Source organism: Gallinula chloropus (assembly GCF_964237585.1).
Source record: "Gallinula chloropus genome assembly, chromosome: 5".
Classification (NCBI taxonomy): Eukaryota; Metazoa; Chordata; class Aves; order Gruiformes; family Rallidae; genus Gallinula; species Gallinula chloropus.
The window spans coordinates 54,801,079-54,873,167 of NC_140090.1; the positions used below are offsets into that span (position 1 = coordinate 54,801,079).

At 39.3% G+C, this 72,089-nt stretch overlaps 3 protein-coding genes and 1 long non-coding RNA gene across 5 annotated transcripts; 2 read left to right on the top strand and 2 right to left on the bottom strand.

Moving 5' to 3' along the window:
* Positions 1-777: 777 nt before the first annotated feature.
* MAT1A (methionine adenosyltransferase 1A) lies at positions 778-17,910 on the top strand. Its single transcript, XM_084265097.1, has 9 exons — positions 778-1,083; positions 8,037-8,114; positions 8,962-9,084; positions 10,692-10,804; positions 12,342-12,485; positions 13,127-13,345; positions 15,693-15,875; positions 16,379-16,512; positions 17,151-17,910. The coding sequence occupies exons 1-9, from the start codon at positions 990-992 to the stop codon at positions 17,251-17,253; spliced, it is 1,191 nt and encodes a 396-aa protein (XP_084121223.1). The 5' UTR covers positions 778-989; the 3' UTR covers positions 17,254-17,910.
* A 7,202-nt stretch (positions 17,911-25,112) lies between these two features.
* On the top strand, positions 25,113-30,804 carry LOC311192700 (uncharacterized protein). The gene is made up of 6 exons (XM_084265252.1): positions 25,113-25,217; positions 25,529-25,608; positions 27,068-27,182; positions 27,601-27,707; positions 27,821-27,935; positions 28,731-30,804. Exons 1-6 carry the CDS (start codon positions 25,151-25,153, stop codon positions 28,916-28,918), a joined length of 672 nt encoding a protein of 223 aa, XP_084121378.1. The 5' UTR covers positions 25,113-25,150; the 3' UTR covers positions 28,919-30,804.
* Positions 30,805-32,055: 1,251 nt separating this feature from the next.
* Positions 32,056-39,483, bottom strand: LOC311192701. Of its 2 annotated transcripts, XR_014617352.1 has the most exons (4): positions 39,439-39,483; positions 35,171-35,325; positions 33,032-33,132; positions 32,056-32,149 (listed from the first exon to the last, which is right to left on the bottom strand). It is a non-coding gene; the product is annotated as an uncharacterized lncRNA (long non-coding RNA). The 2 variants fall into 2 exon arrangements; XR_014617353.1 differs by lacking the exons at positions 35,171-35,325; positions 39,439-39,483 and adding an exon at positions 33,268-33,934.
* A 14,193-nt stretch (positions 39,484-53,676) lies between these two features.
* On the bottom strand, positions 53,677-55,869 carry LOC311192431 (pulmonary surfactant-associated protein A-like; the record flags this gene model as incomplete). The annotated part of the gene is made up of 3 exons (XM_084264901.1): positions 53,677-54,053; positions 54,632-54,709; positions 55,719-55,869. 3 exons carry the CDS (start codon positions 55,867-55,869, stop codon positions 53,677-53,679), a joined length of 606 nt encoding a protein of 201 aa, XP_084121027.1.
* Positions 55,870-72,089: the final 16,220 nt, after the last annotated feature.

Sequence of the window (72,089 nt, forward strand, 5' to 3'; positions counted from 1 at the left end):
ACTTGTTTTTGGATACTGACTTAAAGACATGTATACCCACAAAATGCTACCTGTCTTCATACTTGTCATACCATCTGTGTATTCCAGACATGAGCCGTCTGACTAGAAGAAATTTTCTGTAGTAGAATTTTACAGAGTACTCAGTTGTGACAGTTACTGGATTACTAAGGGTTATGGAATATAATATAAGAATATGATACAAAAAGAGAACAGGAATCTGAAGAGAGTTCAGAGAAAAAGCAGAATAAAGGCAGAGGTGAGAGGTCTGCGTAAGTGAGAAGCATTCATTCTAGATATTATCAGATGCTTCACGTCTCAAATGTGCATGAAGAATGAATGAAAAAATTTCAGGAGAGAATTCTAAAGTAAAATACAGTCATATGATGCAGAGGAAACTTCTTCCAGAGTCTTGCTAGCAAAGACATGCATTGACAGATTTTTTTTTCTCCATCCCGGTAAAAACGCAACACGGTTTGAGGCACAATATAAATCCCAGAACTAGGGGAGAGACAAACTGAAGCAGCAGCTGACCTGAACTGTCACCAGTACTCCTGCATTGCTTCATGCTCGGTTGAGTAGTTAAGATAACCAATCTTGCACGGGTTGAATCCAGAATGTTTCCAAGAACTGAGTTAATTAGTGAAATATCCTAAAGTTAACTAACTCCCCTGCCAAGAAATGGGCTCTTCCATTTTCCTCACATGATTATCTAGGCACTTTCACTTTTCCATATATAGGAGCAGCTCAGGGACTGACAGATCAGGCTAGGTAGGGATACAGACTTCAGGCACATGCATGCTCTTTGCATGCATACACAGATGTAAGCACATGCTGATTGCACATGCTGAAATTCAAGCTAATGTAAGAAGTACTAAGTGAAGACAGCAATAGTCCTGCTAATAGAGAACCTTCTCCTTTAAGAGAAGGTACTAAAGGTAGAACTCTTCAAGTACCGTTTATAATAATCTATCAGGAAAAGCATCACAACCATGAATGGACCAGTGGATGGTTTATGTGACTACACCCTGAATGATGAAGGGGCTTTCATGTTCACATCAGAGTCGGTGGGAGAAGGACATCCAGGTAAGATACCTGCTCTGTCAAATGTGGAAAAAGAATAGTGTGTCCATTTAAAATGTTTTTAAAGTCTGAAGAATTATTCATCCGCTATTAATCTTATTGTAGAAGTTGTGTAACAGGGCAATTTTTATTTTATTGAGCCTTGTCCATATAGACTGTAGAACTGCTGCAGCTAGAGTTTACATGCTCTTGCATGGTGTGTGTTACACTGGGGAGGGTAGCAAGGTTTATGGTTGCTGCCCCCTTCCTTTCCATCTGAATTTCTTTCAGTATTACTGTGAACACGCTATTGTATCTCTGATAGACTCAAGTTTCACATATGGATAAGAATGCATAGCTTGAATGTCTTTCTGGGCCCTGTGAAACTGCATACATGCTATGCTCTAAAACTATCACCCATGACAGGAATGTCTTTAAGCAGACTATTTTAAAGCCTTTAAAAATCAATGGTCCTAACAGCTGTGCACGGCAAAGTCGCTGATTTCTTTTTTCCCCTGTTCAATCATCTGATGCAATATATGGAATTGCTTAAGCAAATAGTGGACAGTTATTTGCTAAACTTTAGGTATGGTCAGCAGAGCTTAGTTCAATTTCATTGAAAACAAATGCTCATCTGCCATAAACATGTACCTTGTGTCAACAGCAAGTGTTCCCCCAAATGAGGCCAGGGGACAATAGACTGTTTGATGTCCTGAAAGGTGTGTGTATTTTAGAAGCTAATTTGGTGTCCTGTGCCTTTTGCTATAATAAGGGTTTTTCAGGTCTGTACTCGTGTTACGTGAGTACATCATAAAGGGTGGAATGACATAGCAGAGAGAATGGTCAGCAGTGAGAATTTTGTGTCTATAATTCTGATGCTTTTTCATAATATTGACATATTGCTGCAGGTTGAACCTATGGCTGATGCAATTGAGTACATCTCTCAATGTCAAGGTAGCTACATCAGGTTAAGCCAGTTGGGGTTCTTTCTGATGTAACATAACCAGAAAATGACAACCACATTTGGTCCTTGGGACATAGGTCCCATCTCAAATTTGTATATAATTACAACCACCATTTGTAGTGCGATGTAGTTTCACAGGAAAAATAACATTATACAATATGGTAACTTTAAACTGATATTTCCAAACATGACAGGTCACAATTTATGCTACTGTAATAATTATTTTTAATCTCCCTGGAACAGTAATAGGTAAGTCTCAAAATAGGAAAAGTTCAACTGTGTCTCCAGGCTTAACTTTGTCATAGCTTTTCTTCCTTTCTCAAGTCTCTTTTTATTTTGCTTTAGAATTTAGTCTGGTTTTTAGTTCTTATTCACTTTCTTTGTTTCCAGAAACTTTATTTGCTCTTGATTGGCCTTCTTTTAAGCCCTATGAGGGTTATTTTCCTCTCATGCTGAAATACTCAGCCGGCCTCTGAGAAACAGTGCTACCACTTGTTAGATTTACATACAGCCTCTCCATCTGGCAGAGGTTGCCACATCTTTGGGTACTGTGAGATGCACAGCAGCAACCTGAGAGGCATATTGTAGAAGGAATGGAAAACTGAAGTTTCTCAGAGTTCCAAGGCTGTGATGTTTACACTTTCTTAAACAGCTAAAGTCTTCATGTAAGGGTACTGAAAACCCAAATGCCTCTGGCAAAGGAAAGATACAGATTTTCCAGATCAAGGGAGGACAGGCTGACAGTAACTAACTCTGGGTCATCCTGGAAATTCTTGTTCCTGAACTCAGCTCAGCAATAGGTTTTAATTGTCTCAGTGATAGCTCTGGTTTCTGACAGTAAATTGATCACCCTTACATCCCAGCCAACCCTTCTTTTCCCTGCCTGTGGTTTTACACAAAAGGTGTAGACATGCCATTAGGTTTTTAACACCCAGGAAAATTTAGGCTATCTTTTAAAATAAGGCCTCACGTCTGAGGCTATAGTTGGGCTTCTGACATTATCAGTAGCACTAGAATTTTATTGTAAGGTTTGAGTTCCTTTGGTAGCAAATGGATAATTTCTGTATTTGTGATTATTTCTCTTCCATATGTGAGAGTGTAACTTTGCTAGAGGGCGTTATGTGAAGATCCCAAACCAGATCTGTGGTGGAAATTTGGATTGGTTTTACTGTATTTGCTGAGGACTGAATATTTAATGGAGACCTCCTCCTTAATAAACAAAGCAGGACAAATTAAATGCTTATTTTTTAGGGGTATAGAAAGAGCTGCATACACATGTGCAATGCCTAAGAGTTGCCTGTCACTAGGAACCCCAAATTCCATAGAACCAAGTAATAGCTGGCAATAATTAATGAACAGGTATTGCCCATGCTCCCCAAAGACTTTATTCAAAGCTCTGTTTATCCAATCTTCTCAGTCCCAATTATTTAAAATCACTTTGGTATAAAATCTGGGTCTTACTACCATGTCTTAAAAATTGGCATTTAGTGGGGTAAATTGCACAGTCTCTGAAGACTTACATGTGACTAAATGTTTTCAAGATAATAAAAGTAAATAGTTAGCAACATGGTGAAGAGATTTTTTTGAGTATTATCTTTTGTCATTGCTCTGTTTGGCTTTGTCCAGTACTGTCACTGCTGCACAATGGTTTCACTGTGCATTGAAAGGCATTGTGCGTTTCTCTGACCCACAATGTCTTAACAGGTGCCAAAACACCTAGAATTAATTCCTTCCACTATTTGGTGTGACTTCAGGTGGAATTGCCTGCGAACCATGTTATTCAGTTTTCCAGTAAATATCAAGGAGTCTCCTTAAAAAAGGTCATAATAAAAGTATTATGTGTAACTGTTGGATATTCACAGAAAAAAAAAAAATCACAAAACAAAAATACCCCAAACAAACATAAAATGTAGATCTTTCCATCTAACATCATATATACTTAGCTGTATCTAACATTGTGTATACTTACCAATATACATAGTACTTTGGTAAACTGTGTATTGAACAAAGAGAACAGAGTACAAGATATTTGAACAATGCATTGTTAATACTGAAGTATCACTGCAGCGCATTTGGCACTCCTCAAGAGTGTTTTAAATAGGAAAAATGTAATACAGCACAATCAGATATTTGAAGTCTCTCTAGGGAAACTTTTTTGTGTGGAAACTTTGGTTTATGATGAAGGATTCATAATAAGTATCTGCATTTCTTGAATGTTTTGATTTATTACCAGAAAACAGAATTGCTCAGCTCATCAATTTTTGGATATATAATTTCACATTCTAGGTTTTTTCTGGTTTATATAATAATATAATTAAAAATAACAAACTTTATTTTGATGAGCACAGATTTTTAAGAGAATCAATGTTACATTTTGAAATGTTCAATGTTTATTATATTTGCTTTTCTATTGAAGCCAGAAGTGTGGTTGTACCTGTTTCTTCAAAAGGTGGAGTTTTTAAAATTAAATTTTCAGTTATTTATAGATTATTTTTGTGAGTTTATGGTGAATCCATGATGAGAACTTGCAGGTATCACAGGTAGTGTTAGGCTCTTACATAATCTAGATTCAAGCAACAAGATTTAAGTCCATCTATCTGGTAAACTGTGAAGCTCCTAATTACTGGAGATCACTTCTGCTGCTGGATGCCTTCTTTACTTCATAATTTGACAACTGGGCATTCCTTTTATTGCTAGGAAGAGCTATTTTATGGCTAATTGGCACTTCTACCATAAGCCGTGGGTCTATGGGATGATTAGATTTCATGAAAAGAGTTAATGGTTACCTAATGCTTTCCTCCTCAGGCAAGAGCCTAGACATCGTTTTGCAATATTTATCCTATAGATAGTAATTCACTACATGAAGGTATGCATGAACCGAATTATTAAGTACTACACCATTTTTTTATGATAATGTCCCACCAGAGGTGGTCCATTATGCTTTCCCTATTTCCAAAAAAGAAGGAACAAGAAAGGAAAACTGGACAATCTTGTGTCACATTTACCAGCTAGCAAGAGAAATGCAATAGCTGGGATGAGATTTAAATAACAGAACGAAGGGTTCATAAAGCCTGCTAAGCATTGCTAAAAATATTTTCTGCCACAGACTTTACTAGTAGACTTGCCTTTAATTTAATGCCTTAATTAGCCAAACAGCTAGATTTCTTTTTCCAGTCTTGACAGAGATCCTTATGGGTCCCTTAGAATTCAGCATATTCTATGATCTGTATCTGGATTTGAATATGGTTTCACTAGAAGTGAACCAACAAATATGACACATTGTCAAACTGATTTATCTCAGTCTATTTTAATCTAAAGGTATGCTATCAGCATAGTAGATTATTTTTCTTGATTAATTTCTCATATAGATTTTAAAGAACAGAAGGGAGATCTGATATATAGCCTGGTCTGACTTTCATACACAGGTAACATTTTGTGCAAGAATTCTTCAAACATGCTAATAAATGGTGGTTGAATTTCATTCATACCTTTTAAAAAGTTACCCAGTCTTCATAGAGACCTGAAGGAACAAGGAATCCTGCATACCTCTAGAGGAATGGTTTCAATGACTTTCACCCTTTCAAAGGTTTTCTTTTTGAATCTCTTGAATTTTCAGCATCAATTGTAGTTCCACTATTGTCCATCAAACAAAAGCTTTTCTCTCAGGATACTATTTTTAGTTTCTTAGAGAAGGTGATACCAATGCCTATAAGGATTTCTTCTGGTAGGTTTCCTTTCCTTCAGGGTTTCAAAACTAGATTGAGCCTGACTGATTTAATCCTCTAAGGTAGATTTTTCTGATTTTTTTTTTTCTTTTGGGAGGGGAGAAGGGACACTCTTCTCCATCTGTCCTAAACCATCCTACAGCTTCCTAATGTCATCTTTGGAATACCACCACCAAAATCTAGTATTTCTGTAGCAGTTTCACTAATGCTATTGTATAGCGATAATTTCATTACAATGGACAACTCTTAATGTGATTTTTCTATTGTTATCTTTTTCAGACAACAGCTTAAGACCATCTCTCTCCTCTTTTGTAAATGTGGACTATGCTTTTTGTTCATAAATTCTTGCTGTCCCATTTCTCTGAGAAGGAAGCAAAAGAGCAGTTTTTCTACCTACCAGTATCAATGACATACTGTAGATACTAATTATATAGTTCAGGCAAAAAAAAACCCTAGCATGAAAATGTCCCGTTACATCTTGCTAACTGATTTCACTGTCTACTATGGCTAATGCCATAAATTAATTTCAACCACAGCATGCAAAACCAGCATAAAGCTCGTTGTACCCGATAGGTGCCATGAGGAGAAATGAGGGTAAATTAGTCATATGGATTTACCTTTACTAGTCTTAAATGTTTTGGACAGAATGTTTATAGTATCCCTGTATGGCACATTAAATTAACTTAGACAAACATGAGAGACTGGTGTCTAATGCAGGTGAGACATGGTTCATGTGGAGCAAGGGCAGGGATAAAGGTTGTTGCTGGCATAGAACCCAAGTGATGAAAAAGGACTACAAAGCAGTCCCAATCACTAGGATCTTACTGCAGGTCATTGGTCCTGCACTTATGTCATCCTATTCCAGTTGCTCTGTTCTCCCTCCCAGATAATCCAAAATTACATGTTTCTGTGACTAATTTTTGCTTTTATGCTTGAGAAGATGGCTTTATTTCCTTATAAAACCGGAAACTTTGAAGAGAGCAAGCAGAGATACATTTTAATCATTCTTGTCACCTTTTCCCCCAGTCTTGCTAAACAAGGCTCCTCTGGACTTCCAACTGTTTGGTAATAATTGTCCCAAATGTAGTAATCCACGTACAGTTCTTGCAAGGCTGAAAGTTCCAATGCAGCCTACATTTGCTAATCGTCTCTTGTGTGTTCTTTGTTGTGTTGAAGTGGTTAATATGGGAGATAAGTGTTAGAATCACATTAGTTCTCCAGCCTGGTTTGTCCCTCTTAGCTAAGTGTTCGCCTTATGAAAATAAATGAAAATTTATTTTGACTTGAGGTTAAATGTATTAAAAGTCTCTAAAGACATACTCTTACAAAACATTGCTTTCCAACAGATTGTGTTGCAAATGAGAAGGAATCAGATTAATTTATTTTGGCACACAGCATATCATGGCAACATCTAAGCATAGTATGCAATACTAGACTTTTAAAAGAACAATAAAATTAAAATATATCAGGAAAATTACCATTTTCATGTGGAAGGCATTGCTATGGGTCATGCACTTTTGTTGTTCATTAGACTAGCTACATTATTTGATTAAAATTCATTATTTGTTAAAGAGGTAAGAAAAGAAAAAAGAAAATATTATTACTATAAACGTGAGCTGAACCCTTTGTATTTGGGATGTTACTAAAAGTGTACTCCTGCGCTACCTCAGGGGAAACTTCAGTTGGTAACCCCATCTTGCTTCTGTGTGTGCTCCGCCTTAGGTGCGCTGTAGTGATTGTTAGGAGATGACACTACAGGATGGTAGGAAGTGGTGAGGAAAAGCAAATCTGAAACGGGCCCTTGACTCTGAGGTGTGCTGAGGTGTGCGTTATCTGTATTAATCTGAACACTTTCTCAGGCTTTACCAGCGGTGTTGGTCAAGTCCATTCTAACTTTCTGTTGGGGAGATGGAAGTAGATGGTGGAATATCACCTTCTTGTTAGGATACTATGATGGGGAGTGCATACTGTATCGATTTGTGGTGATAGTGAGGAAGCAGGCTGAGAGTAAAGCCTCTTAGCCTCTCAGCTAATTCTATGCATTACTTACTTTTTACACGCTTAGGTGCAAAGCCTGGAGGTAAAGTTGTAGTCAGTGTAAATTCCTCATTCTATCTGTGACTGCTCATAGGAAGTTGTCTATCTTTCTATTCAGCTAGCTTAAATACCCTAGTAATATGCAATAAAAGAATTCCTTGCTGAAATACCTACCTGTTTGAAGTGATGCAAACTGTCTGTGTTTTGCATTGAGTGCTATGCTTTTGAATCACAGCTTTGGTGTCTTGCAGATAAAATCTGTGATCAAATCAGCGACGCTGTACTAGATGCCCATCTCAAACAAGACCCAAATGCCAAAGTTGCCTGTGGTAAGTGGCTGGCTGCCATGTACTTTAAGTCAACACCCCAGTCACCGTTCTTTTTATGATGTCTGCAGAGGTTGATGCTATCATTTGCTAACTCATTTTACTCTCAAAAAAAAAAAAAAAAATTACATAAGAATTACAGCCTCCAAAGGAAGAGATGAAAAGAAAAAGTGAAATATTTTATAAATACTGAAGCCTAAGCAGGATGTAGCATGGAAGTTAATTTTGCATGTGGACAGAATTTTCCTGGGAGAAGCAGGTTTGGCTTCATTACAGGGGATTTTAAAAAAGAATATTTGAATGTTCTATTGAGAAGTTAATTTACTATATTTAATAAAGCAGTAATTTTTCAGTCCAAGTCCCCACAACTGCTTGTTTTTGGGAAGCTCTTCAGAAAGAGTTGTATTACCAACTCTTAGGTGACTATCCCAGTTTATGTACAATGTAACCAAGTCCATCATCGCATTCCTTCTCCCAGAACTGTAGGCAAGTTCTCAAAATAGTTGTTCACGAATCAATTTTATTTAGCCTCTGTGTGTGTCTTAGAGTGATCTAGTGGATTCAGAAATCTAGGCTTAATCCTGTATTTCCCTAAAATCTGTGTATATTGCTGAATCATGCCTAGTGTGTTGACTTTTTCATTTGTAAACCAGACATATTAATTTTCCCTTACTTTCAGACATATGATCAATATGTTAAGAATTTGTTTCAGAAGAAGCTAATAACGCTAAAAAAATTGGATAGAAACGGCTTACACTGTGTATACCCCATAGATCTCTCAAAGTCACCATTACATAGTTATTAGTCCTGGTGGACTAGGTTATTCTGCTGTTTTTATTTCTCTTTTCAGAGACAGTATGCAAGACAGGAATGGTGCTGCTCTGTGGAGAGATCACATCTCGTGCAATAGTGGATTATCAACGAGTTGTCCGAGATGCAATTAGACATATTGGCTATGATGATTCAGCTAAAGGTTGGTAGAAAAACTCATGAAATCCTTGAAGAGCAAGCAATAGGCAACTGCAAAACAGGCCTGTCACCACTTTGATATGTGGGCTTTAGCAAGCCTGGTAAAAAACTGAGTATCATCTGTGAAAGCTGCTTACACGATGCTACGTGGTATACTTTCTGGCTTTATCCCAGTAAGTAGAGAAACCATTATGTTTCAACCATGTCTGGAATAGTTAACTGTAGCTTGAGGCACAGAATCTACCACTCCTCCAAACCTGCAAGAACTCGAATCTTGGTTATTCACTTGGCAAGCAGACTGATGCCTCTTGGTGTGAAAGAAGGGAGAAGAAACCTAGTTAATTTTGTTGTGCCATTATACATTTGTATTGTGGTAGCATCTGGAATTCCCAGGTGTAAGGCAGGTTCTGGCTGTGCAAGGTGCTGTTAGCTCTGAACAGCTCCTGTTACAGAGGATTGTGCAGTCCAAATCCAGTTTGTGTAGTGTACACAATTACACACATTACAAATATTCCAAGAATACTGTCAGGCAAGTGTATCATTTGAAAGCTTTTGGTTAAATAAGAAAGTTTCTTGCAGTCCTTTTTAATTGCTATTGAATTTACAGAGAGATTGTGGTGGGAGAATATTATAGCAGCACATCTGCAGGTTATCTCCCCCATCACGTAACAGCAGTGCTTTCAGAAAATGCTGGAAAATCTAGAAGGTCGTAAATCTCCTTTTTATCCTAACTGCCTAAAATGATAAGGAGAGAGGCAGTGACCCAGTAAAAACTAATTTATATGCAGAAAACGGAAAGCTTAAAACAGTTGCACATAAATAAAACTTTCTTCTCTACATAGCATACTTAAGAGGATGAAGAGCATTCTTCCAGTGGATCATATGCATATGGACATATATATGTTGCAATGGCTGAACATATGTTTGGTCAGCAGCTGCCACTAGCTACAGTTCTAGGAAAGGTTGGAATTGGAGAGAAGCAAGTTACCACTAATATACCTAGGAACAGGTGGAAAAAATTGCCACAATCTTCTGTGAGGCTTTCTTTCCATTTAATTAGAAAAACTTCCTTTTGGTCTTTGAAAGTAATTTCCAGATTTACTGTGAGACTTGAATCCATTTTTTTTTCTGTCTGTGGCACTCAAAAAGAGATTTAGGTAGACATTTTTTTTAATACATGTAAAGCAGTGCGTCGGAGCAGAGACTTCAGTTGTTAAAAGTATCAGCTCCTATTAATTCATCTATAGCTTTTTAATACTAATTATTAGAGAAAGGCTCATTATTTATTTTTTAACTAGTTTTCTGTAGTTAATAATTCATAACCTGAATTGGCTATGCATGTAGTGCCAACGTAAAAGAAAAGCTGTAACAAAAAAGGCATCCCTTCATACCCTACCCCCTCCAAAAAAAACAGATTTCAAGTGTTGTATTGCAAAATAAATAAATAAATAAATAAATAAATAAATAAATAAATAACATCCCTAAACTTGGCAGTTAAGTTTTGATTCTGAATTGTGGTATCATTCAGAGTGAAAATGTCATATGGTTCTGTGTTAGTTTCCTTAACTGTGACAGAAAAAGGCAATTCACCGCTGCTTTTTTCCAAAATAGGCTTTGACTACAAGACTTGCAATGTTTTGGTGGCACTGGAACAGCAGTCACCTGATATTGCCCAAGGGGTTCATCTACACAGGAATGAAGAAGATGTTGGTGCTGGAGATCAAGTAGGCATAACATCAGATCTAAACCATCAAAGTTGTTTCAATGGAAAAAGTTTGCCCTATCTTATTTGCACTATTTTCTAAACCAAAACCCATATGAAAATTTGCACACATCCATCTTGGGCTACCCTAGAATAAAAATAATATATTTCTATTAAAACAGTTAGAAGCTCTTTGAGGACACAGTTTTGCCCAGTGTTTCTTACAGCACTTCATGCAAGTCAGGAGAGCTCTGTCAGTTCATAGGTGCTGGAGGTGTGTCCAGCTCAACAAAGGTGTTTTGTTTATGTATTTCATGTTTTTCTTGAGTAGCTCTAGATTCATTAGACCATTTATCTTGCAGCCAGACTTGACTTGTAAGATAGAATAAACAACGGATTTTCACTTTTCACAGAGGCCTTGAGAATTTACACAGCCAAAAAAATAATAGGCAACGTTTCAACTGTCTTAAGCATTAGTACAATGAAAGCAAAACCAGAAGAGTACTCTTAATTCTTGTTTATTTCCCAGAGGCAGCTATTGTAATAGGTGTTCCACATAATTAAGGCTGTCCAAGCTGCATTTATATGATCTAAATAACACATGTAGATAATTATGGTATGTTCCCAAGAGAAAGATGCTAACATAAAAACTCCACAATGTGACTCAAGCCCGTATGAGTGAGTTTAACATTTACAGTAGTTACCATTAGTAGTAATATCTAGCTTATAACAATGCTGTTGAGAACCCTAAGCGGAGGTATCAGAGTCCCAAGCTAATACTGTTCAAAAAACCCTTCAGAGCTATATTAAAATACTTTTATGCTGTCACGGGGATATAATACTGTATCAGATTAAAAGAGACCTGACTTTCTTTGGCATTTTGGCCTCCCTTCCCATTATATCAAAATACTTTCCTGTCTTTGTTATTTTTAATCACAACATTCACTGGATGAGGGGAAAGAAAATGCTGCTAAATCTATTTAACAAGTGATAATCTGATGCAGGGAACCTGACTAAATAGCAGCAGAAGCTGTGACTGGAAGTGTGTGGCATTGAATTGGAGGCAGGTTGAATTGTATGTCCTTAAGCTGTTGAATGGTACGTCCTTCATGGAGTATTTGCACCTCATTCCACTGACATTTCAGATGTGAACTGCAGTATAAGTCTGCATTCATACATAAAAGCCTCCACAATGTTTCCAGGCTAATAACACTTTTTCTGTGACAGAATAGTCCTGAAATTGTTGTGCTCCAGCAGATTTCTTTATTTTTTTGGTAAAAGAACCTGATCTTTTTACAGAAGTGTCTCAATTTTTGTTCAGGTTTCCAACTCAACATGTATCCTTCAGGCTTTCAGTGAGAAATTCTAGGGATCTGGCTTGTTTCTCATTACACTGCAATATGTTGGAGTCTCATTTGGATTGAGGCTTCTTGCGTTGTAATGTAAACCAGAAGAAAGTAAATGCGAGGGTACTGTTTACTCTCTGCTTTAGATGATGATCTTGTTGCCTTTGGTTGCAATGCTTTTTAACGGTGACTGAAGTGTATCTTCTCCCGTAGGGTTTGATGTTTGGTTATGCAACAGATGAGACAGAAGAATGTATGCCTCTAACAATTATTCTTGCTCATAAACTGAATGCCAGGTTAGCAGAGCTGAGGCGTAATGGAGAACTCCCTTGGCTGAGGCCTGACTCTAAGACACAGGTAAATACTGCTATGTGTAGTCCAGAGGGTTGAAAGCTAACACTTTTTCTTTCTAGAAATCTTAAGCACTTTTAAAGATAGCTTTTGACAGTGTCCAGCATATCAGGATAACCAGAGTAGTAGATAAAGCATTTCCACTGCTTATGATACCGTCTCCTTGACTGTTGAAAATTGGCTAACCTGTATCAGAGTGTGGGGAGCACTTAACATGCGAAGAATTGTTTAACCCTTCAGACCTAAGTGGCCTGTGCTTGCTGAAAAGCTAACAGGATATCTAAAGGTTATATTTTAAGGGGTCGAGCTGACTTTTTTGAAGATGCACTGAGGGCGTAAAGTTCTGAGACTTTGGAATTTTGCTGTCCAGCCAAAAGATGCAATTTGGACAATTTAACAGAGAATCAGATGGTCCATATTGAATCTTTATTTTTTCTTAGCACAGCAAAAATGATGAATGAAAAAATAGGCTTCATTTCTCATACCTTGGCAACAATGTGAAGAGTAATCATTATAATGTCAGCACTGACATTTTGCTACAATTTTGCTCTTTGAATATAGCATAGCATGACATTTGATGTAGACCTGTAATGTGTTTCATGGCAACTTTGAGTTTTTTCCTTCCTCTTTCTCCCTGCTCTATTCAGGTCACAGTTCAGTATATGCAGGAGAATGGAGCAGTCATCCCAGTGCGTGTTCACACTATTGTGATATCCGTGCAGCATGATGAAACCATTTCACTGGAGAATATGCGCAGAACCCTGAAGGAGAGGGTGATCCAAGCTGTCGTCCCTGCAAAATATTTGGATGAGAAAACTGTTTATCACCTTCAGCCGAGTGGACGTTTTGTTATTGGGGGGCCTCAGGTTTGTGTTTGGTTATTTTGGTGCTTTTGTCTTAAAAGAAATGCTCAGCTTTTCAGCACATCTTCAGTTCCCTTCAGAACCATTGCAGCAGAACTGTCAAAACTCCTTCCTGAAATTTGGTCCAATTTTACAACAAACCCAAGTAGATATTTTTCTTTTCTTTTGTGTTCAAATTCATTCATTTACTGGAATGTTGCCAGAATTATTTCTAAGGTACTGTGTCTTTTTTACAAGACAAGATGATGTTGAAGATAAATCGTTTTGAGAATACAAAAAATGTATTTTTGCGTAGTTGAATTGGTTGTATCACCGTAAAGTCGTGTATCAGACATCCTAGACTACAGACAAATGGAGAGGCAAACCTGAGCTGTAACTTGGAGCAAACAAACCAATGCAGCAATCACAGCAACATACAAAAAGATGGCTACACATATGAAAACCCTCAGGTGCGCACTGAACTGCGGCCATTGAAAATTCGGTAAGCCAGCCAGGAAAACCCGCTCTTGTGGTGGAACTGCATTGCTTATGTTTACACATACAGACACAAGCAGTTGCAGTGTATGTGTGCACCTTTTTAAACCTGGGATAAGTTTACTTAGTATGGGTCAATCTGCCTGTGTGTCCCTGGCCTTACAACTGCTATCATCACTTGTGCAACTTGCATTGCAGCAACCAGAAAGTAACTATTTCTTTCCTTGTCTCTTGTGCCTCGAATTTTCTCTTTACTTTTCATAAGAGTATTACTTGGTTTTACTTTTAACGATGGTAGCTGTAGAAGTCTGTCTTCATCTCCAGCTCAATTAATTTAAGGAAGAGGCATGTATTTCACTCGAGGTTTTCACTGGTGGTATCTTGAATTCTGGCCTTGGCAAAATTAATAATTTTGCTGCTATTGCTGTTTTCCCAACAGCTACACCTGCTGGTATTATGAGGACATGACAGGTCACCACAGAAGTGACTTCCACACACCATACATTGAATTAGTGCTCTTTCAGCACCTTTAAAACAAGTGCTGGCTTGTTGTTTTGTTGCATGGTGGTTTGGCTTTTTCCTTTCACTTGGCTATTTCTGTCCCTCTCACACAATTCTGCAGTCAGGTCATGACGGTGCACAAGGCTTTCTCATCATAACTGACCATGCCATTAGAAATCAAGGTTTGAGCCAAGCAGAAGAACCCCAGGAGGACAGGCTCCTTTAGCCAAACTCAGTGAGCTGCAAATCAGATTTACATCTCACTGCTTTCTTAGCAGAATGGAACAAACAGTGCCAAAGGTTTTGTTCTGTGTATATGCACAGTCTTTGTAAAAAAACTTTGACTCTCCCCTTGTGTTTGCCATGCAAACATTCCAGAAGTTGAGTTTTACTGACACGATATTCTGTAGATAAAGAATTTGAAACCTCCCTGCACAGTTAGAGACTGAATTTCAAATCTGACCATGTTTTCCATTTGTACCAAAAAGCCTAAGCATTTAGTAAATTGGCTGGAGGTGGGGTGATATCAGACAGTCAGGTACTGATCTGCTAAGCAAAATCAAATGGAAAAGTCCAGTACTTGTGAGGAGCAATCATGATAACTGCATAGGTAGCAAGAAGGATACCTGCATCTCCTTATTTGATATTGTAGAATATTCATCTATAAGTATATGTTATTAGAAAGAAGTAATCCTTCTTTCTCAGTTAGTTTGGTTGCCTATACCTGCCTACTACTCCATACCTGTTGTGTATCATTTAAGTATTTTGGAGTTGGAAATGTGTGTTTGTATGACAGTCGCTGTAGTGATTCTGGAAGTGTTGGGTGCCAGCCTCCATGTAATGATGTGTAAGTTAGCACTGACATCCTTTTGATGGCAAACACAAAAAAAGACACATACTATTTAACACTTGCACATCTTCAGGCTTTGACTAAAGATACAAAAGGTATGAAAGTCAGACTTATTACTTTATTTAATAGTGTAAAATCTGAATGGCCCCTACACGGCACATGGTTTGTTAGCAATATTCTGCATTCAGTTTGGCTGTGGCAGATATGCTTCTAAACCTGAGTTCCCATAATGCCTGGAATATTTACTTTTGAAACAGGCGGTGCATGCTCTAGCTATCTGGGAGTAAACCTGTTTGCTTGACTACCAAGAACAATTTGTGATTGGCTTGGCTTATGTATCTGGCTTTAAAGAACACTTATAACCACTGGTGTAGCTTGGTGAGACGTGTTCATTCCTTCACCTATCCTACAGCAATCCACATGTGGTGACCTTACACTTTGTGGTAGTCCTCTGAGGATGCATAGCCTTGTTTGAGACTTCTAAGGAAATGGATTGTAAATGGAGAAATTATTTTACTGATTCAGGGTGATGCTGGTGTCACTGGTCGAAAGATCATCGTGGATACTTATGGTGGCTGGGGAGCCCATGGAGGTGGCGCCTTTTCAGGAAAAGACTATACAAAGGTGGACCGATCAGCTGCATATGCAGCCCGTTGGGTGGCCAAGTCTCTCGTGAAAGCCGGGCTCTGTCGCCGTGTTCTGGTTCAGGTATGGTTTGCTCTGAATGTTGCTTTTCTCAAGAAGACTTTTCTTTTCAGCTTTATCTTGAACATGCATTGTACAGGACGCTGTAGTAGAAGCAGTTTTGGTGATGGCTTAGGGTTGAAGAAAGGAAGACCTTCGATGTACTTGCTTCAAGACTGCTTTAATGTCACTAGTAGCCTATCAGGCTCTTGAAGCTGGAACTTTTCATTTCAATTTCATTTCATTGGCTGTTTTTCTGGACCTTTATCGAGCCCTCAGCTCTCAGACACTTACTGTCATGGAAATGAGCAGGGGGTGACGATATAACATGGAAGAAAGCTATCCAGAGACCTCAGCATTTTCCAAGTTTTATCTTCTTTTTTTTCCCTACCACTACAGATTGCCCAAATATGGGAGATGGAGGAGAGACTTTAGTTTTCCTACCATGTTCATAAACAAATGCTTTCTTCTGTGTCCTGCTGAGCTGCTATGTTTATTTGCTAACTATGGTTTCTGTTTTGCCATAGGTTTCTTATGCCATTGGTGTAGCTCATCCACTGTCCATTTCACTGTTCACTTACGGAACTTCCAAAAAAACAGAGAAAGAGCTGCTAGACATTGTGCACAAAAACTTTGATCTCCGGCCTGGAGTCATTGTCAGGTATAGAAACACACAAAAAGGGAAATATCTCAGTGATTGCATCCTAGAAACTAATCCTAGAAACTATTTTTTCCCAAACTATTAGATGTTACAACATAAACTCAGCCTCTTGAACTGGCATGGGATTGTTCCATGCAGTATAAAAGAGAGTTTCTCTCATTCTGTCAGTCTTCAGAGTTGATACTTTTTATGGATCTACTAGAGTGCCATATCTTTTAAGGTAACAGATGTATTGTGCAAGTTTCATCTGAAGCGTGTACTTTCAGCATTTGGCCTTATAGTATGTGTAATTCAAATAAAATTAAGTAACTTTTGTATTCCAAGAATTCTAAGTTACTTTACTATGAAAAAATGTTTTGTTTCACAAAAAGGAACTGAAGGTTATTTCCTCTCTTGCTCTCAAGTTAGCAATTATCAATAATAAGGACTTCCCATAACCCTACAGTACTTAACATTTAAGTTTTGTTGTTGCTTTTATGGATCTCCATTGGACATGTTCACTGATGTACTTTTACCTCCAGAATATGCTTCCTTGACTAAGGGCATGAAATGGATATCAGTATCAGGATTTTGATGGTAGTTATCATGAAGTATCTTAATGTGATTAATTTTTTGTCTTGTTTTTATTATGCACACAGGGATTTGGACTTAAAAAAGCCCATTTACCAGAAGACTGCATGTTATGGTCACTTTGGAAGAAATGAATTCTCATGGGAGATGCCTAAAAAGCTTGTGTTTTGACACTAGCTATCATCCTTTAAAAACAGAAGTCTACTAAAGATCAAGATACTTCTGAAAAATCAAATTGACAGCTTTGTATTCAACAAAAGGAATTTTAGATTTTAAATGGAAAGAAAGAAAAGGATATTTTCTTGGAAGTTGATTTTTTTTCTTTTTTTTTTACCCCTCAGTATCTTTCATTATCTAAGATATAGAGGACAGAGTCTGTTTTCTCAATCAGCATAAGGCAACAAAATACAGTTTACTTTTTATTGCTGCTCTGTTGGTTCTTTTGATAAAGGCAAAGTATGACTCAGGTACACAAACCAATGGCTGAACCTCAAACCTTTCATGGGCAAAGGCAGAGATGACTTTCCCAACTCTGACTAAGGATCAGCAGATCTCTTGCTTCTAATTAGACAATGGGAACTTCTGGGGTCCAATTTCATTACTGGAGTTAGTGTTGCATATGGCTGAGGGTTGCTTTGATGGGGGAAAGCTGTCTATCATGTAACTGTGTCTCGGCCCCTTTTGTAGTTGATGTTAATAGAGATGCAATATTTAAATGGCCTTCACTGCATAGGTACTGTTACTGTTTCAATTACCTATGTTTTTGAAACATAAGTTTTCTCCTGTAAAACAACAATCACAGAATAAAAAGCTTTTTCCTACCATGTATGCAAAGGTATGTCTCTTTCTGCTGGATTTTTTTGGGTTGTGAGTTGCTGTGGTTTTTAACGTTGCAGTACAGTGGTTCATCTCAACTCAGCCTCTTATACGCTGGTAGGATTTATGCTGGTAAACCAACTTGAGTTTTATTAGGTTTTGGAATAGTGATATGAATTTATCTTTCTATATATGTTACTATTTAGTCCTTGTGATTAATAGAAGCTTGGTGAAAAATTATTACGATCTATTTTTAACTCTGAGGATTGTGCTTGCTCCCAAGTGTTTATTGCATAGTTTACTAGGTTTGGTGCAACTTTGGAATACAATGCATAGAAATAACTGAAAACCATCAACAAATATTTATAGCATGAGGCTGTAACTAGTCTAACTAGCTGCTTGATGGCTATGTGTACCACAGCTGTGGTGTTATTCCTGCCAGTACTCTGCTACTAGGTCTGGGTAGTGGTACCCTGTTCCTTTTGCTGGAGAGAGGGATGGCCTCTCCTGCTAATGGACTGGGGCAGGTGGGTATGAGGGCAAAGAGGGGATGAGGCACAGACTTTGAGCTATGTTGCCCTATAAAGTCACAAACAGCATTTTGCAAAGGAGTGTGGATTAATCCCAGGATTGAGTTGAGAGAGTGTGAGTTCACATTTGTCCTCTGATCAGTTTTGTTTGTCAATAAACAACAAGGATGAACTTGATCCTACAAGGGTTACTTACCTGTGTATGGCTCCCGAGAGCCATTTACTCCTAGCATTGTGATTCAAGTAGCATCCTGTTAGATCTTCTACACTGGAGAGATGCTGCCACCCCATGTTTCTCTCCTACCTAAATTCTTCTCTACTGTATCTCCCAAAGAGATGTTAAGGTGGAAAGAAAGAAGATTGTCGTGTGTGTCCGTCTCACATGTAAATGGTTTGGAGCCAGCCCCTACTGATCTGCCTAGAAACATAAACCTTGGACCTCATTGCTTTGCTTTTGTAGGTGTTACAGTCCTACATATCAAGACATCCCTCAGATGGCTTATGAAAGCACGTCTTTGTTAATGTGGTGGGGACCTTGCTGTTTCCTTTGCTGCTCCAGCATCTCCTGGTGATAATGTCTTACACTGCAACTAATGGAAGCCAGCAAATGAAAAAAAAAGAAACTTGAGGAAGTGCTGTGTAGATAAACACATGGCATAATGTAACAGGAAAGCAGAATGTGCCTGGCACAATGGAAAAAAAAATTCTTCAGAAAAAATGAACAATTCTGCTGCTCTGCCAGGGACAGTAACAACTGTTACCAACTTCGTGGGAGAGGAGGGAGCATGTGTGTGTCTAGCTGGTTTGGTGGGCAGGAGAGGTCAGTGCAGAGGCTTGGCAGTGGACTGTGGGGCAGGCTTTTGGGTGAAACGCCATGACACTGAAACTTGGCTTTTATAGATGGGGTCAGTCAGTCACACCTCTAGCACATGAGTATTGTCTGGATAACTGGATTCATCTGCTAGTAAATGTATAGGGTAGACATGATTAACTTTTATGACAATTTTGCTAGCTTTTCAGCTTTTTCCATAAATGGATACATATGAAGTGTGTGGGTCCATTTAAAAACCCAACAAAACAAACAAAAAAATCCCCCTAAAACTGCATGTAGAAATAACATGCAGTTGCTGATACAAAGTGCACACAGAGCAGGAATGCAGCTGGCAATATAATATACACACGGGAGGTAGGCTTGTGTTCCTGAGACTCTCTTCCTTTCTACTAATTTTGCTGCTTTGCTTAATTTGTGTGTAACAAGCTGGAAACCGGAAACAATGATCTTGCCTTGTGCTGGGAACCCTCTCAAGGTGGCTCTTCAAGGCAGAAATGTTAGCAGTTGCAATCACGATGAACTGATCTACGCAGAGCGGATAAGGAGGCACTTCTTTTATTCCAGCGCTGGGGAACACGGGGAATAGCTCCACCAAAGATGTGTTCACCCAAAGGTACAAAGCAGGACAGGACATTCCTAGGATTTTGCACACGTTCTGCACCACTGTGGCCACAAAAATGTGGTCCTCTATAAGATGATGTCCCAAAGGTACTCCAAACTTAGGAATAATCTCCTGTAGGAGCCAATTGACTGTTTTCTTAGCTTGATTTGTGCGACAGGGAAAGGCTTCTGGCCATCCAGAAAAAGTATCAACCCCAACTAAAATATACTTATAGCCATTACGTTTAGGTAACTCTGTAAAATCAATAATCTCCCAGATTCACCCCTGTTTTTAACTTACCCATTTGAATTTTCTTTTGTATTACTGGATTTATTTTTTTTTTAAACATACACTTTGCTGTTACTGACATAGCCATTTCTAGCATTTGCACCGACACGAAGTGCCGTTTTAGGAACATCACAAGGGCGTCTGCACCCCAATGGCATTCTTGATGTCTTATTTGCAGTATTTCTCTCTTGATTTAAGGGAGGCAATATTACCTGACTCTTGATAATTATCCACCATCCTTCTGAATTTTTATTTTTGCTATTTTTATATTTTCCGTTTGATATGTTTTACAGTGCATGATTGCTACTTGGACCCGTTCTTAAATCACCACAATAACTGTAAGATTTCTTTTTGATGCTTAATATTTGCCCCCTGAAAGGACAATAGTCCTTGTTCTTTCCATAGGGCTCCATGGACATGGACTACTCCAAAGGCATATTTTTTGAGTCTGTCCATGTATTGTCTTTCCTTTACTCAATTCCAGTACTCTTGTCAATGCAATCAGTTTTGCTTTCCATGCAGCAGCTGTATTGGGTGATGCGTTTGCTTCTGTTACCGGATTCTCAGTTGTTACCCCATATCCAACATGTCAATTTCCATTCTGAACAAAGTTGTTGCCATCTGTAAACAACTCCCACTCAGGATCCTCATCAGGAATGTCCTTCAAATCTTCTTGCCTTGAATATGTGTGGTCAATGGTCACAAGACAGTCATGTTTAGGTTGTTCTTCTTCCTGTGTAGCACTCAAGAAAACTTCAGGATAAGAAAACTTCAGGATTCACAAGGTTAGTTGTTTTTCAAGATTACATCATTTTGTTCTGTAAGAATTACCTGGTATTTCATCATCCTTCTAGGGAAGAGCCAGTATGTCCCTTTTGTTCCAACACTGTGACCACCACACGTGGAACATAGACCATGATGGTTCCTCCCATTGCTTGTAGGCAAAAGGGTCATACTTAGTTTACCAAGTCCAATTGCTTAGAAAAGTATCCCACTGGTCTTTTCCAACTTCCCATTCTCTGGGTCAGAACTCCCAAAGCAAGATGTTGCCATTCATGAGCAAACAATTTGAAGTCTTTAGTTAAGTCCAGTAATCCCAAGGCTGGTGCTGTCATCAAGGTTAGTTTAAGTTTCCAAAAAGCCTTCTGTTGATGTTTATTACATATAAAAAGGACAGACTTCTGGGTGTCACACGATGGTTTGGCTATTAGATCATAATGTATGATCCAAGGCCAACACCATCCTGCCATTCCCAGAAATGCTCTCAGTTCACATACAGTCCAAAGCTCTGGAATAGCACAAATTGCTTCTTTTCCGTCTGTCCCCAGCCTTCATTGTCTTTGTGAAATCTCAAAGCCCAAATATATTACAGTTTAGCTTGTTATGTGAGCTTTCTTCTTGGATACCTTGTACTCATTAAGTCACCAAAAAAGTTAAAAAATTCAATGGTTACCTGTATCCAGACCTGTATTCTGTAGCTATTAGAATACCATCCACATATTGCAAGAGCAGCTGTTCTGGTCGTGCAGTCACTGTCTTCTCGCTTGTCCAGATCTCCAGTTCCTTTGCTGGTTGGCTGCCAAAGTGGGTCAGACTGTTTTAAATCCTTGGGGTAGCTGTGTCCATGTCAGCTGTACCTTGTACCCTGTTTGTGGACTCTCACTCAAAAGCAAATAATTTACAACTGTTTTTCTGGGATATGCAAAAGAAAGCAGCTTTTAAATCAGGCACTGTAAACCATCGATAATTTTCCTTCAGGGCAGTCAACACTGTATAAGGATTTGTCACTACTGGGTGCATGTCTTTCACAATTTGATTTATAGCTCTTAGATCCTGTACCAATCTATACTCACCATTTGGCTTTCGTACTGGTGTTCTATATTCTGATTCACACTCTTTTAAAATCTTATATTTCAAAAAAATTTATTGATCAACTTTTTAATTTCCTGCTTTGCCTCAGGTTTAATTTGGAATTGTTTAATCCTAACTGGTTTTTCGTTTTCCTTCAATTCAATTTTTTTACTGGCTGGGCTAATTTAGACTTTCCTGGGATGTAGGTTTCCCATACCACAAGGGAACTTAAGCATAACTTATTTCTGGGGGAATTTCTTGTAGCCTTGGTTTTTAACAACATTTCCCCATTTTTGAAAACAATTTATGTATCCAATTTAGATAACAGATCCATTCCTATTAAGGGCATTGGACTTTCTGGAATGTACAGAAAGTCAAGACTTAAACTTTTGTTTCCAAATTGCAAATTCAGGGGTTGTAAGAATGGCCAGTTTTCCCTTTCCCTGTGGTTCCCACTATATTTGCCGTTTTAATTCTGATTTTCCCTTTTGTTTATTCAACACCAAGAACCCCCACTGAGAATATTGCTCCTGTATCCACCAGAAATGTAACCTGTTTCTCTTATTTTTTTTAAGCTTATTTTAAATCTTCCATGCTCAGAGGAAGGTACAGCAGAAATTATCAGGGCAGTGGTAGCAATATCTAATTCTGTCAATTCCTTTTAATGCCAAATGTTTATAGCACATTTTAGTAGAGTTACATGTCTTTAATCATAAGAGACATTTCTTGGTTAATTGGTTAATTGCCACTGATTTTTTTCTTAAGTAAAAGAATAAATCTTCATCCCATTTTCCTTTCCCGTTTACAAAACAATATTAACTGCAGAATAGTGTTACAGTTCAGGGTTTCATTCAAAGGTCACTTTTTGCTATTTAATTTATACACTAGCCACTCATGATTGCAATATTCTATAAGCTGACTTTTAAGAAAATTATCATGCAGTTCCTTCCAACGTGCCAAAAGGCAGATTAAGGGGGAGACCCTCAGTATCAGACCTTGTGAGTGATTGCAATTACTTGCCTTTTGCCCTCATGAATTACAAAATTTGGCAGGAGTTAAACTCCCTTGCGTTCCAGATAAACCTCAGCTAGTGCTGGGCGGTTAGGGGCGGCTGAACTTAACTCCTGAGTGATGCCCAATTATATTCCACATCAAATACATAAACAACATTTTAACAATTGTTTTGGGGGTGTTTTTTGGTAGTGTTTTGGGGTTTTTTTACTTTTTTAAAAAAAATAATAATAAAACCTTTTTACCTTTTTACTTTATGCCAGCGCCCACAGGGGTTTTGGCTGCACCTCTCACAGGATAACAACAACAGATCAAAGTCTCCCACTTCCACACTAGCTTTGTGCATGTTTCATTCACTCACATTTATACACAACTGCAACATACAACTTTCAAAGCTAAAAAACAAAAAGTTCAAGTCGCCATTTAACCATTACCTTAGTTCTATATTCCTAGAACTTGAACCTTTACCAGTAAGGTACCTTATTTCCTTTATGCGGGCCCGCTTTTTATGGCTTTTTACCTTTTGCCTTTTCCTCTGTTGCCAACCCTGGGCTAGCTTTGGCATTTGCCTTACGGGCACCACCTAGGCTTCCTCCGTACTCAGGAGTTCCCTGCCCAACCACGCGGAACTTTTGCTCTGTCTGACTGGCAGGATCCTTGGTCTCACCCGGGCCCAACCAAGCGGAGCTTGATGACCTGCGACTTAAAGGTCAGTTCACCAGGCAGGCTCCCCAATTTTTAAAGAAGTGCTTTACCTCTCTAGGGAACGTTGCAAGGAGCTGTAAGGGTCGAAGGTGATGTCTCTCCCCGAGAATCCCTCGGTGCTGGCTAGAGCTTGATTAGCATCCGATCCCTTCCAGTCTCACTTGCAAGGTCCCATCTGGGTCACCAAAACTGTTAGTGGTCACAATCGTGAAGAGCTTATCTACACAGAGCAGATAAGCAGGCACTTCTTTTATTCCAGCCCCTGGGAACATGGGGGATAGTTCCACCAAAGATGTGTTCACCCAAAGGTACAAAGCAGAGCATATTTATACAATCTTTAGCAAAGATCATTGCTCAAAAATGCTCGCTTCTTAGCTTGACTTTTACAATGATTGGCTTTTGCTTTCTTCACTTTATCTATATTCTTATTCTATAAAATTCATTGGTTAACTATGTTGATCGTTTTAAATACAAAGAGGGGAGTGTAAGGATTAGCATATTCATGTTATTTCCTGGAAATCATTATCATATGTAAATGTCCTCCACACATGCTTAGTTAAGTTGAGTGGGAGTCCACTGGTGGTCGTTTATAGTCTTCCTCAGTTGTGTCTGCAAGTGAACCCCATCCTTGCGCAAGCCCACTTCGTCTTTGGCTGCTGTTTGGTAACCATAGCCAGTCTCTTCATATACTTATTGTTTTAACTCAAGATCCATAACCAGTACCCATTGTTTTAATTCAGAGTCCATAGAGATTTTCTATAGTGTTAACGGCACGTGCTGTCTTGTCCCTAAGTGCCTTAACACGCTGTATATTTTCATAGCTGCTATAACTCCTTTAAAAATCAAAATCATATTCTAAACTAAAACCAAAATCAGGTAGAAGTTAAGCTATTTTATTAGGGTGACTGTAACAAAAACACCTTTCACCACCAGCAGATCTTTGTTGAGTGCCTGGTATTGTGTATAGCCTTGTATGATAAATTGTATGGTATCGTAGCCTAGTATCGTAACTTGGATTTTTGTCTTGGTAACTTTGATTTGTGTCGATAGTTTTGAATCACTGTTCAAATGGTGGTGGCATACAGTAACAGAGCCAGCAAACAGCAAGAGAGCAGGAACCTGCAAGTGTGTGCATATACTAAATGTGTTTGAAGCAAACCAACTAATCTGAAATGTCCCAGTGGGGTTGGAAGCAGCAGGGAAGGCAGACTGACACAGTGTGGTAATAAGAAACCTGCCCAGACCATGCTGGCAAACCATTCACTGGCTTCCCAGCAAGTTGGCCAATATGTGCAGTACAGGGAGAGCACTGCCTCTGACCGATGCACGTGGTAAACAACCGGTAACCCAGACACACACAGATTTCTGCCCAACTCCAGCACTTCGGCTCTTAGGCTCTGCAAGCAACAAGTAACTAGGTCCCCTGCAGAAAAAATGCTGTTCAGCTCCTGCCTGCTCTGGAAAACACTGGTTTTCATAAGTTTAGCTGTACTTTCTGCAGGTAAGATACTGTCATTCTTGAATATGACTAACGCTAATTTAAATAGTAGCTGTCAGAGAATTGAAGCACCCCACTTGGGAACCCAGCCCCAGATGGCCACGAACAGGTGACCACACGCAGCTTAGAGTAAATTAATACTTGCACAGTTTATTCACATTTGAGCCCTGATTGTCTCAGGAATACAAGGTACTTGGACTGCAGAATAATAGTAGGAGGATTTCCATAAACAAGTACAGTTTTGTGGTATTTAGGGTTTGTTCATGTGTCAAGAGGGATTATTAGCCAGCTCTATGTGCCTGTTTGTCTTTTAGATTTTACCAACAGTGGAGCTTTTGCTGGTGCAAGTGAATGTAAAGGTGCAACAATAGATGATATGAATGAGAGCCTTGAGGTAAGAGGTGGGCTGTGTTGGTCAACCCAGGACCTGCTTTGCACACACTTTCTCTGGTGGTGGTGGGGGTGCTGGGCCCTGCCACGTGTGCCCATGCAGCTGGATGCACTGGCTCTGCAAGCACAACCTGTGTATTGCTTTCGTAATGCCTGGCTCAAACAAAAGTATGGGGAGGGGAGCAAGCAAAGATCAGCGTCACTTGACCTGACACATCTTTGGCCCTGCTATTAGTAGTCAAACAAAAGTCCTTGCAGGTGTATTTTTCCAAATTTGTTTTGCTCTAGATGCATAGAAATTAGCTTGAACACAATAGTTAGGTCTTTTGTCTTATGTGCATAATGCTGTTTTCAATCCTGCTTTCAAACATAAAGTGCTAACTATCTTAAATACAAACAAGTAAAACCAGTCAACTGAAAGCCTGTATTTTATGAGTTAGTGCCCCTGTCTTCCCTGGGCTGGGCGTGTCATAACGGAGTGATCAGACAGTGGCCCCTGAATGACACAAATAGTAAAGAAATGCCAGGGTAGAGCCTATAAAAGTGTTTCAAGCACAGTTGCAAAATCTGCCTGTAAAACAGCAACGTAAACTAATAGCTGGAGTTGGGTCCACATCCAGATGTGCTGTGAGCTTCTGTCTGGAGTACTGTTCTCATCACATGGAATGGGGGAAAGGCAAAGGGCAACACTTGCCAAGGATGTGTTCCCGCAGGTGTTTGAGACCCCCCCCTCCTCCCAAGACTTGAATCATATTATTTTCTTTGACTGCCCATTGCTTTGAACAGTGTTTCTGTAAGCTTCAGCCTGAGAAGCAGAGGTACCCATTGCTGGCTGGTGCATCAGCAGCCACGCTGAAAGTTGGGACTCTTTCTTTTTCTTGCATCTGTGTAAGTTCAAAGTAACCATTCTCTGTTATAATGCTGGCACTCACCTGTACTTTGGTTGTGGGGTTTACCACAGCTCTGCACTACCCACATGTGTGCCTAGGCATGTATGGACCAAAAGCTATGGATATGGGTATTGAGCAAGGGCTAGATAGAAATAAAGGACCTTCTTCGTTCATACACATCCATAATTTGTGTTTCTACACATGCAAAGTCTGCCAGATGCCAGCATTTAGAAGGTAAGAATAGCAAGCTAATCTTTTATATAGAAAGATACAGTTGTTTTTAGACATCTTTTCACATATAGGGAAAAAACCTCAACCCATACTACTACTCCTCCATCCTGAAGTCAATGTAATGGAAAATCCCTCTCTACTCACTCTTTTCAAAAAAAGTTACTGGATTTCTTCCAAAAGCACTGTTGGGAAATTAGTGCTACTTAAAGCTATAGAATTTTCAAGTGTGTCTCTCCTTGTTTTGCATTAAAAAAAAGAAAAGAAAAAGAAAAATATTTGACCATTTTGCTATATTAATTCCAAAGCCTCTTCAGCTTAGACTTTTTCTCCCCGACTCCATAGAAATATTCAAAATGCGTTCATGAAATGATCACCAAGGGTGGAAAAGCTTCAATCAATTCCCTTGTCTGGAGGCTGCAAGAAATACTTGATCTCCTGCGCCCTGCTCAAGAGAAATGTGAGAGCCCTCCTAAAACAATGCTCCCTCTGGCTGAGTGTTGAACAAAATGCGCTGGAAACTCACAAAGATACCTTTTTTTTTTACCTAAAATTAGTGAGCTAAACGTCTTTATTTCTTGTGGGGAGTGGGTGGGGAAATAAGATCAAAGACCTATCAACAACAAGCCAGCACCCTTGTGCTGGCAGGCAGCTGGGAGATCTGGGAGTCACAGTGGCAGCAGTATGTGGGGGTCCCACTGTCCCTGCAGCCTGTCCATCAGTGCGGGATGTCTTCATGTGTGCCCAGGTCAACGAATATGCCTATGGTTTGCTTGGGAAGGGAAGAGACACCCTTATACTTAATTTCACACTGATGTGTTGTTTCCTCTCTCTTTTTCTCTTTGTATTTTTCTTCCTCTTTTTAACCCACTCAAAAGTTTGCAAGCAGCTGCCTCCCTGCCCACTCCCTCTAGCCCCGAGGAACGGTGGGCTGGTGTGTGTCACCATTGACAACGCTCAGTACTGCAAACCCATGTGCAACAAGGTAATAGGCATGGTTTACTGCTGCTATATTGCTGACACTACTAATGGTTCTTCATCTTCTGGTTACCGTGATGTCTAAGTTACTGTATATTTATTTCTTCTCTGTTTCCCAAGGGTTATGATTTTCAATTCCTCAGGGCTAGTAGGCTGTTTGAAGTATGTGGCAATGACACTGGATTTTCCTGGACAACACAGTTTGTTGGGGGAAAGGCACTGGCTGTTTGTAACCGTGAGTATTTCTCTGACACATCTGGTCATGGAGTGAGAGTCTTGGTCTCTTTTGCTCAGAAAAGGGAGGAAAGTGAAGCTTCTCTTTTCTTGGCATGTGAGACAAACTGCTGAACCAGAAATGGTATTAGTTTTAAAACTACCAGAAAGGCCTGGGCAGGTGAACATCAGTATTTCAGCTTGGGATAACAAATATGACATGACATGTATTTAGTGTTTGTGGGAAGATGTACTTTTAAACCCACTCCGCCCACAAACAGTCTTTAGGCATCACTGCAAAAGAAGCACTATGTTGCACAGTGTCTGTGTGACCCACTGGACAGCAGTAGAACATGAAACTGCTGTTTATGTTGCAACAGCACTTGAAGAACCTCAGCAAGATTGGCCACTACCTGCACTGGTCACTGTATGTTCGTACAATAATACCTAGCAGCTGGCCCCAGCCAGCAATGCTGCTTTGCTCATGTGGTAGCCCAATGGTTTTCAGACCACTACCGTTGTGTCCAGCGAGCACCCGGGATCCTGAGGCAGGCTGACTCCATTATTATTGCCTTGACTTAGAAATAAACATATACATACATAAAAGGGCCAACTTATCTTTCCTATGGTTAATGAAAAATATTTTATTGTTGACAGTGCCTTGTTACTACAGCAGTTGTTTCCCAAGGCTTACCAAAAGCAATCATCTAGCCATTTTTATTCCAAGTTGAAGTCTTTTATCTGGAAAGTTGGAAAGATCAGGACAAATCTAAACTGAGTAATCCAGCTGCTTTTTTGTCATCTTTGATCTTTCCAGCTTCTGAGATGGCCATCAGTGGAGTTAAATCTGCCTATTTCCCCGCCAACAGCACCTGCCTGCACACCTTAGCCTTCCCTGAAACTCAGGAAGAGCAGCTGAACATCTTCCTCAGAGAACTTGGCGAGCGAGGCATCGATGGCTCCAACCGTGACAAGGAGTATGATTGTATCATCTGTGGCTACTAGTACTAAAAAGCTTGCACCACAGACCAACAGTTGTCTGCAATATGACATGGGTATTTTGACAAGAGCAGTAGAGCAGTGAAATCATTGCTAAGACATGTCAACATATGGCATTTATTTAGGTAAAGGACTGGAGATTGTAGTCGTGATTTGACCTCACCTCTTGTGAACAGAAATATAGGCTAAGCCTACTCACACAGCTCATGGCCGAGGTCTTTCAAAGAAAGAAGATCACTTTTAAGGCTTAAATTTGTCTGGCTGAAATTAAATAAGATTTAGAGTTAATGGATGCAGTCATCAGCTAAACACAGGAATTGTTATCAAAAATCATCTTCTATCAGGTGTCATCTTCACTGAGAAAGGGCCATACATTCAACTGCTTGTATGGTTGCAAATTAATCATGATTATTGCTCTGACCATTAAAGCAATGCAAGTCTCAACAGTTACTGACTGTAGGGGTATAATTAATTATTTGTGTGCCTGTGTGATTGGGGGGTTAAATCAGGCTGTATGTAGCTGGTCAAAATGCTTATGCATGCATCTTTTGCATGAGCTACAACTTCGAACCACTGCAGTTTACTGATGAGACAACTCAAAGTTTTCTCCTGGTATTTATTACCTTAAAAATACCATGTAGGGAGATGTACTGTTTAGGTATACTTCAATGCATTTCTAGGAGTCAAAAAGTGTGCTGTATGCTAGCTGCAACCACATAAAATAGCAGGAAAAATGTAAAATCTCTGTCACAGAATAACAAGGTTGGAAGAGACCTTTGAAGATCATTGAGTCCAAGGACAAAATGTGGGAACTGGGATTGTCCTAAGCTAGCAGTTATTTGTATTGTAACTTTTCTGCCAAAAAGACCAAGGTGACTATTGAGGGACCTGCATGAGAAGCTCTCTGGTTACTTAGTGTGCCAGGGATCAGCTTCAGTCTCCTCTCTAAACTGGGGGAGGTATGGCTGTTGCCATATTGATGAAAAAATTAGCTGGTCGTCTGAATTTGTAACATTTCAACATGAAAAACTATCAATGTGATTTTTTGTCCTTGATTCTTGTGTAAATTAAACACTTGATCCTGCTCCAATGGCCCTCTGTGAGCTCTCTCTTGTGCACACATGTACTCTTACAAACCAAAGCTGCAGAGCAGGAAGTGAAAGAGCAGAAACCCCAGGAGGTTGGCCACCGGCACTTCGTGCAAGTGAAGACGAGAGCCCTAGTTTATTTGTGGAGTGGTACCTACAGAACAGACAAGCATGTAAATTATGATGAAATCTAAACACAAAGGTTAGTTACTGCTTGCTTTGTTTCCCACGGAATCCACACTTGGGGTTTTGTTTTGATTTTCTTCTGTTGAGCAAACACTGATGCTGTAGATCTGAAGACAGCCAGCTCATCTGTTTGTGTTGCCTTTTTCTTCTTTACCTTTTCCCTATTCCCTTGAATCTCTGACACAGACAGCATAGTTCTGCGGTACATGATGTTTAATTGACCTTTTCCTCATTAATCAGTGAAATGATGCAGATATATAAAATTGCACACTATGTTTCCGACGCAGAACCCTGTCATTAGAAACAAAAAAAACCCATCAGTTGCTTTCAGGCCCAGAACCAGTCAGTCATATGTCTGGAAACTTAGCAGACAATTACACCAAGGGGATGAGTTAGCTCCTTTGGCTGCTTATAATCTATGAGACAGTAACATAGGTCACAGTCTTGGAGACAAAAGTGCTGTAGTCTTAACAAAAAGCAACTCTTTTTCAATCACTGGTGGCTTTGTTAATTTCTGGCAAACAAATAATCTGTATCAAATGAAATTATAATGTCTTTGAGTCTTTCTTTTCCAGTCAATTACCAGCTGATACTCAAATAAAGTACCTGAAGCACCGAGTACTTTCTATTATTTTTCTACGGCGCTAAACCCCAATTTTCTATGAGTGCTATTAAGCCATTCTTGTGACTTTCCAACCCAACTAACAAAAGAAAAAAAAAATAAAATATTGGATTTTGATGCAATTGAACCCATGGCTCTTGTAAACCAGCAGAAACTATTCAATCTGCATTTCAAAAGTCCTGCTAATGTATGTCCTGTAACATGGGGGAATTAGGCTGTAAAGCTTTAATTTGATGTTGTATGAATTTGATGATAAAATGGAGCCTGGTTGTCTTGGTGGTGTGTTTTTATGTGTTGGTGTTATTGATAAACTTGCAGAGAAGCAGTTTTGTCCCATTTCTACCACTCTACTATTTGTATAAGACAAAGTGAGATTGAACCAATAAGGCTGTGCGACAAGGTTAAAAAGTAAACTCAATCACATTAATTTCCTAGAATGACTTTACATAATGTAATTCAGGCAAATAGCTGCTGTATGTTTGCATTAACTTTGATGAGGTGTCTGGCTGGGCATGTCTGAGGACCGGGTATCCCTCATGTTCCTGCTCTAACCCTGAGATGGACAGGGCTTTGTATTCCAGCTCTTGGGATTGTCAGAGAGAGAAATTTGTATGGAGGGAAAGAAGTAAAAGAAAATCATTTTCAGATGAGACAAAAGGGTTTTATCCATGCACCATTGCCTGTTGGGTTCTTTCTTTAAGTTTTCGCTAAACCAGTACCTCCTTGGAGTATGCAGCTAGCTTTTGGTATGTCCACCTGGACAGCTGTCAGTCATCTCAGCCAAAGGCTCTGGTAATATTTACAGAGTAACTATAGAAATGCAGGCTTTCTTGTTTTTGGTAAAGGGAATACAGTGCTGTACTATGCTTGCTTCTCCTTCAGGCTTGTTTTCAGTCCATTATAATGCAAGAGAAGAAGTCTGTCTAGGAACTAAACCAACAAAAGGAATCACAAGATAGTTAAAAATTGGAAGTCACAGTGCAGAGCCCTGTAACACCTACAGACAAAATTACACACGTTTTCTTTTCACAGGAACTTAGCAGTAATAAAACCACTGCTTTTAGCTGGATCCTAGGCAGAAACACCCATCCACAGAGATGTTGTCATTCTGAACCATCCTTCAAAGGGATGGGTGGTGTTACAGCTTGTACCAGGGCTGGCTCACACAGAGCCATCCAGGGAGATCTGCGGCACACGCTTCATTCTCCAGATCACCACGGCAATGGGAGGTAGAAACATGAGAAAACTCATTATCAGCACGGCAGCAAAAATGACCAGCAGTATTTCCCACGGGGCCAGGATCGCCTCCACCATGACTTCCTCACTGTCAAGAGTTTGAAGCTGTGAAGCAAAAAGTACACTGCATTACTGTTTTGCAAATAAATAAGCATTATGACTGTATAGATGTGTGTGTATGTTTTCCCCAGTATAGGGCTGTCTACCTCTACCACTTTTGCTTATTAGTTTTTCTTTAACCTGAAGAACAAACATTTTCCCCATCTGCAAAACCCAGAAAAGATCTTGCTGCCTCTCTCTGTTCCCTGGTCAGCTTTCCACTTCTGGTTTGCTTTCATTTGCTGAGTCTGACGTAGGTCACTTTCTCAACTCCAAAGTGCTGGTCCTGAACCTTGGACAAGCTGCTGTCAACTTCTTTTTTAAACTTTGATTTTAAAGGCCCTCCCCTCTAGCATCATCACACAAAAGGACCATTACAGAGGCAAGTATCAAAGCAAACTCTGAAAATAAAAGGATACTATGGGAAGTAGGGAGAACTGAACCTAATCTGCTATCAGAATGTCATTTTAACACTTTTTTTTTTCTCTATAAAGTACACTTTAGAAATATCTTACTTAAAAGAAAGAACTTCAATAGATGCTTGGTAAAGAATTAAATATTTTCAGATTAACAGATATCTGTAGGTTTATAAAAGTGCTAGGAAGAGGAGAGGACAGTCAGGAGCAGTCAGGAATAGATGAGAACAGTTTAGGAGAGATAGGAACGGTCAGGAACAGCTAGGAACAGTTAGGGACAGTCGGGGACAGTAAGGAACAGTCAGGGACCGATAGGAACACTAAGGTGCAGGCAGAACTTGATAGGAACAGTAAGGGACAGTCAGAGACAGGCCTGAACCATCAGGGACAGAGAGAGAGGGACAGACAGACTCCAACAGGAACAGAGAGACTTTTCTTATTAATGAGACAAGGAGAAAGGAAAAGCCATTACCTTATTTTTTGTTTCTTTGTCAGGTAACTCCTCTCTGGCAACAGGCGATTCCTATTCAGTCAAGGGTTCAGCTGATTTCCTCCAGCACACGAGCCACCCACCTGATCACCATAACAAAGCACAAGCAGAGGGGAATAAAAGGGGGCAGTTAGAAGCTTGCAAAGTGTTTTTCCACTTCTTATTTCTGATCCCTAGCCACAAGGAGGTTTTGTGAGGGGCTGCATGGCTACCTTCACCTGAGACTTTGATGGAGATTTCACCAGCAGAGATTTCAGGTTTTTTGTGTATTTTTTTCTCCGTAGTGGTTCACAATTCTGTGTTTCTTTAAGTACGTCCTAATCCTTACAAGGCAGAGACTGAAAAAGAGTCCAGTCTCCCAACCTGGGGAAAAGCATGGAGAGCATAGGCGAAGCTGCCCCTGCTCAGAGCTGCTACTGCCCTGCTAGCTGAGACACATACCTGGGGAGGAGGGTGCTAGAATGCCACATGCCAGGTTTGTTTTCTGCAGGCCTGTGTCATTTAAACTACAAAGTCCTGAGACTTGGTATTCACCTGCTCAAACCTGCACCTCCCACTGTGCTCCAGTGCTTGTCAAACCATGGGATAATCTGACTTTTCTTGTGGCACTTGTGACTTTTCTTATTCTTTCTTTTCTGTTGTAGGATAAAGAAAAGTGTGAGGCCGTTTGCACCGGGGGAGGCAGCTGGTGGAAGAAGGGGTGTTGTGCTCTGGGAGCTGCCTTGTGCTGCTTGATTGCTGCTTATGGCTGCTGCTCTGTAGACTCTTGTCTAATTCAATTTTCTTTGTCAATAATTCTATTAAATATCTTCCCTTCTGACTTTGCTTTGTGGTCTTTTGTTCCCATCTTTTTCTCTGTCAACTTTTTGCTGCTGGTACTTTGGCTTTCTTCTCCAACCCTCATTTCAATTCTCTCTGTTTGTTACTTTATTCTCTGCCTTGGTAACCTCTTTCAGCTTCTTGTGATTCTTCTGTTTGGACAAGCAGTTATTCATCCATAGTTTGTGTGGAAAGTTCCCAGGTGTCTTGGGTGGAAGCACTCCCCAGGAAACATTGCTGGGCTTCTGTCTTCCTTGCTCCTTTATCAAGAACTGTAATGCTCTGTAGTCAGAAAATAACGGGGAGTCTGATATTGCAGAAGTAATTGGAAGCAGTGGGGATGATCTGAGGGTATAGAATCACGATTATATATATGTAGTGTAGTATAGGAATTGATCTGAGGGTATAGAATCACAATTATATATATAGTGTGTAGTATAATTATGGAGAGCAACTCTTGCTCAGCTAGATAGTTATGTGGAACAGCTTGTGAAGGAGAAGGGGAGTCTTTTTGTTTTTCCTTTCAATAGCAAAGGGATTACTTCTGAAGGCCTTGTACTATTTCGAGGAGAAGATAAAAGAGCGAGAACTCGAGGATGGAATAATGTCCATCCCGTTACCTCCTTATTAAAGAAAACAGGTGGCTGATAAAGGACACGAATTGTGTTCGTAGACCTCGTTACTGGAGGAAAGCGGATAGTTAACAAGGCCATAAATTAATTTAGACTGATAAGAACACTGCAAGCTTGCAAGATCAGCACATTCCAGGCGAGAGGTGAAAAGTACATCGTGAGGAGGACTCGGGGCCTTCCTCCCAAGGACCACCGAAGACCCTTGCCCACAATTTTTGGAAGAAACTGTGCAATCGCAAAGGACTGATAAGCTGATTAGCATAAGAAGCGAGAGTGGGCGGGGTTAGGTAATGAATATGTATAGGCGTTAATTGAATATTCATTGTTTCATTGTATAAATATGGGATGGTTTTGTTACTCCAGGTGTGCACGTCTGTGGTGGAGCGATCCCCCGTGCATCTGCGCGCAATAAACATACCTACTTTATAACTTTTGAGTTATGGAGTCTATTTCCGTACGTCAGGGAGGTCTGTGGTAGTGTGGACACGGCTTCAAGGAGTCAAGTCTGCATAGCTCAAGGCTGTGAAGAGCAGCAGTTCACTTGCCAAGGGCTTTTATTTCCCTATTGGAACAGTTGGCCACATTGGCTCTACCTAAAAAAGCTGCTGATGGCTAGTAACTAATTAAGTCTTACATAATGTCCCCAATTATTAATTTGTCTTTCACTTACCTCTTCTGTGTCTCCCCTGTGCTCATGTTCATGTGTCTCAAGGCTTTGTGCTTGTAGCCTCTAAGTAAGCAAGTTCTTCACAACCCATGGGTGTGGTATGCAGTTTGCTTTGGACTTCTGGTGACTGAATGCATCAGCAACTCTTCATAATATGCCTACATAACAATCATACAACAGTATTACTATATTACATAATTTTCAGAAAGATACATCATAAATAACGTATAGAAATAGGAGCACTGACAAGAGAGTCTGCTAAACTGCAGAGCTGTGGGACCAGCAGGTACAGAGGATGAAGGCTGACACTCCATGACTGGTGTATCAGCCAGGCTGTCTTTCATTTGGCACAGCTGTAAAAGATCTGAGACACCTCAGTTCATGTGGTTAAATAATCCTTCCAAACAGCTAGTATCCCTACCAACTTTCTAAACCTCTAGGATCTGATTATGGGAGGATAGGAATGAGTCAAAATACCAGTCAAACACACACATAGATAGTTCTAGAAATATAAAAGCAGTGGTATTTCTTTCAGCATAAATACACACTGTTGCTGGAGCTTTGCAAGTTCTTTATCTCAACTAAAATCCTCATTAGTGAATGTGTGAGTGTATAAAATCTGGCCTCTAAACCACAAAATATCTCTGTGAAGGATGCTCTAAATCCCCTAAATTTAACTGGGTAGAAGAGTAAAGGCCTCTGCAAGGATCGTGGCTGAAGGCCCTGAATGGATTAAACACTGCCTTTACAGAAGTAAACAATAACCAAGGCATTTGGGGAGGGGAAGAAAGAGTCCTGCTGTTAGAGAGACATGATTTCTGATTGTACCTTCCATTTCTAGTGTTTAAGATTTGCCTGAATCTACACAAAATATTTTTTTCTGACCTATAGTTGATGAAAAACCTTTTTGGATACTAAATGAGGGGTCATCTTAGCAGAGTGGACTTTATCCTTACTTAGAATAATCTTTAGAAAGTCCTCAGAAAATAGAATTGTAATCTTGCTATGTAAAATGAAGCTGGTATGCGTCATTAACTGCATATGTTTAATGGCATTTAAAGTAGGCCTTGTAAAATGTTATGTCTTAGTAGATTGTTTCACTGCTCCCCTTATCTTAGCACAGATCCATTTATGAATTGTAATATCATTAAGAGTATGGCACACAACTGTTGTAGAGGGCTATCTAAGTAGGAAATGAGGGATTTGCACTGTCATATGTTTAGCTGATTCTGCCAGTTTATAGCCTGCTGCAATATGGACAAGAAAATATTGTCTGACAATTTAATTTGAAATCTTACGTTTTGATTATGAGAAAAAGCAAAAACACAGACAGGATGATTTACTGTTTGGCAGGGGCTGCCCTTCCAGTGAAGGGGATGAGGGGAGTGCAGCTGAGACTGCTGCCTTGTGGCTTCTATCCCACAAGGAATATCCCCCCATGTTTCCCCACTGTCTGAAACTATGTAAAAGCACTTGTCTTGCCTGCTGCAGACATTGTTGTACTGAATGTAACCTTAGATTATAGCTGGAGATTCTCATCTGCTGGTATTCTGATCCTCTCATAAAAGCCTTGCTGCTACATATTTGTAAAGCTAGCATAGACACACATCAGGCTGACACTATCTCATACTTATGTGACTGAGTATTTATGGAAGCACATCAAGGAACTTGGACCCTTGACTAATGTCCAAACATGTGAATTCAGTGTTTAATTCTGTGCTGGGTGGCTTGCTCTAAGATTTTTGTTACTAGTGTTACTTGAAGCTCTTGGTAGCAGCATTGGATTCTACCCCAGATGTTCTTGTAGGAAGAAAATACTGTCAAATGTAGGCATATGTATCTTGGCAATAAGTATCATTTGCAAAGATTTGGCTGGAAATGTGTATTGTAAGGCTTGGTTTTGCTGCTTGTCCCTGAAGCGGGCAGCAGGGTAGTGGTGTTTATCATGTATCTTGTCAAGTAATCACAATTTGTTTGATGACCTCTTCCTTCATCCACCTGAGGAAGGGGGATGTGTAGGGGGCTGGCAGGGAGGAAGAGGAAAACTATTCCTACATCAAAGAAAATGATTATGGCTATAATCAAAACCTATCAGCCAGGACAAGTTTTCTACCAGAGCTCCAGGCTATCTGTTGTACTGTTAAATAATATGTGAGAGAATCAATCCCTTGTCTTTCTCTATCCACAAAGAGAGGGTCCAGTATTCAGCATCACCTCAGATTTTCATGATTACTGCAGACTGAAGCTAGAGTAACAGCATAAAAACTTCTATGTAAAATAGATGTACTGGCACTTTGTGAAATGGCTTGGTCTCACAGACTTACCTTCTTGTAATCTACTGACAGTGCTCAATTGCTAGCTTGCCTGGTGGAGAGCAACACAGTCAGGTCAGAGGAAAGACTACACTCAGTAGTGCTGAACAAAAAGTACGTGTGTGAAGTGTTAAAGATTGAATATTAGTTATCTCTTTACACAATCATTTTTGATATTTTAGCAGGTCAGCCATTCCAGTAAAGCGTGCTGATTTAGTGCAGCAGATAAAACCAGTAAGTGCTAGTGAATTTCCTGTGTCTTATACAAGCACGGTTTATAGCTCTTTGTGGGGAGGGGTTTTATTATCTGCCTGACAGTTGCCTGGTTAGATACACAGACAGACTCTCAGTGGCTTTAGCACAACTAGAGCTGCAGACCACTTCCCAGCATGCAGAGATGTGAGCACCTCTCCTCCCTGGCTTGCACTTATTTTAAGAGAAGAACCAGTGAAAAGGGTTAAACTTGCCACTGCAATGAACTTGTTCTGGTTCCTGTTCCACTCAGAACACATACACAGCAACGCTTGTTTTCCCTACTTGAAGGCTAACTATTTAAATTGCTAACATAACTGCTAACTTCCTACTAATATTTAAGGATAATTACACATGTCCAGGCTAGTTTTCTAAAGAGGTCCTTGCTGCAGCACCTGTAGTGTGCCTTGTAACAGTCTGCAACTTGAGAGGTGAATTCCTGTGCAGTTTCTGTGAAAAGTTCTGAGACTTGGATTTCTTGGACTGTAATTGACTCGAAATGAGGGTGATGATAACTATTGCTGCAAGTTGAAAGCGTCATTTAAAACTGCTGTTAAAAGCAGAAATCAAATCTGTGAATTCACTACCTTAGAGAATTCTATATTCAACTATGTAAAACCTCAGAAAGATCTGATACCACTGTTGTGATCTCTAGAGGGCAAAGCTTTCAAACCACAAGTATTATGAGAATGCTCACAATCATAAAATATTATAAGACTGATCATATAATTTCCCTGTATTATAAATGTCTCCCTCTATAAGTAACACCTGAATAGACTGTTAATTATAGATATTTCATTTTGTAAAGGATTTCAGCCTTTAATACATGCTCTAGGTCAGTGTGATTATTTTTAAATAAAACCTGTGTACATTTAGCTTTCCGTCGCTACAGAATGCAAATCCAGCTTCAAGAAATTTAAAAAAATATGAACCTTGGCTGCAGAAATCAATGTGTAAAATCTGAGAGAAGAGGTTAGAAAGGTACGATGAAGAGAAGAGCATGTTTAATGATGCAAAATTAATATAGCACTCTGCTGGGATTCTGAAGATCATGCCTTTACTTGCAGTATGTTTCACCTCTCTTCCCAAGTAGGCAGGTGACTGCAATGAAAGTTCAAATGCAATAGAAGTGTTTTTCTGATGCCATTAAGGTATGCATAAATCACTTTTTCAGGACATGTAAATTGATATTTGTATTTCCTCTAATTAGGTGGCTGTATGGTTAGCTTGGAGCTCCTGGCACATGCCTGCTAGTTTTCTGACTCTTGAGTGTATTGCAGAGATGGTTTATATACCACTATAAGTCACAGAGATTTTTCCTGTTCTGAAATACTTAGACTTTAAACAATTTTGGTTCAACTCATACATGCGGTCTGTTAACTTAAAAGACAAATCTCTCTTACACAGTGTCTGCTCTTGCAGAGGTAACTCTAAAACCACATAGCAAACTATTTTGATATTAGTGAACTTAAAATAAATTACACAAACAGCAACTCTATATTTTCCTCTTTACCACTTCCTTGCTGACAGTCTCTTAACCAAACTAGAAATAGTTTATCTATTTGTTCATGTTTGCATAAAGGCCAGCAAGTACTTGAATTTGAGTTGAATGTTTGCATCTTTCTTACTATGACTACCTGACATAAGTTCCAGCTTTCTCTAAAGCTTGTGTGGTCCCTCATTCAGCTATTTTCTGTCCACTCTTACCTTCTCAGCACCCTGGAGGTATCTCAAGTCTTGTAGATAAAAATCATGTTGCTTTGGGGACCCATCCTCTACTGTCAGGCAGCAACAGAATGTGTTGGAGAAGGTGGTGTTCAACCTGCTGGGCAAACCAGCGAGGGTGAGGGCAGTGTCCCCTCAGCTCTGTGAGGCTCAGGTGATCCTGGCAGCCTGCACAGGTACCTGTTTGTACAGCGTGCCTTTATCACCTCCCACTTGCGCTCTTAAAGTGCCACGATCCTCTCCAAAGAAAGACTGAAGCAGTTCTTCCTTGACCACAGTTTGCTCAGGAGACAGTCACTCACCGTGAACAATGATGGCCTTTTTTTGCCAGGAAACCACTCGAGCTTTCATTGTAAGTCATCATCTTTACTCAGAAGCGAATAATCTGATAACTCATATCCTGACTGATTATGTAATGAGTGGCACATGTAGCCTTCAGAGCATGAGAGCTGACATCCCTAAGGTTCCTGCAGATCAAAGAGTTCATATACTCAAGGCTCTTCCAACTATGTATATTCAGCAACCCACTTGTTACTTACAAGCTGAGCTTTAAGTATTTGTAAAATCACAGCTGTAGTCAGACTGCTGCAATGTCTATATTACATAGAGTAAAAAGCACATGGAAACCCTTTCAGAAGTTTTGCTACACTGGATCTGGCTCCATTCTTTGCACTTACTGAAACCAAAATTCAGATTTCAAGCATGTCCCTTTAGACCTCAGGCACCTAACTGGAAATAGTTGTGCTTTTAAAATTATATAAAACACAGAAAATATGATCTAGGGTATTTTTATAGGAAATTACAATTACTAAGAATAATGTTTGTGACTGATAAATTTTGTATAATTAAAAAATTTTCTGAACACTTGTTTGGAGAAAAAAAATAGTTGTTTTCCATCATATAAGGCAGAATCAGTAACACTTTTCCCCAAAACACTTGATGTGTGAATTCCATCTTTGATACTAATATTTCACTGATCTTTCCCAAACCAAATTCCTCTTTAAGTTTCTTTGCAAGAGATCTGTTTATCCTGTTTTTCAATAGCTCTTAAGATTAGTATGATTTTAATCTTTCTTGATCCTTGTGGCTGTTTCATTAATCTCACCTTTGTAAGCGTGCTCTCCATTGGCCAAAAATTGAACATTGTGGTCTGGCTTGTCAGCAAGCTAGGCAGTCCAGTACCTGCAGAAGTACTGGTAAATACACAGTGAATGGTGGAGGTTTTATAAGGCACAGCTTGTATTTAAGGTTAGGACAGAGTGGATTAGGCTTTCAAAGTAAGTTCATGTCTGTTTCCGAAAGCAACTCTAAAGTAAAGAGTTGCCAGCCTTGGGGAATCCTATCTTTCTACAAATTGGATGGTGTTGTCCTTCTGTTCAGATTTAGGAAATAAATGAGGTGCCAAATTGATCTCCTTTCCAGGCCAAGACAGCTGGTTCCAGACTTGCCTGCTGTCAGTAGGTTTGCTGGAGGGAGTGGCTCCTGGCAGGGTGAGAAATATTTGCCTGCTTTAGGACCTCCTCTAATACCACAAGGAGTTGGTGTCCCAAGGGGGCCAGGCCTGTAGCTGTGGAGTAACACGTTAAGTCCTTTACCCTCATCCCGGGGAGAACACATGGAAAATGCCTAAGCTTGGGTTGGTGGGGAAACATTTCTGCTGTGGTGTATATTCGTTAGACTTACACTGAAGGCAGCCACTTTCTTGCAATTACATCTAATTGAGCTGAGACTGTAACTCCATGGAGACAACCAGGATGTAAAAAAAAAAACCCCAAAACAACTTACCATATCTTTAAATGTTTGAGGGGGTCCAACTTCATTCTCTGGCTGATGTTAATCATTGCAAACTTCCTAAACTGTCACAAAACCCTAAGTGGAAAAGTACTGCATGAGGTGATGCCTGTGTGCCTGTTTCCTTGTGCTCATGGTAGGGTTAGTTTCACAACAGGAGTCACGCAAGGCTGAAGACTGTAGGTAGGTGAACTGGTGGATACAGGTAGATACTGGAGACCTGTAAAGTATTTGTGAGTAAGAATAGTTTGGAAGTGAAACAGTGCCTGTGAACTCTTAAGTCCTCATTTCTCCTCTACGTGCCTGCTTCAAATGCCTCAACATAGCAATGTATCAGTCTGTCTAACTCTGACGTGATACAGGATTCAGTAGCATATAGTTTGGCTATGTTGTTCAGAAACAGGGCATTATTTAACAGTTTGTGGATTTCCTTATGTGCCAGATGGATGAATTGGATAATCTGAGGGCTTTGCTCACAGAACTTTTCTCTCTGCATATGTTGGCATATCTTTACAATTCTCAGAACAGGGAAACAGTGCTATTTAATACACATTATACTGAATAGCATTATTTAGTATTCATTATGCTGAATAACCAAAGTGAATAATGAAGTAACCTGTGGAGGCAGACCACCTGCAGGCACTTAATTGTTCAATCAGAAAGGTGTCTTGGTTTGATGCTAGCCCTCTTGCATTAATTATCCTAAGTAAGTATGTGTAGGATAAATGGCTTAGTTTGGAGAGAACAGTAAGAATGATTCACAGGCTGTGACACCAAGCAGAGGGCTGAACAGAGGCCAGGAGGACCCATGCCTTGTCATAGAGCAGGTGCTGAGAACATGTACTCAAATTATTTGAGTAATTGAATTTAAGACACTGCAGGAATGTTGTGCTTGGCCATTTGCTGCTCTGGAATTGCAGCCATGTGTAAGCCTATGAGGGTCCCAGCAGTCCTTTTGCTGGCCCCTGCACTCACACTAGCTGCAAACATGCCTCACCTCCCCAGTTACCTTCATGCTTTGACTGTTCTGCTTCTCTGTCCCACAGAGGTGAGAGGAACTGGTCTGGCTCTGGAGCTGTCTGTTTCCTTGCTCAGCTTTCCAGGTGGGAACTAACAAAGCTTATGAGTGTGAGCTTGACTGATAGCCAAGCATTTGGCTTGGTGTATATGGAGGCATGTCTGGATGCTCAACCAGCCTTTGCTCTATTGTCATGGAACTTACACAGAGCCTTCCTTGTCTAAACAATGCTGGCTTCAACTGCCCCAGTGGAAGAAAAAATTGTAGACATCTCTGGATGTGCCAGTTGCACTATACAACTGAGCTTGTAACCTTGGGAATACTCAATGTCAGTAGATGACTGGACCCCAGCTGTTGAGAAAGCTTTGTCTTAGTCCTTTGGCTTGAGCTGGAGAGTTCAGGCTTTAAGAAGCTTCTGCAATGAATGCAGAAGAGTAGAGGCTGCTTTAGAAATGTAGGCAACCACCAAGCTTAGCCCCAAGGGATTCCAGATTGGGTTTTATGGAATAGCTCTGCAGTGCCCACAAATTAGTTGGATCTGAATCTCTCTGCTACCTAGCTTAAAAAAATTGGCCTTGTAGTGGCTCTGCTGCTCTCCCCAAACCACACGGGCAGTTTAACTCCCATCAACTCCTGTGGTTTTGCTTCTATGCATATCTTATGTGCATGGGATTTGGGGGGTCTTGCACTGCTGCCAATGAGTTGGGCAAGGGATTAGGAGCTGCTGGAGGGGCATATAGGAAAGGTCAAGACCTGCTGACTCAAGAGCTTTCCCATGGGAGAAGTGTAAGGTTGTTGAGTCCCCCTTGTGCTCATAGCTGTATCACCCCAGCTCCACTGCTTATTTCTTCCTTCAGAGGGTCTGTTAAGGGTGAAGCTGGCCAGAGAAATGCGGGCTGAGCAACAGTAGCAGTAGCAGGATTTTCTGTACAAGTAAGTTTGGTAAGGGAAACATATAGAAAGGATCAAAATACACACAAGTTAGAGGTTCATGGATAAAGGGGAGCCAGAATATCTCTGCCTTTTGCTTTTGTAATAAGTCATCAGGTTACTGGAGCAGTAGGAGGAACCCATAGGCAGTCCTATCAGGAAACTCAGTGGGCGACGAGTAACAAAACAGACAAAATGGTCACTGCTTTGGTTATAAGGAGATTCTATTTTATGGCTCACATTTGTTTAGAAGACAAATAGACTAGGGAAGAACTGCTTTTCTTGTTGATGATCTGAGTTCACTAGCTAAAAATAGAAAGATGAGGGATAGGCAAGCGTGTTCCAGGGAGCCTGCTGGTGAGGGCCAGGGGAAGCACTAAAACTGACACACAATAAGGCGATTCCAGTAGCACCTTTTGTCATTCCAAGTGCCATCAGTGTACATCTCCACACATTCCTCTCTGCCTTTGCCAGAAGGTTCATTTAAATGCCAGTTAGTATAGTTCAGTTGTGTACCATTCAGGAGCTGGAACTTGCTTGGAATTAGAGATTCCCTTATCCCCAGGTAGGCGTAGGTATTAAAACTTTTCACCAAGTGAAGAATAGCATTGTTCTCACCCTCGTTGCTTGGAGTGGCAATAGAGCCCCCAGCCTCTTTGCATTTTTTCAGTGTAGTATGAAAATCAGCTTTTTTCCCATTAGTAGCGAATATTTTTCCTCCAGATGCTGTTATCATCTTTTCCAACTGGAGGGCTGCAAGATGAAGTGAAAGCTGTTAATTTTTTTGTGCATTTTGTGGTCACTTTGCTGTCAAGTGTAATTGCTGCTATTTTCTTCCGTAACTTTATATTTAACAAGAAAAGGTAACTGAAGTCAAAGATTAAATATAAAGAAGAAAAAGGACAACCCCTCAAAGCCAGAAAAAATCTGAAAAGGTGAGGGAAGGGGAAAAAGGGAATAAACACATCAAGACTGAGACAGTGAAATAGGAGAAGTACAAAAGAGGTTGGAGAAGGAGAGAAGAAAATGGGGAATTTTACATTTGGAAAAAGTATATAATGTTCTTTGAGTCTCTATACTCTGTATAGGCTCTCTCAGATGCTTTGCTGTACCCAAGAGTCTGCATCAGTCCTTGAGTGAGTAGAATCGTAGATGTGATCTGTATGGGATTTTTTTATGTGTGTGTGATCAGTGTATTAGTCTGTTAGGAGCATGAGGTACTAAGGAGCATAGGCAGAGATTTTAGTCTGGTAAAATTCTGACTTGCTTTCACCTGTACTGCAGAGCCAGGTGTCTCGCACTAGTTATGAAAAGCTAACACAAACACGCACACACTCCAGCATCTGAGACTTATCACTCTCCTATCTATTGGTGAGCAAAATTTAAATGGTATGCAACAAAACTGTAGAAAACTCTGTTTTTTCCTTAAGCTGTTTTGGTGCTTATGTTGTTTTTGCCCACTAATCCACCTACAGCAGAAGTAAAGGCAGACAAATTACCTCTTTCAAGTCTGGAGATCCGATGTGCTAATTGACAGATAACTTCTTCCACTGCATTATGAACCGGCGGTAGCACACCTATTAATGAAACCAGCTGTTAGGCACTTCACATTACAGTTTGAATCTCTGCTTTCAAGATAAAACAGAAGTAAAGATGCGAAATGAAGAACTTTTAAAATGTTTGACCTATTTTACTGCTGTGTTTTAAATAGGGGATCTCTTCAGACATTGATCTTTGGAAGGATAGGGGATGCAATCCTGGAAATTACCTACAGCAGAGCAGTAGTGTTTACGGAAAACATGAATTAGCAAACCGAATTACTCTCCACTCTAAGTGATTGAGCCAGTCCCAGCAAAACACTTGCACTTATGCAGCAGGTTTAGTTGATTTTTAACTGTCTCTAGGGATTGTTGACAGAATCCTTCAGGCTGTTCAAGCACTTCCTGGCAGCTCCAACGTAGCACCTAGCAACAAGTCTCTTGTGCTCTGTGTTACAGAAAGTTATTTCCTCTTCTTTGTGAACTGAATGATTGCATGATTGAGTAGGAAATATTCAAGCATCTTCATAGAAGGAATTAATAACCGATTATTTTCTATCAGGTGGAACCCATAGCAGATTATACAAGATAGCACTAAGTTTACAAAACATAAAAGTAGAATCTGACAGTGTATCCAGGTAAAAATTGACATGGTAACTGTATGTACCTGGTATAAATCCATCTATCCCATCTCCAGGCAAGGGCACAGAACCGTGAAGTGAAAGAATTCCTGCAGGTTTATCATGAGCGCAGCATGGGAGCAGGAGAAAGACTGCTCCTAAGATTTTGTGGAATAACTGTGGAGGAAGCATTATTCGGAGCAAAGTGTAAAATGGGTGGTTTAATCTCCAGTGTAGAGTCCTGCATCAAAAAAAAAAAAAAAGCAGTGTTTCAGAAGTTTACAGTGTGGGTTTGATATTAAGTACCCACAGCTTTGCCCTCTGTGACAATGTCATTGATGTAGTTGCAAAGTTAGGTTATTTCAAATAATGAAAATATCTTTTCTAAAAGACTGCTAGTCTGCAAGAGTCTACAGAGCAAAAAAAAAAAAAAAAAGCCAACCCTAAAACATCCCCTTCAAAGCTCTTTTTTGTACAGCAAATACCATTATATGCCACTTTTCACATACAAAGAACCATAGTTTCCATCTCAACTTTACAAGGCAGCAATAGACATCTGCTTTAGTAAGAGAAATCCACGTTAAGATAAACTGGGATATGCTGGTTTTATCAATTGGTCTAGGAGGGAAACAATTATTAAACCCTTATTCTTCCATTATGGCATCTATCTTTTTAAGTATCTTCACCTCAGGTGAGATCCTTTGTATAAGCAGCTGAAAGTTTTAAGAAAAATCTTGAGAGGGGAAAAAAAGGAAAGATTTCTGAAAGTTTAATAGGTTTCAATGTAATTTAAACAGAAAACTAAAGATGTTCAACTTACCTAGCAGCTCCAATATGAAATAACTGAGACTCATTAAATTGTCTTATTTATAGGTCATGTAACTTGAGATTCCTGTAGGAAATACAAAGAGCATGTAATATGATAGGAATTTATATATGAATAAAAAATTAATGAACTTGAACTTGAATAATGAAGGGTTGTTTTCTTCAGGAGGTAAACACATTTAGATGTGAAGAATATATTTGAGGATATTTGCTTAATTTGTAGAAACACTTTCACGTGTCCAAAGCCACCCAACCCTGGAGCAGACAAAGCAGTTTCTCAATACATATTTGAAATTCCTAATATTTCCACAGAATAGCTGTGCAAATGTTAAGTTGTAAATGTCACTGAAGATAAACCAAAACAAGTTCACCTGAAATATTATATGTACCAGGAACACCGTCATCGTTTCTGTTAGAATGAGGACTTAGTTGTGCTAATTACCAAAGACTTATAACTAAACAGAATATCATAATTGTATCAGAAATGCAAAAAGACAGTGGTAGATCTGCAGCATATGTAGTGCTAATGGCCACAGAAGCATATACTTACATTTAATTTACAGAATATTGTGGGGCGGAGTTTACTATTCCAGCAGAATGGTGAAGGGAAAAGCCACTCTAAACTGGTCCTGTAAGTACAGAGGACTCAAGAGGTAGAGCATCACTGAGATGGAAATGCATTGCCATGCATTTTTAAGTTACTCTCAGCTGAGTTGTTCCTATCCAATGGAGGCTTTTAGGAAAGGAGTTTCAGGCTGTTCAAACACATAAGATGAAGGCACATCATCTTTGTGGTGTCAGGCCAGCATCCTGATGCTTAGTGGTTTGAGGAACAGGTGCTTTGAGATTAGACAGGCAATGTGAGCAAAATCCATATTGGTCTAAGATGCTGCTGGCTCTAAGCAAGCCTAGATCAGCTCCACAGAGACTCTGCACCTGTACCCTGCACCTGCATACTTACCTCAAGAACTGGTCTAGTCCTTTGTCATTAGTGGTGTGTCCACAGAAGCTTGATTAGTTCCTGCAGTGCTGTTTATCAGGTGCCCTGGAAAAGGCTCCAGTCCTGTGAAAAATAAATAAACGGGACCCAGTTGTATGTACCTTGACAGAAGAGGGTTGTTTTAAATTTGCATGAGTAACCTTCATTTCTCATTAAATTTAAAGTTTCTTAGCTTTTGAGTGTTTGACTTACTGCTTTCAACATACTTTTGGTTGAAGTTTTCTTATTGTTTTACAGGGGGAAAACGAAACAGAGAACATGAGATGAAGCCATTACCTGGGGTCCAGATAAGCCCTAGAAAAAGTTACTGGCAGAACCTGGGTCTTTACATTTGTGGTAAGGACAACTTCAGCACTTCAACTGCATCTGGAAGAAACCACAGGTTACAGAAGTGTGAGAAAATAATGAGGCTTGGCCTCCATTGGTAGTGCGTTTCATGTGCTGACTGATGGCCTGGAAAACCTGGAGTGAGACAGAAGTTTTCTTGGGTGAGAGAGTGTCCTGAGAAGAACTGATGTAGATCTGTTCAATTCTAAACTTTTCTTCTTTTGATTTTCATCAGCACAGTGATAAGATGGACCAAGTTAAAATAGTTATTTAAAAATACTTAAATTTCTATGCTATGCTTACGATTGTCCAGTAAAATAGTCTATATAACTATCACAACTTGAAAACTATTTTCAGACCCTCAAGATTCAAGGATATAAACATCAAATAGAGAACAAATGATTTTTGATCATTAAGGCAACTTTTATTCTGTGTTTCTATATCTGTCATTAAGAGGTTTTAGATTTTCAGTGCTAGTAAAACAAATTAAGGATAATCTGAGTCGGTTGTATTGCATAATGTAGGTAGGTAAATACAAAGCATGTGAAGGAAAAAAGTTGGTCAACACAGCTGGTTTTAGCTGTTTCAGGAAATCTAGACACTGGAGTTAAATTTCAGTTTCTGAAAGTGGGTGTGTGTACTTTCTGTGAGTCTGTTCCTTTGTATACTTCATGGTGCTAGTCTCAGCTCTGATAACCTTGAAAATTCTTTTCTTATTCTCAGTTTTGTGCTGTTGTCTGCATTCACATTTGCTAGCACTTCATCCCCTGCTTTCGGCATTTTTTCCTCCTAGTTGTTGTCAGACTGTCCCCAGGAGCTCTGTTATGCCTGGAAATACTGGCAAGAGCAAGAGAGGACATGGATCCAGGTGTCTCCCCTTCTCAGAGGAGGGCTAAGGCTATTTTGTGAAAACAGGAAGCAAAGAATTCAGCAAGTTATGGACACCTGGGATGGCAAACTTAAACATGTTTGTTTTGTTTTCTAATTATGAGATGTATTTTAGAGCACAAAGTCTTAATTTTACCTGCTGACAGTATGATTGGTGCTCGTAAACACTACTGTCATCTGGCTCCGCTGACTTAACATGTGAAGGATCCAAGTGGAGGTCGCTAGATGTCTCTGTCACTTGGTGCAGCCCAGCTAAGAAAACCAGAGACATAGCTTTGTTTATAACAAATAGAAAGCAAGACAATATTTCATCTCTTCATTAGTTGTTAATAGTAAAATAACAATCTAATGGGAGAGAGACAAAACCCTCATGTTTATAAACCAGATGAAACTATTATTATGTGTATTCTGCAGTTGTCCTCCATTATTTGCAGAAGGTGGTGAAATTGTTCACTACAGGTGTTATTACTGTAATTACATTGCTGCAGCCTCCTCAAGGCCTAAGGTGCCCTTGCTGTGTCCTTTTGGCTCCTGAGCCACAAGAGCAGAGAAGAGTGAAAGTTTCGCTCTGTGTTGCACCTGGCTTATCACCCTCAAGCCAAATTGTGCCAAACCCTGGTTTCCTAACAGGGACTTCAACTTGAATCCAAAGCCTCTTATTAATTTCAAATGTGCTATTCTAACTTCAAAGTATCTTGTATTGATTGTGCTTGAAACCCCAGTATATTCATATAACTGCAAGCTAATATGATTTTATAATAGTACATTCCAACTTCTGATAATGAAAATCACTTGCAATCTGACACATTCTGATGTCCAAACAAGGCTGCTGTTATACCATTACATAATACTTCCAAGAACATTGTTTTCCTCTGGTTCATGAGTTTGTAATAGGGCCATCAGTCTTTCTACCACTTCTCACTGTGGTTTCAAAATCACCTAATTAATTTCCTGGTGGCAAATAGCTCTACTCCTACTTGCACTTACTTCTGAAGCTGTTCTTTGTGTTCTTCTAAAGAAAAGCTGTGAATTAATGTAGAATGTATGATTAATCTTTACCCCGCTTTGTATCTGCAGCACTGCTAGGGTGTTGTGGCAGTAAGTACTGGTATTTTTCCACCACATATGTTCTTTTCTCTGGAAAATAATAGATAAATAACATAACTGTTGTAATTTAAATTTGACTTAATAATTAAAATAAGGAAATAAAGGAGGCACTGGTCGCAATTTGTACAAGGAAAGGTAGCCTCACCAGCCTGTGTAACATCCTGCCAGTTCCTAGGTTCACTTAATGTTGCATTTTGAACTCAATTTTCCTCAAGACCTGGTCCTTCTTGCTTTGTGGTTTTTTTTTACATCAAATTTCTATGAAATCAGGAAGCCACAGAAAAATACTTATTTGCTGTAATCTGAGGTCAATTTCATCACATGTGGTAGCAATTGATGGGGGCAGGAGTGATGTTTTTGAGTGCCTGAAATTGCTAATAGTATTTCTAAGGTAAATCATGTAATTAAATTATACAGTTATAAAAGAGGATCGCAGTCTAAACCAGAGAGGATTCTCTCTGAAATCAATATCAATCATTTTTATCACCAAAATGCTCACTACTACCATAACAATTGTATTAAATTGCTCTTTTGTGATATGCAATCCATTTGCTCCAACAGGACTGAACTTTTGTGCCCTTTTAACTTCAACAAGGATCTTACTTCTCAATCTGCTTTTCTAGCATTTAAGAAGAAATCTTCTGAATTAAAGATCTTACTGTTAAGATTGTTTTTCTGTAGCCAATTAGTATAAATTCAGAAAAAAAACTAACCTGGATTTTTCCTGGTCTGGTCATTATATACCTGGTATTAATTCTGTTCATTGCATTGTTAAGGAAAGATTTTATCAAAATCATCCTATAATAATACCAAACTGGTTTGGGTTGGAAGGGACCTCAAAGATCTTTCAACCCCCATGCCATAGGCAGGGATACCCTTCACTATCCCAGGTTGTCCAAAGCCCCATCCAGCCTGGCCTTGAACACTTCCATGGATGGGGTTTCCACAACCTCTCTGGGCAACCTCAACACCCTCAGAGTAGAGAATTCTTCCTAATGTGTAATCTAAATCTACCCTCTTTCAGCTTGAAGCCATTACTCCTTGTCCTATCAGTACTGCTGATGAACAGCCCCTCCCTCACTTCCCTGTAGGACCGACTCCTTTAAGTATTGGTAGGCTGTAATTAGGTCTCCCTGGAGCATTCTCTTCTCCAGGCTGAACAAGCCCAACTCCTTCAGTTTGTCTTCACAGGAGAGGTGCTCCAGTCCCCTTGATCTCATCTTCTCTCATCCCCATCCGCCCTCTGGACATGATCCAACAGCTCTCTGTCTTTCCTGTACTGTGAATAATGTAACAGAAAAAAACTTATTCAATGTTGTCTTGGACCTGAACACTCTGTGGTCTCTCAAAAAATAATTCTATTAATACATATATGGCAAATTTTGCTCTTTCACTAAAAAAAAAAAGACTAAAATGCTTATAAGTGGTTTAAAAAGCATTTGAGGGTTTAAACTGATAGGATTATACACAAACACCCGCACATCTTAATGATTTCTGCCTACTTTTCTGTTCCTCTTGGTAGAAAAGAGCTACCAAGTAACTTCTACTGAGCATGTATCTTCACCAGGTTTTTAACTACCACATAGCAATCCATGAGATAAAAACATCTTTCAAATATGTGTGTAGTGAATTGATTTTATTAGGGATTTTATTTTCCATGAATGACGGTTGACACTGCATTACTTGTTTTTCTTCTCTGAAGTTCATTACAGTTAGAAGATACAAGTCCATGCAAAAGAATGTGGACACTGTTTTCTATGAAGGAGGCAGGAAAGTGATAATTCAGTTTTATATGATACAGTCAAGCCTTTGGACACAGCAGAAAGAGGGCTGCTTTGCAATGGTGTAAGGGGAAGGCTAGAGCATAGCAAGAGAAGAGTGGAGCTTGACATTATATGGAGATGCTTTATGAAAATAACCTAAGAGTTATTTTATTTATTGTAACATTTCAATTACTGCAAATGTTGCAGATCTTGGTGGGAACCACAGAGGGGAAGTGCTGCTCAGCAGCTCTTTGACCAGATCTAAGGAGTTTTTATTTTTAGGTAGCATGTGTATCCTTCATTTCTTCAGGGTTTTTTTTTTTTGTGTGTGTTTGTTTCTTTTACCTAGTAATAAAAGTTTAAGCAGAAAGAAATTGGGACTCTGAGACCTGGTCTAGGTGTTTTGCTTATGACTAAAAATTTAAAAAATCTTGTTTTCTTCAACTGGACATAAAGCGCTCAAATGTCCTAATCCAAATTGGTTTAGAGAGATATGATATATTGTGTTAAACCATTTGTAAAGTTCTACAGATCAAGGATTTTAAAAGATTTCTGTAATCATTTTGTAAATGCAAATGAGGTGGAAATAAACGGTTGATTAACTAAACGAATAGAATACTCCAAACCTAGGTGGAGAATATGTGAATTGGGTTCAGAATATAATAAATTATGTTAGTAGAGTGGTATGTTTTGGGGGTTTTCTGTCCTTCTCGAACATGATGCCTTATGCCACATAATCATCTTGATTGAATAAAGAATCTGTCCAGTTAAAAGATTCAAAAATAGCTAACAAGGTTTACTCAAAAATACTAATAATTAAAATGCTAAAAATAGAGGTAGCTTTAAGTAAATCTTTAACTCTTTTTTTAGCAGATTTAGTGCAGTTGGTGAGAGCTAAGGCAAGAATATTAAATGGCATTAGTATGGCCTTATCTTTTCTTAAAATAAGCTGAGAGTCAGAATTTTTGTCATGGCATGATCTGTTCCCTTTCTGTTTCAGTTTTTTTGCTGAACTGGTGTCATGGTCGTAGCTCTCAGAGGAAGATATTTTGTAAAGTAGATTTGCACTTTGAAATCTATCCAACATGGTACCGGGTGTACTTTTCCCATTTTGAAGTCCCTGTTGGTTCTCAGATCAGCAGAAAGACTGTATGCAATGCTGGACATGAATCTGCTGCTGCTAAAAGTATCCCCTTATCTCCTGCATCTGAAGATGCCAAAGCTTTCCTACTTCAATGGGTTTGAAATGACTGTGTGAATAGATCCCATCTCTTCCTCAATGCAGGGCTAGAGTCAAGGGACATCATGGTGTAGACTCAAGTTCAGGTTCCTATGGGCTCCCTGTGCAGAGTCAGATGGGGATGGGGGGAGAAAGTAAAAGTGTTTATGCATTTAGTTTAACTGCAGTGTTTCCTTTTTTCCCCTCAGGTGGTGTTGAAATGATAATGGATGAGCTCAGGACTTCCTCACTACAAGGTTAAGTGTGTGAAAATTAGCTACTCCTGGTATTTTGGGTAGCTGGTGCACAGAAGGAGCTCAGCAAACTGAGTAGAGGTGAAAAGGTGCAAAGATGTCTCTTGATCCCAGCAGATTTGAGTCATGGTCTGACTGCATGTTTGCTTGGCATAATATCAGCAGACAAATAGCTTGTGTTTGAACTGATTAAACTTGCAATCTTACCTAACCCCCAGAATAGTATGTAATGGTTCAGTGGTTTGGGAGAAGACAGGTGGCTGCTTAATGTTGCAACGGTCATTGCTTTATGAGGGAATGTAATATTTCAGCAACAAAAATGTATTCCTTGGGATTTTACACAAATTCCTGTGTTTACATAGATCTAATGCAATGCTTATCTTAGTGTTTTATAGAATATAGCTTCTGAAAATTAAAGAATTGTATCGGGTACTTTTAATACTTTTATAAAACAAAGGTAAATATGGATGCTGAATGAATCGCTATGTGCTGCAAAATTAGAAAATGCAAGCCCTGTAATTGGGATGTACAAAACCTGAGACCATGATTGCTCAAGTGAAGTCAGCCTCTGTTTATTTCTCTTAAAGCACAAACTATTAAATACATATCGAATGTTTCTACTCTGAAGCCATGAGCAATTTTAACTTCAGACTTTTCCAATATCCCAAGTCATATCTGGAACTTTCTTCACAAAGGCATAGTACACAGAGCCAGACTACCACAAAGAATGCTCAGTTATTCCCAACCCTCCAAAAGAGATAAACACATGAGATTAGGCTCATTTTAATTAACTTAATCACTACCACATTTGGCATTTTCTTAATGATAAGAAAATTACTGTAATACGATTAATTTTGGATTTTCTGACATAGAATGATTGCAGAAATTACATAAATCTGAGACATGTCTCCATTCTCTGAGGTGACTGAAAGGCCATTGTTTAAAATTCACAGACTGAGAGGCGATACTCATTGCAATTTTTGTCATTCCAGCTCCCATCAGTGTACATCTCCACACATTTTTCCGTCCCTTTGCCATTCGGCTCATATTGGTGCCAGTTAGTATAATTCAGAGGAGTGCCAGTTAGATACATAAACTGGCCTGCAGTCTCACCCTCTTTAATACCCAAGTAGGCATATTGGTTGTACTCTTTCACAATACCCAAAATAGCTTCATTCTCCTCCTTATTTCTGGGGGCTGCTAGAGTTCCTCCAGCCTCTTCACAGGATTGTACTGCAGATGCAAAATCAACCTTTTTCCCGCTGCTAGCAAGTATTTTTTCTCCTATTACTTTTATTTTCCCAGTCAAAGCAAGCACTAGAACATAAAAAGAAAAAAAAAATCTAGTTAGCTTTTTAAATTTCCTTTGGCTTATTGATGAGAAAACAAAAGAAGAAATCAAGAGAGATAAGAGGAGGAAATAGAAGGCCAAGAATGAGAGTAAAGGATGAAGAAGAATAAAGATCTTCAAAATTTTACCAACTTAGTTGTTTGCTACGTGTATTGTTATGCTGCGTGTTCTCAGCCCTTTTATTTTGCGTGTAGTCCCTAAAGAGGATGAACTTGCTTCAAATTTGAGCAAATGAAACAAATTATAGTTTCTGTGAATTTACTGCCTTCAACAATCTGGTAGATAAAAATGCTAGCAACATGGTACAAAGCTGAGGAGCTCCCATGAACCTCTGTGGAAAGTGCAGCTTCAGCTGGATTTTTTTTTTTGATAAATCAAATTTTAAAATGTGCATTAGTGTTCCTGTGAGAAGTGTTTCTCCAGGGAAAATAAGTCCCCATCTTCCCTCTGTCTGATGAAAAAATGAGTTTTGAGATGTAGTACAAATTTCAATTGTGACCTCTTTCCTGATTGAGTTGAAAAAGTAAAAATGGAAAAAAATTACCGTTTTCAAGTCTGGAAACTCGATATTTCAAATCTTCTAATTCATTGTAGACTTCAGAGTCAAGAGAATAAGGCAGACCTAAACAGGTAAATAAAAAAGTTATATGATCAATCAAAGCTAGGCTTTGCTGATAAGAACAATTTCTTGGATAAAACTAATTAGCACACGCTAGTTACTTGAACATCATCTGCTATAAAATAATTATTTCCCCAGTATTTTTTCATATGGTCATTAACCTTTATTCAAGCAAGTGGAAAACCCCCTCCAACCCTCTGAAAAGCTGGTAATTTCCCTCCGCACACTAGAAAATGAGTTTTTCTTGGTTGAAGCCTTATGTTTGTCATGTGCAGGTAGCTTGCCAAAGAGAATTTGTTTCATTCTAATAACTGGTAGTGAACAGACACAAGGGAGATTTTGGTGACAAAAGAGGTCCTGTGCCTTACACCATTTTCTTTTAACTTGATGAGTGGATGCTTTGTGTTTCTGCAGTGGGATCATATGTTAATGGGAACTATAAAGGCTGGTATAAGAGGATTTCTGCACAGATTATGTGAAACAGTCCACACAGCACTGCTAGCTAAGGAGGGAACTCACTGTAAAGGTAGATATTGATACAAATTTCCAAGGTTAGCAAAGGTCCAGGATGCAGAAAAAAGGGTAAAGTGTTTCTTACCAGACTGCTTTTGCATATACCATCTTTAATAGGCTTCTGGCATGTCTCTCTATAGTATTCAATTACACTTGTAAATACTGGAAAAACATTTTCTTCATACTTGACAGACAGAAAGAGTTTCTGCTGTTAAAGAATCAGTTCTTTTTGGAATGTCAACAGAAAATCACTACAAAGATATATTTATATATATTACATGATAACATGTAATATATTACTTGATAACATGTTCATTTCCCTGGTTCTCCCAGAAGACAGAGGAGGCCTATTTTTCAGGGAAATAAATAAATTAAACCGACCATTTCTTCCATTCAGTTTTCCCTCCTCTGTTTCCTCAAAGACACATATCCTTCTGTGTTAACTGTTTTCATGCATGGAGCCTTCATGACGAGGATGTAAAAAAAAAAGGAAGCTTACCCCATAAACGTTGCTGTTCTTTCAGACCAGCTATTCCAGGCAGTCGAGAGTTACCAGATAGCCCAGGAATTCCTGGACATTTACACTTTGCATGGCAAGTCACTAGCAAAGCAGCTACTGCTGTAAGCACGTAGGACAAGTAAGAGAACATGACTGCTCTGGTCAGCTGTAAGAAAACCCACATTTTTCAGTCAATGATTCTGCAACAAATTGTAGGCATTGGTTTATGGAATTGAACACCTTTTCTTTTCCCCTTCTTGAAATTTGCAGTCATTCGTTATTAGTCTATAGTTTAGGTATAAGAGAGATCCCAGATTTATTTTGCTACCATTTCATAGTTTACACAAAAGCTAGTTTCTAGACTGATAGCAATTGGTACGCTCATTACAGAATGACAGCTACACATTTAGGAGTAGCAAAGACAAATTACCCCTTTTGCTATCACTGTCTGCTTGTTGGATTAATCCTTGAGAAATGATGGGCTCAGATGTAACTGATCATGCTTAAGCCATTGGTTGTCTGTAAGAGCTTAATCACTCCATGAAACATAGATGCATATGCTACCGACCTGAAAGGCACAATCTGTTACAGTGGTTGTTGTGATGATTTGGAGCTAGTTAGCAATCTCTTTAAGCAAAATACTATTTAAGCACATTTATTTGAAATAAGCATCCTGAGAGCGTGCTTTACACATGAGCAAACTTTTATACCTCAATTGACATTCCTATCTTGTTTTGAAAAAAATTCTTGAAGCTTGAAAATGTCAGAGTTAGTCTTGTAGAAAATGCATTTTTGCTGGTTGGCAATAGGCCTATTCATCTTATTTTAGCCTTTCAGATATAACATTAAGTAGGGCTATGATCTTAGTGGCACAATATCATGACTAAAAAGCACTCTGAAGCTATAGATCGGGGTTTACAACACAGTTAGTAGGTATGCAGCATTGTTAACACTGTGTGGTTACAAAACCTGAACTGATCGATTATCAGATGCTATGGCATGGAGATAGCCAGTTACTGACATCATTCAGTTAAAATAAGGAGAGGTAAAGAAAGGTTCAAGATGCCAGAATGATGGTCCCTTTCTAATGAGATGACCTTCATGGGTTGACTCTTGTACAAAACATATACTTTAATACCCATACTTTTGGCTCAAACTGGAGATGATCAGGTATTACATGCTCTTAGAAGCTTTCATCCTTAATGTATGTTCTAAAGCCAGCTCCACTTAAAGTTGAGAAAATAGTCTTGGTTGACTTGATCACTATAAGGTTATTAACACCTGGATTCACCAATTAAGACCAGGCATTTGTTTCAAAGCATATGCAGCAAGCAGAATAAAAATATCAGTTTATGATTATAGCCACTTATTAAATGCATACACTAATGCACACACTTATTAAATCATACACTATGTTTATATCTTCTAGACTGTCTTTATTGCAGAAGGCTTTTGACATTATTTTAAATCTTCATCAATGCCAATTATTGTAAGGGCAAAGTTCATTTCTTTTTCTAGAGGAATGTATCATCAAAATTAATTCAGTGGGATGTACTCTTGAAAATAAGAATATGCATTTTGCTGCATACAGAATCTGTTCAGGTATTAGTCTATTCCTCATGGTCAAGAATTTCCACTTTAACAAGTGGAAATTTCAAATCTACCTGAGAACACATGGGCTGAATTAAAATCACTGTTGCATTTTCTGTATTAAACCCAAAGCGTGTCAAGTTGTTTACCCTTTAGTAACTTGAAGGCTAGCAGACCCCTCTGACAATGCTGACTAACGACTCAGAGGACTATTAAAGTCTCTACCTTAGCTGGCTAGGAATACTTATGTCCCTGAGATAAGGAAATGCAATTACAACAGGTACTCTTCATCTGGTGCTGATCATTCAGGGAATTGCATTTGAATGTACTACTGCAACCAGCTCATAATTGGATTATGATGCAGAGTCAGAGTCCTGATGAGTTGTATAGCAAAATGGAAAAAAACAGCTCTTCAGTTTTAATCCAATTTTAATGACCTTCATCAGTCAGTACAATCTGTTGTCCTTCAGGCATCTCCTCATCTACTACAATTGCTAATATAAGCAAAGTAAAAAAAAAATTACTAAGAAAGGAAAATTAAATTTTAAAATGTAAATATGAATGCAGATATAAAAAGAAACAGGTTTGCCTTCTAGCTGAAGTTCCTTGCTATTTATTAAAAGGAAATTGCACTTACCCTTCTGCTTCAAAGTAAAATGAAAAAGCAGTTTGCCAGGTCACCTTTATATAGTGTTTTGTGTGTTAAATGACACCATTGAAGCGGAGAGTGGATAAGCGCATGAATGAGCCTTCTTAGTTTTGCTTACAGATGTTATGCAAATACTGAGAACATTTTTAAGGGTTGAGAAATTCTTTTGGCCTTCTCTTCCTGTAAAGTTGGTGGAAAAAAGAGTTTAGAACAGGTAACTCCAGATTTGTAGATGCATTAAAAAAGCATAAAAATCTAAAGAGACTTTCTCTTTAGTAATATTGTCACTTTTTTTTTCCTATTTAAATAAAAGCAAAAATGGCTTTTGTAGAAGCAAAAAACTCAGCAGTGACTGTTGTAGACAGAAAGGTGCTCTTGTTCATTAGGGAAGCACATTACCTTACATATAGTCTGACCTGACAATCAGAACTCTAAATTGTGCTTCCCATCTCTGTATATGATGTACGTACCTAAACATAATTTTCCGGCTGTATGTAGACTTGATGTTTCTGTGAGTATCCTGGCTCTTTTTCATGTAGAGTACAGTTGATCCTCACTTGGTCAGAGATGGATCCTGGAAAAATCTGTATACAGGCACAAAACCCTCAAATAGACAACACTTCCAAGTAAAAAAAAAAAACCAAAGGGTTTGGTCCTCCAGATTCCTGGAAATGAAGATAGGCATCTTAAGAGCAATCAGCATATGCTGGATCTGATGCCTTCTGCTGTAAGGACATTTATGTTTTGATCCTAGCTGAGGTTTGCTATGAACCACAGCAAGCTAACCCATCAGTACCTCACCTGTAAGAATGAAATACCTTTGCTTCACAGCTTTTCTCTGTGTAACCGATTCACCCTGTGGTCTCCTATGAATAGAATGTTTTTTACTTTTCATTTGCATTTTACTAAAGCCACTTAAGTTTTGGTGTGATCCCTAACTATAGTATCTTGTCACTCAGCAGAATTCACAGCTGCAAGCTAACATCTTTAGGCTTCTTGTTCAACAAGTAGAGGTAACTAAGTCAGCCAGTTGATACTAGACAAGAGAAGATACCAAAGGAGAAGATATGTCTAGGATTCTGTTTTAGAAGTAACTTAGTCTCTTAAATCCACATCTGTTCACAACAGTGAACCTGTCCTAACTCACAAAACCAAAAGAAAGCAGCAGGCGAACTGAGGCAGTAACAGTGTCCTTTTAAGCAAATATCTTAAGACTCAGAAATACATGTTATAAACTACCTTCAGGTCCTCCCTCTACCAGATATGCAGCAAAGCTTATGAATACAGATCTTGTCACTCTACAAAACCTCTAATCCCACCAGTTGAAACAGTTTGCTTGTGTTGTCCAAAGGAGGCAGATGAAAAGAACTGATGTTAAGTGTGTAAAATGTGGATTAGTACCCAGTAGGTAGAATACCTTGTTTCTGAATCCTGCTGAGGATAATTGGGAATAATTCAGATACCAGGCAATTCAGAACACTCAAGACATGGGTAATTCTGCTTCTGACTGGCAGCCAACTTCTAAGGAATTAGTGTGGTTGTACGATAAGGTGGAATTTACTGGATCTGGATTTTGGGAAGTAATATTTTAAAACTAATAACTGCCCAAGTTCTTGAGAATCTACCTTACCGGAACACAATCTCATATAGATTCAGTTTCTAGGCAGCTCTGCAACAGCTGTAATGGTTAAGAACATCCTGGGGTGTCACTGTTCAAACACACTCTCCCCACACCTGTACCTGAAATGTAGATACATAAACAAGATGATTAAAAATCTTTGCAGACTTGCAGTATTGCTTTCACCTAACACAGCTTCTTCTGTGTTAACTATAGAAGTCAGTAAAGCCCCACTGGCTACACAATGTCTTTGTTCAGGAAAGTGTGGCATGAGCAAAACACAGCTGGTAATGGCTGAAGATGTAGAAAAAGTTTATAATTATCTTTTGCCTGGATTTTCAAAGGAGTGTACACTTGATGCTAGTTCTTCTCCCATGAGTCAGATTACACTTGTACAATAGAAGCTGATAAGAAATCTAAACCATAACTCAATGTGAGAGATTACTTAGTCATTAGATTTACTCTCCTTAGTTACTTGGCAGAGAATTAGGAAAGCAAATATGCTACAATAAGGCAGAAAGTAAATACTTTTTGTGCAACCTGGCACCCTTGTAGAATAACTACAAAGCTTGGTATTCTGAAATTTACAGGTAAACCTGTGTTGTAATGGCTGAATATCTTTAGCAGGGTAACACCCACAAAATTCAGCCAGGGAACACTAACAGCTTCGAGAGGGCCCCAGATCCTCCACCCTACTTTCTGGCATTAAGCAGAACATTAAGTCCTCTAATACATTAGATATGATGTGGTGCTAACACCAGTAAATGAAAACGAAACCCCACAATGGTCTGCTCAACTATTAGCAAAGGAGAAGTTGTGTCTGATTTTCAAAGACATAATGTACCCAGAAAGGCTCTTTATATAGCAGGTGTGCATGCTACCCTCAAAAAAGCAAGCTGAACACCAGTAACTTCCAAGGTGGTTTCAAACCCAAAACTAATTTTACATGGCCTTCAAACTCCTAATTTTCAGAACACAGGATGAAATCTCCGTTTTGCTCAGCCCACTGTTTTGAAAGGCGCTGATTACTAGCAACCTTATCATAGTGCAATCTGCATAAAGCTATGCCATGCTCTTTCATGTCATTCGTGGTGCTGTACAGTCACACGAGTTTATTTTAGCAGTCTGTGAGACATTAACCTTATGCGTGTCATTGCGCTGCAAGTTCCTGATATCAGCTCTGAGCTTGTCCTTGGCACAGCATCTGTGTGGTAAGCAGGTGCAGTCAGTCCTCCATCTTTACCTTGTTCAAAACAACATTCATTTTTTCTATCTGTCTAGTATTTCCACTGTAATCTATCTGCTCTGCTGCCACAGATCTTAAAATCATCCAGACTGAGGTGCCTATAGTCAGTCCTAAGAAGATTCATTGGCATCAGCTGGAGCCCTCATCAGAAAGAGAGAACTAAACATATGTCACGTATTAAGTAATGAAACAATCCAATGGGTAAAGTTCTGCCCCCTCTCCACCCACAGTTTAATTTTATTGAGACAAATTCAAACAAACATGGAAAGGTCAACAGTCTTCCTGCCTTTGGGAAACAAGAAACATGTATAAAATATTTTTATGTTGGTTTACAGTGCACTGATGCAGGAATAGATGAAAAATGTAAAACTTGTGATACCTTACTATACTGTTAATATTGAAAGAATACAAGTTCTGCTGTGGGTAGGTCTTAATATTTGTAATATTGCTACTTGTACACTAGACGTACGCTACTAACTTGGAGATAAACATCTTACAGGAAGCATGTAATTGCTGGTGAGATACATTTATGAACTGTGACATGCTGTCAGCTTAGTGGTACACTGTTATTTTGGGGAATGGATCCCAGGGCAGAGATTTCTAGGTTCAAGTTTAAGCAAGTGCTTAGAGGAGGAGGAATGCTGAATATAGATGATGAGCTTCCTAAAGAGATGTCAGCAGGGATGGGGAACTGAGCTTGCAGTAGTGGATTTTAGAGCTGGGTCCACCAGACTGTACTGAGCAGCCCTTGCATAGCATCGTTCTTGCAACTAGAAAACACAAGCTTAAGAGAAGTAATTCAGTTAATACCAGCCCTCTTCAATCTGTTTTCCATTCTAGGAAATACAAATTCAAACTATACTGTTGAGAAAAGGGATGACCAGTTTTTTGAGCTTTTGTTAAAACACAGACATGGACCTCTCCTGCCAAAACCTTACAACCTTAAAACTATGTTAGCAGAACAACTACTTGTCCTTTGGTTTCAGATTACATCCAATTTGTTCTCTCTTATATCCTCAACATAATCGATTTAAATTACAGGTTCACAGCATACTACAGGGCATCAGTCAAGTGGCCTCTTGGGTTATATGAAAATGGTATGCAAGACATTTTGACTGAACCATTATTTCTATGCTTTGAAAGAAAAATGAGAGAAAAAGCAACTACAGCACATAAAAACAAAGGCATCAAGCAGCTTCTGCTTTGATATAACCTGGTGGGACTTTAGGCATAGCCTTCTTACTTCAGGCAAGACAAATACTCTCGCCTTCTCCATTCCCATATTCTCCCTGCAGGTGTAGTAAAAATATAACTATACTATAATCAGCCTTTGTCTTGTCCTTTCAGAAATGAACAGAAACCCAGAAATCATCTCATTCTAACTTCACAACCTAATAAAGGTTTCCAGAAAGTTTAGTTCCATGGTTAGAGAAACTCCAGTTTAGAGAGATGCTGTCCCTAACAGGCTGAGGAAGCCTGCTTTTTCCACAGCATCAATATGCTTTTCTATTCTGCACACCATGCTACCAACTCTAGAATTCCTCCTTGTATCTTCTGTGCTAAGCACATACCTCTCTATGGGAATACTACACATTAGGGGAGACGACTTCTAATCCCTGCCCAACAAAACTACCTACTGCAGTATCAATCAGTAGCATTATGATGGAGTCAATTTGCACTATTTCCAGTAAGAAAAAGGGTAATAGAGTAATTGTAGAGGTGTCCTGCCATATTGTGTTCCCATGGAAATGAACTGTACTGTGTGCCTCCTATCAAAAGTGGTAATAGGAAGCAATTTATGCTTGAACAGGCACTGGTCAACATCGCCTTGGAAACATATGCTTGTAATTCATATCTTGCCCTTATAAAAAGCCACCTGGCCCTTGTTAACAATTTAAAATGAAGATAATCTATCTTGCAGATAGCAAAAAAAAATATTCTGCTAAGCTGTTATTACATTGTTATTGCTGGGAAATGTTCTGTCTAATGTCTCTGATAAGTCTTGCGACATACATCCAAAACCATTGTCAACATGGTATTTGCAATTGAAATTCAAAGTCCTTGGGAGAAACTTGTTATCAAAAAACACATGGCAGAGTTGCAAATGAAAATAATAAACTCACCAAGCTGCTGTTAAGGTCTGATGGTCACAGTAAAATGAGGTTGTTTTGCATCTTACTGAAGGCACCCCGACTGGTAGTGAATTCCCAGGGAACACCACATATTGTATGTTGTTATTGCTGTTATGAGCTGAAAAATAAGACCATGAGTATTACAGAATTTAATTTTGCACAGAACTTTTCAGGAGACTGAACACAAGTTTCCATATGTTTTAGCTGATTGTGCTGTTCCAAGCATACAGTACTTAATATACTGAATCTGTGCCTTTTGTGATGATACATTCTTAGGTTCTAATTACTGCAAAAGCATAGGGGAACATGCTGTATCTCTTTGGTAGCTCATAGATATTAAGGCAGTTTATTACTTGAGTTTCCATGAAAAACAGAGCTCCTGAGCACCTGCCTGGGCTGGCAAAGCACAGCCGTGTGTCCATTCGGCTCCCGTGGTGCAGTGGGGTGGTTCTAAGCTTCCATAATGCAGCACAGGCATGGGGCCCTACCTGCAGCCCCCCTGCCTCTGCCTGGAAATCCCCAGCACCTTCAAACTTGCCGTGATTTGAAGCACAGCTAGAGCACTGAACTGCCAGGGAAGGGCCACAGACCCAAGTGCCCAACAAAGTAGATTCCTCTCCTTACCTTTTGCCCTTACCTGGGATGACCTGCAAGTATATAAGGTGCAGTTATTGCAGCAGCTTCTATGTAGAAACATTTTTGGAAGATCTCTGTAAGGGATGAAGAGAAAAGCTCAGCTACAAATATACATACACGTGTATAAAACCCTTTTTCCTTTCTCCCAAGTGCTCCCTGACTGTAGCTAGGCATCCGGAACAGGAGATTCTGGAACCCCAATACTAAGGAGAGATATTTTGTAGTTTTCCACAGTAATTTTTTTTATCACTAAGTTTTCAAAAATCTTAGGTTAAGAAAGTCATTGACATAGAATCACAGAATTGTAGGAATTGGAAGGGACATCCAGAGATCGAGTCCAACCCCCCTGCCAAAATAGGTTCCCTAGAACAGATCACATAGGTAGATGTCCAGACAGGTCTTGAATATCTCCAGAGAACTGATGTTCTGATAGATGCTTATAGGCTTACTCTTTAATTGCAATGCAATTTTCTTGCTGAGTTCTCAGAAAGATTTTGCAAGCCAAACTCCTGGCTTGCAAAAAACCCAGCTTGTTAAAATTGTTTGGGTTTTCCCATATATAGTGAGATATGACCAAAACTACTCACTTACTAACACAGATAATAAAGAGGATGTAATTGTAGAAAAAAATTACCTCATAATCAGCAAATGGGTACTTAAGTAGATTAAAACTGAGAGGGTTAGAATATTGGGTTACTTCAAACCAAAGTGGCTTTGTTTGCAGCACTTTGTGGCATTGGTTCAGCATATACATTGAGATGCTTCCTGAAGGATGAGGACTTGTGTTTTCACCAGCTGGATGTAGTAAAAATGGCAAGATTTCAGCACAGAAATCAAAAAGAAAAGCTTAAGGGCTGTATCTGGTGCTCTAATAAAAAGCATGACCTCTCCTTGCAAACATGTTCCACGTTTATATCCTTAGATTGTGATTGCTAAAACTACACTCCTGCTATAACAAGTTTGCTTGCTGTTAAGGCAGTCTGGGCTACACAGAGTCTTTTGTTCTGATTATAAGATGCGAACACCGATACCCAAAACTGGAATGATTAGTACAGTGAACCTTATATATTAATTCACTTGTAAGGATTAGAAAGCTGCTGCAATCTAACTGAAATCCAAAGAGCTGAACCTATGGTATTTTAAAAACCATTGCAGCACCCAATAGTACTTTTTCCATGTTTATTTCTTTAAAACTCTCAGTAAAATATCCACATGGAACAGAACAGTGGCAAGGTCCTGATTTCTTTTTACTTTTTAACCAGTAAAGAGTATTTTTGTACTTACAAGAATGATTCAGGGACCACCGCATCATAAGGTAGGAATACGCAACTGACTTTGAGTATTAAATATAATACCTCTACTTCTAAAATCTGATTTTTGGTGATCTGCAAACAGAATTTGGTACTTAATTGCCCTTTGAAAACTTCCTTAGGCACATAAAATCTTCTGGAGAAACATGAAAAGCAGCAGGGCATGGGAGAATGTAGAGAAGGAAGGCCTGAGAGATCAAGAGGGGAAAAAGGTGGGTTCTTCAATCGTTGGTTAGGACAATAGCACTTCTGGCATTTTCCTTACGCCAAGCCACAAGTCACTGCAACTCGTAGTGCAAGTTGCATCTGTTTTCTCTCAACTCTGCAGTGCCTTTTGTTTTTCAGTTAGCTCATTAAAGTCCCTTGGAGTTCATCTAGCAGATAAAAACAAGGAACAGATGAAAACCCAGAGAAATAGAAAGAAAACAATAGGGAATGAACATAGTCCTACAACCTCAGAGTCTCTCTGGAGAAACAGGAAGATCTTGAATATTGCTTGAGGCCAGAATGATTCAAACTACAGCTGTTTAGTAGGTTAACAGCACACAGAGCAAACTTTGCTTGCATGACAAATCACAGAGAACGTTTAATAACCCTGAGAAATGTAATAAGCGTGGATGTCAAATACTTAACTTACAAAATGTTATTCCACGGGGGTTGCTCCTTACAGCTTTATATGTGGTGTTGAAGCTTAAACATTATTTTCCTTAGTGAGACAACAGACACTCTACAAAATTATTAAAAACCGTTTCAGCTACCTGTTGAATTTAATTTATTTATTTTTAAATTTGGTTGACATTTACTGCTCTAATTCAGAGTGTCATTCTCAGATGCTGATGTGCAGAAGTCGTGTCCTTAGTGAGGCAATCTGAGCTACAGCCTGACCTGGCCATTTCAGATCCATTCTGCTAATCAGGAAAAATATATGCATACCTGTACAGTGGCCTACGTGTGCCTTCATATGTTTTGTGTCCGAAATGCAAAAGCACAAACAGCAGCTTCTCTTAATTTTGCCTCAGCTCCCAACATATGTATGTACCATGCAACTCCACAGCTATTATCTAGTTCAAATATTACCTTCACAGCAGTAACTGTGAAAGATGTTACAGAGTGATGCCCTATATATCCTGTTCTGGCAACTCTGGGTACCCTTTTTTGTTGACTATTATTTTCCGTTCATTTTAGCAGAGATGTGAGCAGAGACATGAGGCTGAACTAAACCAAGCCTTTTCACATCTGTGTAGCTCACGTGCCACGTGAACAGACCTACAGGTCTAGATCATTGTCCTCAGATATGTATGCTAAATCACTGGACCAGCCATTGCCCTGCTAATAGTACTTTCCTTTTCACAACTTTCCCCCTTCTCCTGAAGTCCTCAGTGTCTTCTCACATCTATCACCAGTCGTATACTTACCTGTTCTCCAACTACTCTTGTCTATATTCATGGGAGGGAAGCAGGTTGTAGCATTCCCTCTGTAAAAGCGGGCTGTGATATCTTATAACCTTTAGTTTGTGAGGGAATGGAGTGTGACAGAGATGTGCTTGGAACATCAACAGCTGGCAGGCAGGAATACGCTTGTTTTGTCAGGAGTGGGAACCTACACCAGAGCATTTCCAATAAAGTAGCATTATTATTTGTCTGTCTTACCAGATTACCTCAGGGGTTCAAGCTAGAAAACGTGCATAGCATCAGTTTTTCCTTACTGTGAATTTTCAGCCCTGTGCCTGCTAAGTACAGAAAACATGCTGCCACAAGGTCAGTCCATATCCACCGTTATCTCGGAAGATCATTTAAAACTGAAATGGATCTTAAGTATTAAAACTAGTTTTCAAATCCAGCAAAGAACAACTGTGCTGCTGACAGTTTCAGTACCACTGTTACTGTGTAAATTATACATTGCATTTCTCTAGCATCTATTTCCACAGAAATGGGGCTCAACTGTCTAGTAACTTCCATCTTTTATGTTCTTTCCAGAGTAACCTACTTTGCTACTGTAACAGAGATAAATGATATAAACTATTATACTCTCCAACAATTTGCCAGAACAAAAGCCAAATTCAGAACAGTTCTGAGAGCATTTGACAAAGATAAACTTCAAGACTGCAGCACTCCAAGCCCCTAGAGAGCTCCCTGTAACTTGAGACAGAGCGCAGTATACAATTTTCAGTGCAGTGACATATAATATACTTAAACTTTGTAGACAACTTTTGAAACATTTCTTAAATAGTTTTTACAACTGCTATCATGCGATGAGCTGGCAACATAAAGAGTCCTGCCATACTGTTCCTGATGCTTAATCCCCATTTGTTTAAAAGTACAGCTTCTACTTTAAGGCAGCCATGAGATTATAAAGAAACAAAAATTTTCACTTTGTTTGTAGAACTTTACAATTGAAAGCCTTTAACCTTTTTTCACCATTAGTCATAAAAGCTAGAAATGCACTTTAGACTTCAAAATGAAAGCTGAGCTTCTCCAGATGTTGGCAATTGCAGCTTTAAGCTAAATACTATGTACTAGAAAATAACAGCACATAGAGGGCAATCTGAGGCTTTACAATAATATTTACTTTATTAGTTTTTGATGCACAAATAGAAGATCCATTTAACAGGCTTAGGAAGTACATTAATATGCCCCATTTTTCAGTTTAGCTGTAACTCTCTATAATAAAAGATAATCAGATAAAAAGGTTTAAAAATACATCATTTGTTCCTCTGCCTTTCTCTTTTCCTATCTTTACCTTACTTCCCTGAACGCATATAACTGCTTAAGTGGAGTGGAGAGGGTGTAAGAGGACAGAGGGGTTAAAAGGCTGTGATCTGTAAGCAAAGTAGGATTGATTACACCACTTCTGGGTAGGACACCCTTGCACAGGTGTCACAGGATCCATAAAGTGCAAGTAGGAGATAATTAAGACAGTAGCTGATGTATTCATCATGATGTGGCTTATGAGGTTTCAAGATTTACAGCTAAATTTGGTGAAATGCTGTGCCCATCTCAGTTAAAGCAGCTTGAGGTTGTGGACTCCCCTTCTCTGGAGAAATTCAAACCCCACCTGGATGTGATCCTATGCAACCTGCTCTAGGTCATCCTGCTTTAGCAGGGATGTTGGTATGGATCATCTTGAGATGTCCCTTCCAACTCCTACTGGTCCATGATTATGTCAAGTAATTTAGCTTACCTTGTATCAAAACAAAGGTTTGAATCTAAAACATGCTTGAGAATAATTCTTGGGGCAGGGGGAAGGTTGCATAGAACCTTTTTTTTGTACAAGCACAAGGCAATGGTGGCCAAGAGTTGTGCAGATGAGAGGAAGAGAGAGAGATGCTGTCCTGAGCTCTCCCAACAGAATACAGAAAACACGATGGGGAAAGCTGCAACAAGGCAGCAGGACAAGACATTGTAATCTCTCTTTTCCCCCTCAGTGCTGCTGGCACACCTCTGAAATGCATTCAAGTACAAGCTATGAGATGGAGTGGGACAATTAGGGATGTAAATTTTGGGGACTCATTATGATACAGCTGCTGTGAGTATCCAAACAAAGGGGTAAATAGGAGACCAAACTAAGGCAAAGCAACACACAGGAACAGCAGGCAGCATTGGGGTTTTGAACATTGTGAGACAATATGCACACGCATTTTTTGCAGCTCTGCAATAATATTTTCTGTTAAGGCTGCAATGAAACACTGAAATAATCTGCTGCACTGCTGAGCTGATGCAGGCTCATTTCCATGAAGCCCAGCATTAGCACACTCAAGACTCTGAAATCAGACACCTAAAGGTGAGTTTACTAGTGCTTTCACATTCTGTGTACTTAGTCCAGCTACTTTAAGTTTTTTTCTGTATTTCAACACCCTGGAAGGGGTCGCCAACCAGTCAGACACTGTAGAGTCCTCCTCCCACTGTGAAGCTGCCAGAAGCTTCTTGCAGAGTTAATGCATAAGCTCAGCTCTGTGGGACAAACTGTGCCGCTAGTTGAGGACATAAACAAACCAGACAGCCAGGAAAAAGCTCTTACAACTCTACCCTGAAGCACTGATCTGAACAGTTCAAGCTACTGAGGTCTGAAACATCCCTAGGGTCACAGATCATAAAGAGATATGTTAACTGTATAGGTGCCTCAGGGTAAATTAGCTCCCTAGAGATAACACAGAGGATCCAGGCATGCTGCTAGTGTGGACTGGTTTGGCAGAAAGCTTATAAGAGGTATGAGACAGCACCTACATTTCCAGGCTCTCCTGCATTATTTCTTGTCCTGGGCATTATTAGCTAAACTACAATCCAGAAATTATTTTTTTCTTTCCATTTGTCTCCAGGTGCTAGATCAAAGCGTAGAGCCTCTTCAGTAGCACTAAAGCCACAGACTTCCCTGCATAACTTCTCTCCATGATTCTCACAAGAGCGTGATGCCTTCTTCCATCACAGGAAACAGGACAGTGCGAAGGGCACATTTCTCCTCTGCTCTGAGTATAAGTCAACCACCTCTTCTCCCACAGTTACATGTTAGCATTAAAAGTAACACAGTAAGTACAAGTTGCTACTGATTAAAACAACTTCCTATTTCCACCTTGTAGTTCTCACAGAAAACCGCCACTTGAAAACTAAAGAGAAGGAAAAGAGCCTTTCCGAGACTCTTTTTCACGTGACAGCATAGCTCTTCCTAAGCCTGTACTTAGCCTGCAATTGCACTATGTGTTAGAAAGATAAACCTGGCAGCTGATTAACAAATATTACTTTCATCCTGAATTCCTCAGTAGCTCTGCAGAGGTCATGTTAGCACCAGAGATGGTTCTAATCAAGGTATACTTCCATCTACTTCCATGTCTTGTTCCAACCCTGCAGACTTTTGTCCAGCCTGAGAAAATCATCCTGCTCCTACAGAACAGCCCGCCAAAGCTCCCAGATTTCAGCACTGATATTCTGCTCAATTCAGGACAGGGCAGTTAACTGGGTAAATCCAGACTAAGAGCTATGCCTTCACTTATACAGCTGCATTTCTAGGACAACAGCACCAGAAATGGATTTTCACCAGTGTAATATGGAGCAGAGTTTGGTTTTCTAGAATGAAAGGGAATCAAGTGGCTTCCCTTTTGCACAGGGGGTGTTTCAGCTGGGGAACCATTTTCCTTGAGATGATTTATACCAGGATAAACCTACATGACAGGGAATTCTGGGCACAGGTGAAGGGACACCTGATTGAAGCCTGAGAGCTTAAGGACCCAAGAGATAAGCTGATGGGGAGTTTCAAGCAGATTCAAGAGAAGCAGCTTGGATTTGCCATTTACACCATCCTTGCTCTGGGACCAATTACATTTTTCACGTACACAGTCTGGTAAAAGTATCTGATAACACTGGACTGTATGAAACTGACCATACCACGTGAATGTTCTCCCATTCTGCTTCTGTGAACTCCTGGGGATTTTAGCAAAAGAAAATTTTAGCACTTACCTGGCAAACAGTTTTGCAGTTTGTATAGATCCCATTATAATGATGTGTAGTGCTCTCTGAACACAATCTTAACATAAGGTTAGAAGAAGCTTCATAAATTTCTAAGAACTGGAGATTTACTGAGTAAAATAATGTAAAAATTAGTCTAAATCACATTTCAGAACCAGACTCTTGAAAGCATGACCGACATGGCAATTAGGAATAGTATTTCTAAAAAAAATCAGTTGAAAGAACACAACCATTCACATCTGCAAAATTCTATTCAGTCTTTTTGAAATCAGCAGTTTAGTCATTGTAAGCTACTACAACATTGGGAGCATAATACGTCTTTGCTCTTAGTCCAGATCCAAATTAAATGGCCAAAAACACATCACACTCTTCTGGAGACAATCTCAAAGTAGACACATAATCATTTCAAATAAATTCAATGGAGACTGAATTACCAAAGATCCTTAAACCTTGAAGCACAGTAGGATTAGACCCACTCTTTCTTGTCCTAAATTAACCCAAATCTGTCCTTTAAATATCACACCATGTCCTGCATTATCATATAATAAATATTGATTAAAAACTCGCAGCCAAAGTTTTGATAGCTGCAGGACACCAATTAATGAAGAAAAGGAATGCAGTTCACTCCAGAGCTGTGAAGATATATCTTGCCAGTAATGACAAGAAGAACACAATGCAGATCAGCAGATAAATCATACTCAAGAAAACTCATACCCTTCACCAGCTCCAGTCATTTATTTTTTGCTGTACCTGTATAATCTGGTGCAGAGTAAAGAAATGTTGTTACTTACAAGGGTAGACAAGGAATTGGCAATGAAAATAACTGCTGTAAGAGATGAGCTGGGCAACAAATGCTCCTCTGTACATTCCTATGGTCCCATGGGTCCACACAACTTGCCAGCATAGACACAGTTCTCCTCTCCATAGACAAACTTAGCTTACATTTCTCAAACTAAGTGGCAGAGGAATTGAAAATATTCTGCTCTTCTATGGTCAAAATCTGAAAGCCTGCATGTAAACATTTTTCTTTATTGTCAAACTTTTAGTATAGGGCCCTGTTGTCACAGTATTCACATCATGCTGGTTAACCCAGTCCATAGCTTACCTTTCTGTAGTTCACTTGAGGTGAAAGAAGTTCCCAACAAGAAAATCATAAAAGCCTGTGGTATCACTTATCTCACATCAAGGACCTATTCACAAAAGGCCTTTTGCTGGTTTTCTGCATGAGCAAATTCCATTTGGAGTACATTTCATCAGTAGGCACTTCCTTCATTTAAGACAAATTTTTTTCTTTCTACAGCATTTAAATCTGGATCCACATTTCCTGTACGTCAAATGTCTATAGAGTGCTAAAAAAGATCTTGCTCTGTTCTGATTGTCCTACTGCATGGAAAGCATCCTGGCTGGGTGTTTTACTCCTTATTCCCCTGTTTTTGCAGCACATTTTATTTCCTATCATGTGGAAAAAAACAGAAAAAAAAGCACCAAAATATCAAAAAACGAGTTTATTTGCATGTCACCGATCAATTGCGTGCAATTGGCCTCTGTACCTAATCAACAAATATCACTCTAGGCTCTAAGTGATCATTATCAGTCAGTTTCAGAACTAGAATAAAAGCACACCAGGAGCATAAGCCATCACTAAATACTGAAATAACATAGGACTGTATACACTGTTGATTATTTACATAATAAAAGAACATATCAGAAGCAACATGTGGAGAGTAATCTCCA

Coding starts and splice junctions, on each gene's coding strand:
- LOC311192700 (XM_084265252.1), top strand. CDS start 25,151: ATGCTGTTCAGCTCCTGCCTGCTCTGGAAAACACTGGTTTTCATAAGT. Junction 25,609..27,067: donor ATATGAATGAGAGCCTTGAG/GTAAGAGGTGGG, acceptor CCGACTCCATAG/AAATATTCAAAATGCGTTCA. Junction 27,936..28,730: donor GGCACTGGCTGTTTGTAACC/GTGAGTATTTCT, acceptor TGATCTTTCCAG/CTTCTGAGATGGCCATCAGT.
- MAT1A (XM_084265097.1), top strand. CDS start 990: ATGAATGGACCAGTGGATGGTTTATGTGACTACACCCTGAATGATGAA. Junction 10,805..12,341: donor ATGTTGGTGCTGGAGATCAA/GTAGGCATAACA, acceptor CTTCTCCCGTAG/GGTTTGATGTTTGGTTATGC. Junction 15,876..16,378: donor GTCGCCGTGTTCTGGTTCAG/GTATGGTTTGCT, acceptor GTTTTGCCATAG/GTTTCTTATGCCATTGGTGT.